The 67,120-nt window shown below is 48.9% G+C and overlaps 2 protein-coding genes across 5 annotated transcripts; one reads left to right on the forward strand and one right to left on the reverse strand.

The window, feature by feature from the left end:
* The first annotated feature begins 10,178 nt into the window (after positions 1–10,178).
* On the forward strand, positions 10,179–56,021 carry Evi5l (ecotropic viral integration site 5 like). 4 transcript variants are annotated; one of them, XM_038346353.1, is made up of 20 exons: positions 10,179–10,351; positions 28,449–28,633; positions 31,407–31,596; positions 32,627–32,851; positions 32,959–33,033; positions 33,662–33,787; positions 35,795–35,938; positions 36,161–36,250; positions 37,623–37,720; positions 37,810–37,870; positions 44,703–44,756; positions 45,753–45,785; positions 46,774–46,914; positions 47,810–47,938; positions 49,759–49,899; positions 50,003–50,158; positions 50,261–50,407; positions 50,498–50,593; positions 50,675–50,770; positions 55,467–56,021. In XM_038346353.1, the coding sequence occupies exons 2-20, from the start codon at positions 28,482–28,484 to the stop codon at positions 55,512–55,514; spliced, it is 2,202 nt and encodes a 733-aa protein (XP_038202281.1). In that variant the 5' UTR covers positions 10,179–10,351; positions 28,449–28,481; the 3' UTR covers positions 55,515–56,021. The 4 variants fall into 4 exon arrangements, with proteins under 4 accessions (XP_038202281.1, XP_038202279.1, XP_038202280.1 ...); XM_038346351.1 differs by lacking the exon at positions 55,467–56,021 and adding an exon at positions 50,939–52,478; XM_038346352.2 differs by lacking the exons at positions 45,753–45,785; positions 55,467–56,021 and adding an exon at positions 50,939–52,478.
* Prr36 (proline rich 36) lies at positions 55,438–60,481 on the reverse strand. The gene is made up of 5 exons (XM_038346350.1): positions 60,208–60,481; positions 59,995–60,097; positions 59,120–59,232; positions 56,969–59,035; positions 55,438–55,961 (listed from the first exon to the last, which is right to left on the reverse strand). The coding sequence occupies exons 1-5, from the start codon at positions 60,479–60,481 to the stop codon at positions 55,438–55,440; spliced, it is 3,081 nt and encodes a 1,026-aa protein (XP_038202278.1).
* Positions 60,482–67,120: the final 6,639 nt, after the last annotated feature.

Consider the following 67,120-nt stretch of genomic DNA (forward strand, 5'->3'; position numbering starts at 1 on the left):
TTAATGTAAGATCGTACATAAACTCTGAATGTATTCAAAGGAAGAGTAGGCAACACAGTTCAAGACCCAGGCACGGGAAGAACTTTGTGACTAGGACTCCAGTTGCTCGGGAAGATAATTGACAAATGATACATCATGAAATCACAGAGCTCTTGTACGGTTTTTTTTTTAAAAAGTGAAGAGACGGTTACAGAATAGGTGAAAACTTCTACTCACTGTAAACACCACAGCTCGGATGGAAAGGGAGCCTGGCAGTCAGGAGCCATGGAATACCACAAAGTCGCTGTAAGCAGAGCAGTTTGCAGCCCTGCTCCAGGGAAAGGTTCCCCCAATGTCACAGCTCTGCTCCAGCAGGGGAGGGTTTCCCCAGCGAAGCTGTAACAGTTCTGCTCAGGTCCCCAGGATGTAACAGCTCTGCCCAGCCTGTGGGAGGATTCCTCAGCGAAAGTGTTACAGTTCTGCTCTGCTTGGCTCTGGTGAAAGCTGTTGCTCGCTCCTTCTACTCCGGTGAAAGTTGTTATTGCTCTGCTCCGCTCCCGGGAAAGAAGGAGGCCTCACCCAAACCTCACTCAAGAGATTTATTGGGAGGGAAGAATCCAGGAGGGTGGCTGCCTCTGCCAGGGTGGAAAAAAAGCAGCTCACCATTGAACAGGCACGGGGCTTAAATAGGGCTTCTTAGGGGTGGGGTTTTTCCGGGGTGAAGATTTTCAGGGTGGGAATTGGTTGGCTTTCGATCCCCCAGCTTGGATAAACTGAGAGATTGACTGGACTTTGTGCTCAGGGATTGGCTGATTTTTGTGCTGAGTTGGTGAGGGACAAAGTGTGTTTCTTTGGCTCTGGTTTCGAAGCAAAAGCATGTTTCTCTCACTGGCCCTTTAGGCTTTTGCCTCTGGTTTCAGGGCCGGTGAATTGACTCTGGTCTCAGGGTCAGGGTGTGTTTCTTTGGCCTGGTTTTAGGGTCAGGGTGTGTCTCTTTGGCTGGCCCTTTTACCCTATACTCGCTATATATATCTAACAAGGGATTAAGATCTAGAACATAAAGAACTCAAAAAACGGGAGGCAGGGAGTGGTGTCATACACCTTTAATCCCAGCACTTGGGAGGCAGAGTCAAGATCTCCGTGAGTTTCAGACAAGCTGGGGCTAGACAGGAACAGGGTCTCACTATCTAGGGCAGTAAGAGTGATGGCCTTGCAGTCATGAGCTCACAGCAGCTAGGGCTGCCTGTGTCAGTCATGTACAACTATGTTATCAACAGTCAGCCGTGGAGATGGTCCTACTTGTCCCTGCTGAACTTTGAGCTACTGGTGGATTCTGAGAGAATTGGCTTCAGTTGAGTATCTGTGGTAAGCCCACCAGGATCTAATGAATAGCTCTATACCCATGATCACTCAGACAGCCCTGCATAAACTCTGTACTCAACAAACAAAACAAAAAAAAAAATGAACATGGGAAAGGGATCTGTAGGGATGGCAGATGACAGGTGACAAGGAGTTTAAACAAGAATAATCAGAATGCTTATTCTTGTATACAAGTGCTCGATAAAAAAAAATTGGAAGTGGATAGGTGATTCAGTAACTAAGAACAGTTCCTCCTTTTGTAGTGTATGAAGACAGTTCGATTCCCAGCACCCACACTGCACCTAAGAACTGTCTAACTCTAGTTCCAGAGGGATCTGCCTCCCTTCTCTGGCCTCTGAGAGCACTGCATACACATGGTATACATGCACACATGCACATAAGACTAATATAAATATTTTAAAAACTATAAAATATTCAAATTAACTAAATTAAGATTTTTAGCTGACTTTATTCATCATCAAGAACAGAATTACAAGAGCTGGAATGGTTGTTCAGTGGGTAAAGAATTTGAGTTCAAATGCCCCCAAATCACATGAAAGTCAAGTGCAGTAGTGGGTCTGTAATCCCAGGGCTCTTGTGGGGAGATGGGAGGAAGAGACAAAAGAATCTCTAGAAGCTCACAGGTCAGCTATGCTAGTGTTTGCTAGAGACCCTGTTTCAAAAAAAAAAAAGTGGAAAGCAAGACCCAACATGTGAAGTTGTCCTCTCACATCCATGAATGCATCCACACTCATACATGTGAAAGAATATGCCCACACATCATACACACCAAAAAGAAAAGAAGAGGAAGAAGAAGAGACAGAGGAGAAAAAAAGAAGAAAAGAAGGGACTGAGAGTCATTCTGAGGATAAGAGTCCTTACAGAAGACTCAGATTCGGTTCCCAAAACTCAATCGGCAACTCAAAACTATCCTGAACTCCACTTTCAGAGGACCCAATGCTCTCTTCTGTTTGCATGGGCACAGGTATGCACACAGTACACACACACACACACACGCACGCACGCACACATGTAAAACTCACATACACATAACAAAACTAAATCTTAAGCGAGAAAGGAAGGAAGGAAGGAAGAAGGAAGGAAGGAAGGAAGGAAGGAAGGAAGGAAGGAAGGAAGGAAGGTCGGAGGAAAGAAAGCAGTCAATTCAGGCAGTTGGTGCACATCTTTAATCCCAGAACCTGGGGCAGAGAGGCAGAGGTCTGTAAATTCAAGGCCTGATCTGCATAGTGCCTTCCAGATGAGCCAGGGCTACATGGTGAAACACTGTGTGTGTGTGTGTGTGTGTGTGTGAGAGAGAGGAGAGAGAGAGAGAGAGAGAGGGGGGGGGGGGGGGGAGGGAGAGGGAGAGGGAGAGGGAGAGAGAGAAAGAAGAGAAAAATAACAAACACTATGTGAAGAAGGAGAGAAATGAGTACTTATATAAGCTGGTAGGGGTGTGAACAATTCCCATGACCATGGAATCAGTATGGAAGTTTCTCACAATAAAAGCATTAACCTACCATATGCCTTGTACCACTCCTGAGTATTTACCCAAAAGGCTTTCCATTAAGATATCACAGAAATATTTGACAGATATCAGTGTTTACTCCAGCACAACTCACAATAGCTAAGTTAGGGAACCAACCTAGGTGTCCAAGAAAGGACCGCAAAAGAAAATATGGCATAAATACACAAAAAATTATTTAGCCATAAAAAAGCTATGATGTTTATAGGAAAAAAGATGCAACCTGAAAGGATTGTACAAAGTGAATTGAGCAAAATACAATTTACTGTGAGTCTTCCCGCTTTAGACAATCTAATCAAGAAAAACCCTCACAGGAGTGCCCAGTGGCTTTACCTTTTAGTGGATTCCAGATCTAGTCATAGTGACCACCAAGACCAAGCATCACGGTGTATATAGCAGAAATAGAAGAGAAACTGTCTAGGTAGCAAAGGGCAATGGGTACACAAGAGGAGGGAGAGAGTGTGAGGGGAATATGCTCAAAATATATTACATGCCAGCATGAAATGTCCTTATGAAAACTGAAACAGTGAATATACACCAGAAAACAAGCCAAAACAAAGAAAAAGCAGCTGGGGATGGTTGTCCACATCTAAAGGTTTTGGCAGGCAAATCTCTTTTGAGTTTGAGACCAGCCTGGTCTACATAGTGAGTTTCAGGCCAACCAGGAGAGCAATGAGACCCATCTCAAAACAAAACAAAACAAAATTCAATGAAAAATAGGGTCCAACATGATGGGTTGGTGAGTAAAGTCAGGGAACCAAGACCTGAGTTCAATCCGAGGACCCACATAGTTGCAATAGAAAACTCCTGAAATGTGTCCTCTGACCTACACACACACACACACACACACACACACACACACACACACTGTGCACCCACAGAGACAAGCTGTGTACATACACACAAATAATGTCTGAAATATAAAGGAAATAAAAGAAGCAGAGCGCTTACAAGCGGCACTAACCTAAAACAATTCAGGAATGTTGGAAATGTTTCCTGGAGCATGTGCTAAGGAATAAGTTTCAGGTGACCAAACAGAACTGGAAAAATGGTCAACATAAAGTCAAAGGGCCCAATTCATGGATGAGCACCCCACAAACACTTATCCTTTGCTCTTTGACTGGTGGTTTCTTCATTCACGTACAAAGGACCTTCTCTAGTGAGGTCTGAGAGTTATACTAAACCAATGAGTAGAAAAATACAAATGTAGAGGCTGCCTGACACTATATCCATTTAGCAGAATGATGGAACTAGGCTCACTCCTCCTCTTAAAACTCAGGGACCATCTTGGAATTAGTGTCAGAGCCAAAGGTCAGGAAACCCAGAGCATAGCAGGGTCTTCTGGACACAAGACTCCTGCACACATGAACTCCCAGAAGCTGCATTTGGCTGCAAAGGATCAAGCCAGTCACCATTACAGGAGATGGGAGAGTCTCAGAGGCCCCCACCTCTGGCTGAAGATATTGAGTCAATGGATTCTTGGAGTGGAAGAGTCCCATTTCTCTAAATATGTGGTCCCCGGCAGGTCAACTATGACCTAGTGATGGCCCCATACCTTTAAGTATGTAAACAATACAAAATGAAGTCAGCAGGTTACTAAGGAAGAAAAAGAGTACATGAAATTAACTTGGGGGAGGGTAGTAGGTGGTATAACACGACGGACCTGCTTGTTAGGGTTTCTGTCTCGCCCAGTACCCCACAGCCAGCAAGCCCCAAAGAAAATCCACAGAGATCTCCATAAGTTATAAAACTGATTGGCCCATTAACTCAGGCTACTTATTAGCTCTTGTAGCTTAAGGAATTGGTGGAGTGGGGAGTTAATATAATCAAAATATACTGCTTGTATGCATGAAATAATCAAAGAATTACTAAAATATATTTTTAAAATAGTGAGAATTGGGCTGGAGCAGTGGCTCAGCAATTAAGAGCACTGGCTGTTCTTCCAAATGTCCTGAATTCAATTCCCAGGAACTACATGGTGGATCACAACCATCTGTAATGAGATCTGGTGTGCTCTTGAGGAAGAGACCTGGTCAGTCGTCCTCATCAACTTAGACCATGAAACCCAATACGGACAAGTTCAACAGAACTGCCATATACCAGCTGCCCATGCATGCATCAGCATTGTCTGGGGATAAATTTTATTTTCATTCATTCAAGTATATTTTATGTATAATGCCAAGATTAAAAGATAGGGATCACCAGGCCTGGTGACACATGCTGATGTAGGATTCCCCTCTGTATGCTGTGAATACCATTGGTTAATAAAGAAACTATCTTGAGGCTGTGCAGAGAAGAATAGAGGTAGGTGGGGAAAACTAAACTGAATGTTGGGAGAAGGCAGGCAGAGTCAGGGGAGAAGCCATTGAGCCGCTGGCAGGCACAGGCATGCAGGAACCTTGCCGGTAGGCCACAAGCCTCATGGTAAAATATAAAATAATGGAAATGGGTTAAATTAAGATGTAAAAACTAGCCATTAAGAAGTTAGAGCTGACAGGCCAAGCAGTGATTTAATTAATACAGTTTCTGTGTGGTTATTTCAGGAGTCTGGGCAGCCAGGAAAATGAACAAGTGGCCTTCTTACAACAACACGCCTTTAATTCTCAGCATTCAGAAGGCAGAGGCAGATGGATCTCTGTGAGTTACAAGCCTATTTGATCTATACAGTGTTGTGGGATTCCCCTCTGTATGCTGTTAATATGTTTTATTACCATTGGTTAATAAGGAAACTGCTTTGGCCTATGGCAAGGCAGAATAGAGCTAAGCAGGAAAACTAAACTGAATGCTGAGAGAAAGTAAGCGGAATCAGGCAGATACCATGCAGCTGCCAAAGGAGGACACTAGAACCTTACCAGTAAGTCACAGCCTCGTGGAGATACACAAATTAATAGAAATGGGTTGATTTAAGAAATAAGAACTTGCTAGGAATACACTGGAGCCATTGGTCAAACAGTGTAGTAATTAATATCATTTTTGTGTGATTATTCGGGTCTGGGTGGCCAGGAAATCAATGCACAGTCTTTGTTTATAATACAGTGAGGTCCAGGCCAGCTAGGGCTACACAGTGAGACCCTGTCTCAAAAACAACACAAAAGAAAAATAAAAACAAACAAAAGAGGGGATTGGAAAGGTCATTCAGCTATTAGGAATACTGGCTGCTTTTCCAAAGGACCCAAATTTGTTTCTTAACACCCACAGAGCAGCTCACATTTGTACACCCAGTTCCAGGAAATACAATACCTTCTTCTGGCCTCAATGTGGATCAGGTATGCACATGGTAAACAAATACACATGCAGACAGAACAATACACATAACATACAAATTAAAAACCAAACAAGGAAGAACATGAGGATCTTTGTGAGTGACCATAGATGTTACATGACCTGAGAGTGTAAAGATAATCCTCTTATTACATAGCAACTTCCCCTCTCCAGGAAGGAGGAAAGAGGCTCTCAAAACTCAGGAAATTTAAAAAAAGAAAAACCGTCCCAAGTCTGGGAACTCTGGAACTGAACAAGCCTTGCCAGGGTTCCTCCCCCAAGGGATACTGCAACACTTGCTGCCAAACAGAGAGGAAAGGCTCTGACCCACATAGTTCATGTTCTGCTGCCTGCTAATCCTGCGGAGAGCTCTCCAGCTGCAGCTTTCTGGAGTCTTCACCCATACTGGGGTGTTGCTCCCAGTGTCACAGCTGCCTCTGAATCGTCCCTGCTCCTGTAATATCCCAATAAAAACTCACTGGTTCACCAAGCTATACTTGAGTAGACTTGTCGCTTTGGTCTGTCCTGGGTTCCCTGTTTGGGGTGAGTCGAGTCAGGAAAAGCCTCACTGTGTACATAGTGATCAGCTATAAGTAAAAAAAAAAAAAGTGTTCCTGATAAAGGTGACTATTCACACGGAGAGCTCAATGGCCCGTGCCTAAAGCTCCAGCTGTGTCGAAGGCTGAGACAAAAGGATCACTTGAGACCACGAGTTCCAGCCTACAGAACATAGACCCTATCTCAAAACAATAAATAAAAATTAAATGTGTTGGGGATGTGGTTCAGTTGGTATAATGCTTGCCTAACATGCAAGAAACCTGAGTTCAAGCCCCAACACCTCATAAAACTTGCATGGTGGCATTGCAGGCAATAAAAATACTTAGGAGGTAGAGGTGGATCAGAAGTTCAAGGGGATCCTTGGCTAGTGAGCTTATGATCACCCCAAGATGAATAAGGTCCTGTCCCCCCCAAAAAAAGCTACCTTTTTGTGGTATTGGGGATGAAAACTTTGATCTCACACATTTAGCAAGATTTCTACCATTGAATTACATTGTCAGATTCCCCAAAATTACTTCTATCAACTAAAAATGAACATTGAGTGGGCTAAAGAGATGTCTCCGTGGTTGAGTACTTGCCGCCGCTCCACAGGACCTAAGCCCAGTTCACAGAAGTCATGAAAGGTGGCTCGCAGCAGCACGTTCTTCCAGCGCTTCGTCAGGTGACACACACACACATATACACATAAATGGAACTAGAAAATCTTTTAAACTTAATATAAATATAAATAAAAATTTAACTTCTTTTCAAAATAGGTTTGCTGCATTAAGAGGCCGAAAGAGGCATTGGGTACCCTAGAGTTGGAGTTATAGGGGGCAGTGAGATGTTGGTGCTGGGAAGTGAACTCAGGTCCTCTGCAAGAGCCGTTATCTCTCTTAACTCCTGACCCATCTGTCCAGGTGCCCCTGACCCATCTGTTCAGGTGCCCTTCCCTTTTTTTTTTTTTTGGTTTTTCGAGACAGGGTTTCTCTGCAGCTTTTTTAGAGCCTGTCCTGGAACTAGCTCTTGTAGACCAGGCTGGCCTCGAACTCAGAGATCCACCTGCCTCTGCCTCCCGAGTGCTGGGATTAAAGGCGTGTGCCACCACCGCCCGGCTGCCCTTCCCTTTTGAGACGTGGTTCCACGTAATGTAGGCTGTCCTCAGAATCGCTATGTAAATGATGACCTTGAAATTCTTTGCTTTCTGCCTTCGCCTCCCACGTGCTAGGGCCCCCAGGTGTTTACTACAACATCTCTTTTATAAAAGTGTTGAGGATCCAGTCCAGGGCTTCATGCACTCTAGGTAGGCACTCCTCAACTGAGCTACATCCTCAGCAGGAGGTCGATTTCATCTTGATGCTCTTCAATAGAAGCCCAGCACACAAACTGGCTGTAGAATTTTTTATGGGGGAAGGGGATACAGGAATATAGAGGAGAGGAGGAAAACATTAGATTCATTTTTACCACCCAAGTTTTTCATAACAGTTTAGGAGATTTTCTTTCTTTTCTTTCTCCCCCCCTCCCCGCCCCCCCCCCCCGCCCCAAGACAGGGTTTCTCTGCAGCTTTGGAGCCTGTCCTGGAACTAGCTCTTGTAGACCAGGCTTGTCTCAAACTCACAGAGATCCTCCCACCTCTGCCTCCCAAGTGCTGGGATTAAAGGCATGTGCCACCACTGCCCGGCTAGGAGATTTTCTTAACAGCTTCAAAATTTTAATGAGTGCAAAATAGATAAGAGGGAGAGAGTATGTGTGAGCCAGACATCCTGCTACACAGCAGCAATCCCTGCACTCTGGAAGCTCAGGTAGGAAAACCCTGAGTTTGGTGCCGATTGAGGTTGCACAGTGAGCTGGAGGCCAGCATGGGCTGTGGTGAGACCCTGTCTCAAAAAGAAATAAATCAAAATTTTGAAAGACCAGGTGAATGTCAACTATACTCCCACAATCAAACAGAATCCCTAAATGTATAAAAAGTTAAGATCTCAGACCTTATAAATCCTGACCTTCCCTATTATAAATAGATTCCCCTCTGTTTCCCTTCCTGCCTCCCTATCCTTATAAATCCTGACCTTCCCTATTATAAATAGATTCCCCTCTGTTTCCCTTCCTGCCTCCCTATCTTCAGCTACTATGCTGGATTTGTTTTGTAACCTAAACTGCTGTAGAACTGATTCCATGAATCAGGAGGTCCTTACAGCTCTAAGCAGTCTTCCTGCCTCATCCTCAGCCAGCATTGGAATCCCAGAGGCGACCCACCATCCCTGCTGAACCTATGATGTCACCTTTCCTTCTATGACACATCCTTCCCTGCTCCACCCTGTCCAAGACTCAACGCCACATCCTAAAGTAATCCATTTAATAAGTCTTGCCCGTTTTCAATGACGGTCCATACATGGTCTTTGCCCTCACTTACTTATTAAAAGAATCTAGTCGTGGTGGTGAATGGGAGGGAGGTAGAGGTGGGAGGACAGGGAGTTCAAGGTCACCCTCTGTTACACTGAAAAGTTCAAGACCATCCTGGTCTACCGGAAACTCTGTCTCAAAAATAAAGAAGGAATCGGAAGCGGGAGGAAGAAGAAGTGGAGAAGGAGAAGGAGGAGGAGGAGGAAGAGGAGGCGGCGGCAAAACAATCACGGGCCCATTCATTCAACCTTCAAGCATTTACAAACAGCCCTGAGGTGAGCGGCTCCCAACCAGAGCCCCCCTCACGTCCCCCTACCCCACACCCCAGAAGAGGTAATGTTGGAGCAGGTGGAGGATGCAGTCGCAGTTTTGAGGTCAGATTCACCCAGCAGGAGTAGCCTGGCCAGGCCACCCAGTCCACCGCCCAGACCGTGGCTCTGAAGATAAGCTTTCCAGTAACGCCCCTTCTAACGCCCGGCCCTTGTCTGATCCCGCCTAACCTTGCACTAGACACGCCCCCTCCACTAGCCCCTCCTCCATTTCATTCAGTCCTTGGCTTCAAGTCCCACCGCCAGGACGCTGAAGTCATTCCCAGTCTCATGATTCCATTGGTCAGATAACATAAAAGTCCGCCCTCCATCAATTTCATTGGCGAATTAGATGTCAATCTTCTTCATAGCACACCCCCTCCTCCTCTCAACAGTTGCCAGGGCCGAGATTTGAGGGACAGATAATAATGGACGTCTCAGCACCTCTCCTGATTGGGTAGAAATCCAGGCTCTGGGTGGGGCTTAGTACCTCAGCTAAGGCTTGCTCAAGGCCGCAGTCTTCCTTCAGAGGCACACCTCTTGCCCATCACTATTGGTACTTTACGTGTCGATCAATATCATCCCTTATTTTAAGAGGTAAAATTATGTGTCTATCACAGGTTCTCGCATTTCAATTCGTTCCTCTCCTCAGAAAACTGTAGCCAGGACCCACCTCATGAACTGGCTGTGGATTGGTCAGATCTCCTGTCATTCTTCCACAGTGGGCGGAGCCAATAGCCTAAGGGGGCGGTGAATTGGTTGACCGGGCCTCGGGGGGGCGGGGCAGCGGCTCCTGTCAGCGGGTGAAATGGCAGCGGCTGAGCCGGTGACGGCGGCGGTCCCCGGGGGCGGCTGAGTGAAAGGGGCCGGGCCGCGGGGTTTGCGGGACCCCCGAGCAGACGCGACCCCGGGCTAGTGAATCGGACGACGCAGTGCAGAGACGGCGAGGCTCGGCGCGGCGATGGCGGCGCTTTCCGCGCAGGTAGGGCGGCCTCGGGCAGGGCCTCTCCTCCCCGGGGGTGTCAGTGCTGCGGGGCCCCGTGGGGAACCCGAGCCAGGAGCGTGACCTGGGGTCGCCTCGCCTCCCGAACCCGCGCTTGGAGTCTCGGCATCGCCAGCCCTGGACCCTGGAACTCCGGCCTCCGCCCACCCTCGTTTCCGATCCCCCCTCCCCAGGATCACTTTCAGGGCTTCTAGGACCCCCATGTCTCTTTCTCGTGACGTCCCCCGTCCACAGACTCGGGACCCCTGGACTTCTTTCCCAAGACCCCTCTCTAAGAGCCTGTCCAGAGCTTCCCCATCCCCCCAGTCTGCAGCCCCCCCCCAACTAGCTTATCCCCTCCAGTTCACAACCCCAGTCCCAAGGCCCCTCCCATCTGTACATCCCGTGCCTTTATGTCCCCCTCACTTGGGTTCCTATCTTCTGCGTCTGGCCTGCACCCTCATCCTTTCCAAGGAGACCAAGCTCAGAGCCCTGTATTCTTTCCTTCTGACCCATGCCTCGCCTCTTAAATAGGAAGAGTCCCAACTGAATCCCCAGACATCAGCTCAACCTGCTCACTTGGCACCCTTCATGGTCAAGGGCACCACTAGAAAAACAATCACTTCTAGGTCTTCTGAGAGGACCACATACTGTTGCTGATCTTGACCCATCTAGATCCCAGCTGCCTGAAGAAATGAACACTAAGGACTTCCCAAAAGATAATGCCGAATCCCATCCCTAATAGACACACCCTCCCCACCCATCTTCCTGAGAAACACACTGAGATACCCCTACACGTACAGAAACCTAGGAGCTCAACACAGATGAAGGCACATGAATGCTCTCCCTCCCTCCCTCTCAATCTCTTTCTACAAACACACACACACACACACACACATACACATCACACACACACACACACACGAGAGAGAGAGAGAGAGAGAGAGAGAGAGAGAGAGAGAGCTGCTGAGAACTCCACACCTCCTTGACCTGCACAGCCCAGTACCCTCTACAGGCCTCCTAACTCAGACCAAAAACAAAGATTATGAGGTGATGGCTCCGTCCCCAGCAGCTAGCCTGTCCCTTCCACCCCATTCTCTTTGAGCTGGGACTACACTGATGCTCCATAGGGTGTCAGGGCCTGGAATCTACCTATCACAGATCTTTCCCCCTTGCCTCTGTCACTCCCTGTCTTGCTCTCTCAAAAGGAACCAAGGTCCATTCCCAAATCTATGGCACACCTCCACCCCCATCATGGGGAGTGAGATGTTCCAGCTGCTCCTGGCCCCAATCCTAAAGTCTGACCAGACTGATGGGACCAGCATCCCTGAGCCTATGGCGTCTGCTGGCCTCAGATGATAGAGGCTGTGCAGCCATTCAGGATGCTTCAAGGCCAGTTCCTGACAACCTTTCACCCACCACCAATATGTTTGGTCAAAACAACAGCTTTCCCCTAGCATTTGGGATCTGCTTGGACCAGGTCAGACCTGCCAGAAGCATATACCTATTTGTTTAAGGAATATTTCAGAAAGGAAAAAAAATGTGCTGAAGTGGGCAGGAGTAATGAGAAAGGAAGGGGTGCTCTGCTCCGCCACCCCCCCCCCCCCCCCCGCCGAGTGCACCACCCCCAGCCTGTCTGTCATTGAGCCAAGCTCCCCACATCCCTAGCTCTTTCATGGTTGTATTGCATTGGTTCTTCTCACCCCTTCTGCCCCATAGCTACCCCATCCTGGGGTCCCACCTGTGGGTTCTCTCTGGGTTCCTGCGGTTGAATGAGGGTGGTTTGGAAGGGATCGAAGGTGGCTTGGCCCTGGCACAAGAACTGAGACAAGACAGAGAAGCAAGAAGAGATCACAGCCCTGGCTGTAGTTTGTAGAACTGCAGGGTGTGAGGAGAATCCAGAACAAACCAGCCCCAACCAAGCATTTGGTATGCAAGGAAAGAGTCAGATAAAAAAACCTAGGCTTCCTGGTAGAATATTTACAAGTAAATTCTGCACAGATTTGGAAGAAAAACTCATCTTGGCTCAGAGCCTCAACTTCTCCATCTGGAAAATGGGGGGATAAGGGCTTAGAATAGTATTCAGTGCTACATGGGAGCCAGTGAGGTTAGGGTGTGGCCTTGTGTGCTTCCTGGGAGCAGTGTAAAAGGGAACAGAGAGGTTTAGCAGAACAGACCCCAAACACAGCTGTTGAAGTTGGTAGCATCACTGGCCCTGAGGCTCCCTGTCCTCAGTGGATAAGAACTATATCTGAAGGTCTTAACCATCTTGAAGGAAGCTGGTTTAAATAAGAGCTGAAAGAATGAAGGAAAAAGATGGTCTGTTGCGGGACTTGTCTCATACAGGGGTCTCCTGGAAGGACTGGGGACATGGGAACTATTGGCCAGCCATTCTGATGCCCCACATAGAACCCTGAACATGGGCTAGAAGTTTGTCACATCTATTTGCTGAAAGCAGGACTCCGTGAAAAGACTTGAAGGTCACATGGCACATGGGAAACTGCAAGACCTCCTCTCACTCCCCAGAGGACTCTGCACAGATGGACACAGTGGGGTAGAAAGGCTCCCTGGGGTAGGCTGTGAACTCTATAGAAAGTGCCTGAAGGCTTCAAGCTTTCAAGTGGAACCAGCACAGCTTTGCTGTAGCCTGAGGATGTGTATCCATTGTCTTCTATGTCTGTGCTTTGATAGGTACTGATAGATCAGAAACATATCTCAGTTTCCTCCAATAGAATGTAATGTCAGTGTTTGTGGGTGATGACCCACTGCACTTCAGGGAATTGAGTCAGGTGTCCTGTACCTAAAGCCTGCATAGCCAGTTTGGAGAGAGGGGAAGAGTTGGACCCAGAAGCACACACTGATGGAGCTCATGCCTTGCATTCACAGTGCCAAGCACCATTTGCATGGCATCTCAGTTAATCCTCTAAGCAACCCGAAGGAGCCAGCATTCTAGTGTGTTCCTTTGTTATCACACCCTGCTGCCGCAGAAGGCATGGAGGCGACAGAATCCCATACACTACTGCTGTAAGGGTTCTGAGAAAGGACCGATGCTTCCCCAGGGCATACAGGAAGGCGTGGCAGGGGTGACATGGATGGAGTCACCAGACAGGCATGGCAGGTTAGAGTGTTCCAGAAGTACTTGGACAGGGTCCCAGGAGGTGGGAACCAGCGTGGTTCCTTCAAAGGATATGTGACTTCTTCTGAGCATGGATGAATAGGCTTCACCCTTCAGGCCAGAATATACCAAATGTAATCCTCATGACAGATATACATCATCAGGCACTCGTGGGTAAAAAGAGATCAGAATTGGGAAGATTTAGGGAAGGTACAAACTACATCATCTCCAGGAAAGCCAAAGTCAAACAGCAGGAGGAAGAAGATTGTTGAGCTAACATGCTCCCCCTGCCACCCCATCCCCCAGCGGGACATTCCGGTGCCCTTTTGCTATAATTTGCCTCCACTTTACTGTTATTTCTCAGAATGTATCAATGTTTTTCTGAAATATTTTGTTTGTAGGGGCATGGTGGGTGTATTAGGTATTTCACATATGCGTAAATGCACATATATATGTCTGCACATGTGGAGTACAGGGGTCAACCTTGGGTGTCATTCCTCAGTATCTGTCCACCTTGGCTTTTTTGCTTGTTTTTTTATTTGATGTCTATGATATTTTGCCTGCATGTGTACATAAGCACACATGCATATCTGGTGCCCATGAAGTCCAGAAGAGGGTGATAGATCCCCTGTAAAACTGTGTTACAGATACTTGTAGCCACCGTGTGGATACTGGGAATTGAGCCCTGCAGCTCTGCAAGAGCAGCCAGTGTTCTCAACTATTGAGCCATCTTTCCAGACACTGTCCACCTTTTGAAATAAGTCTCTCAGCTGGATGGTGGTTGTGCACACTTTCAATCCCAGTTCTCAGGAGGCAGAAGTAGGCAGATCTCTGTGAGTTTGAGGCCAGTCTGGTCTACAGAGGGAGTTCCAGAACAGCCAGGGCTACACAGAGAAACCCTGTCTCAAAAAAAAAAAAAAAAAAAAAAAAAAAAAAAAAAAAAAAAAAAAAAAAAACAAAAAAAAAGAAGTAGTGGTAGTAGTAAGTAGTAATGTTAAATTTAAAAAAGAAAAAGAAAAGAAGAAATGGGCCTCTCACTATGCCCCAGGGACCCTACTATCTCTGCTTACCTGGCTCTGATCTTACAAACAAACATCTGCCACCTTTTTACATGGTTGCTAGGGCTCAAACTCAGGACCTCATGCTTGCATGGAAAGTACTTGACTATCTCCCTGACCCTAAAAAAGTAGGGTTGTTGAATAGTTGTTTATGTGTGTTGTATTGTATATTCTCCTGTACATAGTTACATGTGAAGGTGCACTAGTGCCCATGTCCATGTGGAGGGTAGAGATTGACATCAGGTGTCCTCCTCAATTACTCTCCACTTTGATCTACTAAGACAGGGTCTCTGGCTGACCTGTAGCACTCCAGTTTGTCTAATCTAGCTAGCCAGCTTGCCTAGGGATCCCCTGTCTCTCTCTGTCTCCCAAGTACTTGAATTACAAATGGCTACCATCCCTTCTCTGCTTTTTTTTTGTTTTTTGGAAAGGACAGCCTGACTTTAATCAAGTTTCAGAAAGTCTGGCCTCAGCAGAATGTACCAGGCAGGTGTAAAACATTCTAAAGAAACAATGAGGTGAGCAACACAGCCAGCCTGACCTGTCTTTTGCACCAGGGGCAGGTTGCTGTCATAGTGCTTGGTGAGCCTGACCTGTCTTTTGCACCAGGGGCAGGTTGCTGTCATAGTGCTTGGTGAGCCTGACCTGTCTTTTGCACCAGGGGCAGGTTGCTGTCATAGTGCTTGGTGAGCCTGACCTGTCTTTTGCACCAGGGGCAGGTTGCTGTCATAGTGCTTGGTGAGCCTGACCTGTCTTTTGCACCAGGGGCAGGTTGCTGTCATAGTGCTTGGTGAGCCTGACCTGTCTTTTGCACCAGGGGCAGGTTGCTGTCATAGTGCTTGGTGAGCCTGACCTGTCTTTTGCACCAGGGGCAGGTTGCTGTCATAGTGCTTGGTGAGTGTCGGTTGAAGTCCTCCACTCTCTGCTTAATGGGTTTTGAACGCCTTCTTCAGGATTCTTTCCATTTGCCATTTCTGCATCTTCCCGAAGGCCTCCTGCGCCAGTGTGCGCTTGTCCAGGCAGCACCTCTTCTCCTCCTCGCTCTTCTTTCTCATTCCCATGGCCTCCAGCAGCGTGGCCTTGTCTTTTGTCCTTTTTTTTTCTTCTTTCACTTTGTCATGCTGAGCTCCACAACGCCTTGGCCCCTGCCCTATGCCTCCGTGGGGCTTGCCTACAGTGGGCAAAACCTCCACCACACTTCCTGTTTGTAAACAGTCTGCCTTTTTTAAAAATAATGTTTTATGTTTATCTCTGTTTGGCCTTCTTGTATGTCTAGGCATCATGTGCAATGCCTACAGCTATAAATGGCATCAGATCTTCTGAAATTAGAGATACAGACAGTTGTGAGTCTCAAAGTGGGTGCTAGGAACTGAACCTGGGCAGCCAGTGCTCTTGACCACTGAACCATCTCCAGCCCCTCCTGCTCAGCTTTGACCTGGGTTCTGTGAGTCCAAACACTGGTCCTCCTGCTTGTACAGCTAACACTTTATCCATGGACCCATCCTCCCAGAAGCCACATGAAATTTTTTCATTAATACCTGTCTCCCACATGAGCAAGCATGAGAGGAGAGGACCTATGTGTGTTGTTCACGGGTGAATCAAGATTCACATAGCAATTTCTCAGTACAATGTGTTTGATTTTACAAGCTATTGGGCTCTCTCCCTCAGCCATTTCTAAAACAAAGAGAGATCAAATCTGTCTGCCTTGGGTGAGTGCTAAAGGTAAAGCCAATCTGCCTCACCTGGGCCCACCACCCAGCTCAACAAGCCCAGGAAGCTGGCACAGATAGCAGAAAAACATCTTCATCTGTGCACCTGCTACAGGAAGCCCTGTGAAAAGGCTTTGATGTTCTTCCTCTGTCATTTTCAGGGACATTAAAATAGAGACTATGAAAAAGTTGCTCCAAAATTAACCTGTTACAGTAGCAGAAAAGAACAAAACATAAAGAACATAAACTTGTTTTTTTTTTTTTTTTTAGGTCAGATGAGAATCTGTAGGTCATATTATTCCACCCTTCAGGTTTTCACCTGAAGGTGTGTTGCTGCTGCTGCTGCTGCTGCTGCTGCTGCTGCTGCTGCTGCTGCTGCTGCTGCTGCTGCTGCTGCTGCTTTTACCAATAGCAGTGATTATAGTTTCTCAGTGTTTAGTCCTTAAAGAGCATCACCATATAGAGACAGTTTGCACTGGACTATGGGGGCCTCACAGTGGCCTTGATAACCCCTACCTTCAAGGAAATATCCATTCATCAGGAAATAAATATAAGCCACTGCTGATCCTAAATGGGACAAAAGTGGGAGTGGCAATAATACAGAGGGGAGAGTAGGAGGAAGGGAGAATGAAAAAGGAGAGGGAGAGAGATTCAGGTACTATCATTAGCCCTGTTTACAGATTGAAGTTGCCTGATACCCTGGATCACAGAAGGAGTATAAGAGGGATTTAAATTCATATTGCTGGCTCTAAGGTTTTACCTGTAAGCCAAGAGATCTTGAATAAACTCTCCATATTCCAAGAACATCTTGAAGAAACGACTAAACCTGACAGGGTATGTAGTGCCATTGATAAAGGGCTTCTTAGCATGCACAAAGCACTGGATTCATCCCCTAACATGAGGAAAACCAGGCTTAGTGGCTGTTTAGTTTCATTTCTGTTGGTGGGATAATGTACCATTGCCAGAAATTTGAAAGATGGTCCAGCAGTTAGAAGTACTTGCTGCTCTGCATACAAACCATGTTCAGTTCCCAGCGCTAATGTTGCAAGGCTCACAACTACTTGTAACTCAAGCTCTTGGGATGTGACTTCTTTTCTGGCCTCCAGGGGTACTGGCATTCACATACATATACCCACACAGAGACACAAATACACATAATTAAAAATAAGATGAATTTCATTGGGCATGGTAGCACAGGCCCTTAATCCCAGCACTTGGGAGCCAAAGCCTGGTAGGATCTGAGTTTGAGGCCAGCCTGATTGTCTACCCAGCTAGTTCCAGAACAGTCAAAACTACAAAAGGAAGCCCTGTCCTCAAATTCCAAAATAAATTTTTAAAAAATCGGAGGTTGGGGGTTCCAAAATAGGGTATCTCTGTGTAGCCCTGACTGTCCTGTTACTCTTTAAACTAGGCTGGCTTCAAACTCAGAGATTCTCCTGCCTCTGCCTCCCAAGTGCTGAGTTTAAAGGCATGTGCCACCACCATCTGGCAATAAAATGAATTTTTAGAAGAATACCCTGACCAAAAATAATTTGAGGAAGGAAGGGTTTATTTTAGCTTACAATTCCAAGTTATAGTTCATCAGGAAGTTGAGGCAAGAGCTTAGATGGTTAGTCACTGTCAAGAGCAAAGAGTAAATACTTACTACTCATGCTGTCTACTGCTTGACTTTCGCTTAGCAAGATTTCTTCACTCTCATGGATTCCAGGGCCCAGCATAGGGAATGGTGTCACCCACAGTGAGCTGAATCAGTTAATAGTCAAGACAGTCCAGCTGAGCAGTGGTGGCACAGGCCTTTGGCAGACAATGCAGGCAGATCTCTATGAGTTCAAGGCAGCCTGATCTACAGAATTAACTCCAGGACATCCAGGGCTATGCAGATAAATCCCATCTCAAAAAGAAAGAAAGAAAGAAATAAATCAATCAATCAGTCAATCAAGACAAGCCCCAATAGATATGCCCACAGGCCAACTTGATCTAGATAATTCCAAAATTGAGACACTCCTCCCAAGTGGTTCTAGGTTACAGGAAGCTGACATTTAAAACTAACCAGCACTGTGGTCTACAGCTGTCATCCCAGCAGGCAATAATCCTCCACAGAGGATCAGGAGTTCAAGGTCATCCTTATCTACCTATCAAGTTTGAGGCCAGCTGCAGCTACACATGATCTATCTCAAAAAACAAAACAAAACAAAACAAAAAACCTTAAAAATAGCTGAAAATGGGGATGAGAAGAAAGCAATCACCAATGCTGTCCTTGTTGTCCTAGGGACTATGTGGCCTACCCTTTGCCAAACAAAAGAACCTGGAACCCAGCCAGACCATTGCCCCAGGACTTGATGGTCTGCTAGCCAGTTTGGGAAAATTGTGATCAGGTGGTACTTTTCAAAGCTTCAGATCCTGAACTGAATCTTTGTTCCCAGTGTTCATGAGAAAGAGGGGATCTGACATGAGGAAAGAAACCAAAAGGAAATTTGGGGTCTTTATTCCTGTTTTGTAATGTCATGCACTCCATAGAAGATGCTCACTTAGAAGCCGGGCGGTGGTGGCGCACGCCTTTAATCCCAGCACTTGGGAGGCAGAGGTAGGTGGATCTCTGTGAGTTCGAGGCCAGCCTGGTGTACAAGAGCTAGTTCCAGGACAGGCTCCAAAGCCACAGAGAAACCCTGTCTCGAAAAATCAAAAAAAAAAAATAAAGTAAAAAGATGCTCACTTAGGCTGGCTCACTGTGCTGAAAAACAATGACTGTCACTTAACAAGCACCAGCTGTACTCAGTATTTTACATATATCATTTCTCTCTGGGGTGCTTTTTTTTATTTTGTTTTGTTTTGATTTTCAAGACAGCTTCTCTGTGTAGCCATGGCCATCCCAGAATTCTGTGGATCAGGCTGACCTTGAACTCAGAGATTTGCCTGTCTCTGCCTCCTGAGTGCTGGAATTAAAGGTGTGAGCCACCACTATGCACAGCTTTGTTTTTTGGTTTGGTCTTTCTTTCTTTCTTTCTTTCTTTCTTTCTTTCTTTCTTTCTTTCTTTCTTCCTTTCTTTCTCTCTTTCTTTTGAGATAGGAGAGGTTCTCATATTAGCCTTAAACTCCCAATGTAGCTGAAACTGGCCTAACTCCTGGTTTTTCTGCCTCTACTTCCTGAGTGCTGAAATGTTAAATGACAAGTGCCTGATTGTGTGTGTGTGGGGGGGGGGAGTGTTCAAGTGCACACACCTGTCCATGTTCACAGAGGCCAGAGAAGGGCATAAGGGGGTTCTCCTCGATCACCCTCTGCCTTATTCCTTTGAGGTAAGATCTCTCCCTGAACCTGGAGCTCGTCATATTTTATCATCTAGCCAATCCCAGTGATCTTCCTCTCTCTGACCTTACAACACTGGGAGTACTCTGGCTTGTTATGTGGGTGCTGGTATCTGAACTCAGGTCCTCATAGTAAAGCAACAAGTACTCTTAACCACTGAGCCATCCTTCTAGCCCACAGACCTGGTTTTAGTGGTACTGGAAGTGGAGCCCACAACTTCATATATGTAAGGCAAGCACGTTGCCAATTGAGCCTCCCTGACCTATATTTATATATTTAAAAAATATGTAGGTAGAGAAAAACATCATGGATAAGCTTAGGGTAAAGACTCAAGAGTGAGAAAATCAAGTTCAAATCCTATATGACAGAATTGGGGTACCAATCAGTGACCCTCTACTTGGTATGGCTTGCATGGCATAGTAGTCCTTTGCTTTTCTAACCACCCCTGTACACATCTTTTTTGAAGAACATTTTGTGGGGCTAGGGATGTAGTTCAGTAGTAGATCACTTGTCTAGCATGCATTAAGTCCTCTTTGATCACAAGCCACAAATAAAAGTTTATTAACATATATATATATACATATATTTATATTATGTATGTAACTTAGTTTTATAATTTGGGGTGTTTTGCTTTTATTTTTTTAGACAAGGTATCTTGTAGCCCAGGCTGGATTTGGATTCATTATGTAGCCAAGGGTGGTCTTACTATATTTTTATTTATTTTGTGTGCAACTTTGTATGTGAGTACATGTTTTCTACAAAAGCAGTATGTGCTCTCAACTACTGAACCATCACTCCAGTGCCTAAAGATTTATTTATTTATTTATTTATTTATCTATCTATTTATTTATTTATTTTTGGTTTTTCGAGACAGGGTTTCTCTGCAGCTTTAGAGCCTGTCCTGGAGCTAGCTCTTGTAGACCAGGCTGGTCTCGAACTCACAGAGATCCGCCTGCCTCTGCCTCCCGAGTGCTGGGATTAAAGGCATGCGCCACCACCGCCCGGCTATTTTTATTATTTTATTCATGTGTTCTCATAGTTAAGCAGCTGTGTTATAATTGTTGTGTGCATGAGCATGTGGATACTTGCAGAGGCCAGAAGAGGACATCAGGTTTAATAAAGCTGGAGTCCAGGCTGTTGAGAGCTGACTGATGTGGGTATTAAGACCCTAACTCAGGTCCTCTGGAAAGTTCTTAACTGCTGAGCAGTTTCCCAGCCCAACAATCTTATTTGTTAATATTCTTCTTTACTTATTAGAACAATATATGTGTATGTCTTATGATGTATGTGTTCAGACATGCAGGTGCATACCACTTTGTACATGTGGAAGTCAAAGGACAGCCTCCAACATCTGACCACACCTCCCATATTGATTGAGACATGGTCTCTTGCTATTAGGCTAGCTGGGCCTGAGAGCTTCTGTGGATTCTCATGTCTCCACCTCCCATCTTGCCATTGGAATGCTGGAATTACAGACAGGCAGTGCTTGTCCAGCTTTACAAGGTTCTGGGGACTCATGCTTGCACAGCAGATACTTTACCCAGTTATCCATCTCTCCACCTACCTTAATGTCCGTTTTCTATCCCTATGATATTTAGTTATCACATCTCCTCCAACTCCTATGGGCTACAGCATTTCCTAATAATGCCCTTGCTTTTGATGACCTTGACCGACAAGAGTCCTCGTTGATATTTCCTGCACTGTCCCTTCATCAGGACCTGTCTGGAGTTCTTCTCATGGTTAGAATAGGACAATGGCTTCAGTGGAGAAAAACCACGAATTGAAGCACCCCTCTCCATTACTCATGCCAAGGCCATGTGATATCCTTGTGAGGTTACTGTTGCTGCTCACTCTGATCACCTAGTTGAACCACATGGGAATTTTTGTCTTCCTTCACTCGACAGATGTTGACTGAGCACCTGCCAAATGCTAATAGTACATTAAGGGCTTAGAGCAGAAAATTAAGATATTGCTTTGTCCTCACATTGTTCACAATCTTACAGGGCAGGCAAGGACAGAAGCCATTGCCAGAGAATGTGTGTTAGGGGCTAGGAAGACGGCTCACTGTTTAAAGCTGTGTGCGTAAGTGTGAGGACCGGAGATCAGATCCCAGGTACCCACCTAAATGCCTGGTGGGTGTTCTGGGCTGCCTCTAATCCCAGCTGTTTAGATAGGCTACCAATGTAGATGAATTCTGGGTTCAAGGGAGAATTCCTGCCTCTCTCTATAATGTGAGCAATTGAGGAAGATACTTGACATCAACCTCTGCATGAATCCTATTGTATATGAACCCCCCCCCATCCTGTGCATGCGTGCACACGCAGGTATATTGGGAGGATATGTATATTGAGCTGAGGTTGGGAAGTATTTTCAAAGGAAAAAAATCAGGATGGCAGAACAAGGTTGACAGAAAGATTTCATAAGAATGCTTAAGGTGGGGTTAGAGAGATGGTTCATTGGTTAAGGGCATTTGTTGCTCTATCAGAGTTCAGTTCCCAGCACTCACTTGATGGCTTACAACCATCCTTAACTCCAGTGCCAGAGAATACAGCATCCTCTTCTGACATCCACAGGCAGCAGGTGCACATTCATACATCCAGGCCAAGCACTCATACTCATAAAATGAACCTAATAATGAAAAAAGAATGTTCAAAACTGGAGAGATGACTCAGTAGGTAAAAGCACTTACTGGCAAGCCTAACAGCCTGAGTTCAGTCCCAGGGATGCACATGGTAGGAGTACAGAACTGATTCTCACAAATGATCCTTGAACCTCCATTTACATGCCATGACACAGACACATACACACCACTAATAATTAATTAAATGTTTTAATTGGGGAAAAAGGAATTCTCAGCCAGAATCAGGGCTGCAGCTCAACTAGCAGATTGCTCATCCAGCATACTCCAGTCCCTGGGCTCTGACCACAGCACTTTACAAAACTGGGCATGGTGATGACGCCTGTAAACAAAGAACAAAGATGAGAGAGGGAAGGGGAAGAAAGAATACATTAGCTTCTTTAGTAGTAGGTCAAAGGAACCTTTCTAAAATCCCACCCTCACCCATAGGCCCTGAAAGAAAAGGCTCTGATTACTACAGAATTATTCCATTCCTTGTGGTGTTCAACCCTCTTCCCTTTGTTTTTTTTTTGTTGTTGTTGTTGTTTTGGGTTATTTTTGTTGTTGTTGTTGTTTTCTTTTTTTCTCTTGAATTTGTAATCCTCCTGCCTCAGACACCCAGGTGCTATGATGGTATGCATGGGCCATCATGCATGGTTTCCCAGATAATTTTATTTTGGGGGACAGGGTCTCACTATGTTGTCTTAAACTCACGCTTCAGCCCAGTCTGACCTTGAACTTCTGGTCCTCCTATACTAGCTTCCTGAATATCTGAAATTACAGACCTGCACCACCAGGCCCTGCTCCCTATCTTCTGTGCCAGTTCATTTGCAGCCTAATTACACCTTTTGATTGGGGTGTAATTCATAGAACATAAAAGTCATCCACCTAAAGTTATCACATGCATAGTGTTGTACAGCCATCACCGTTATCTAGTTCTAGACGCCTTTAGCCTGTAGGCAGTTATTCTACTTCCTCTTCTGTCTCTGCCCCTGGAAAGCACTAGTCCATTTCTTGACACTATAGATTCATCTAATCTGCATATTTCATGTAAGTGGAAACATGAAACTTGTAACTGGATTCTCTCACTGAACATAAGGTTTTTTTAAGGTTCACCCATGTTATAGAATATATCAATGTATCCTTCCTTTTGTGGATGAGTAATACTCCAGTGTTTGTTTTGTTGAAGTGTTCATCTTTTGATGAATACTTGCATCATTTGTGCTTTGTAGCTACTGTGAGAGGTACTGCTATGAACACTCATGTGTATACTTGTATGGGTGGATACGTTAGCTGTCTTGGGTAGGACCTCTAGTGGGGAAATTGTTGGATCCTACTGTAGTTCTTTACTTTGAGAAACTGGCTGTTTTCCCATTCCAGGTACTTACCTGGATCTTTTTGTTGTTGTTGTTTTTGTTTTTGTTTTTCGAGACAGGGTTTCTCTGTAGCTTTGGAGCCTGTCCTGGAACTAGCTCTTGTAGACCAGGCTGGTCTCGAACTCACAGAGATCCTCCTGCCTCTGCCTCCCGAGTGCTGGGATTAAAGGCGTGCGCCACCACCGCCCGGCTACTTACCTGGATCTTATCTAGATAGTTTGGTGATTGTTTCTTACCAGGAAGATCCACAGTGACTCCTGCCTTATTGTGGGGGAGGGGTCACCAAGTCTTCTGAAGGATCTGGGGAATGATGGAGCTACTGAGAGCCAGCTGGCAATCTTGGCTAGCCCCTGGTAAAAAGAAAAATTGAGAGTTTCACCTGTATTAGCTAGGTTAAACCCTGAGAGGAGGGCTGGAGAGACGACTCCATGGTTAAGAGCACCCATATGGTGGCTCACAGCCATCCTTAACTCCAGTTCAAGAAAATCCAGTGCTGCCTTCTGACCTTCATGGGCACTAGGCACACATGTGGTGCACTGACATACAAGCAATAAACATTCACACAAAGAAAAATGTGTGTGTATTATATATATATATATATATATATATATATTGGTTTTCAAGACAGGCTTTCTCTGTGTATAGCCCTGGCTGTCCTGGAACTTGCTGTGTAGACCTGGCTGGCCTTGAACTCACAGAGATCTGCCTGCCTCTGTCTCCCAAGTGCTGGGATTAGAGGCATTCGCCAACACAACACCACCCAGCCAGAAAACTAATCTTTAAAAAATAAAATTAAAACTCTAAGTGCACCACGAATATTAGCTCAGCCTAGCATGCACAAACTTTGGATTCCATCCCTGCATAAATCAGGCAAGGCTTATGCAGAAGCTGTTATCCTAGCACTTAGAGATGAAGACAGCAAGATCAGGAATTCAAAGGCATCCTTAGCTCATTGTGAGTCTGAGGCCAGCCCAGACTACAGGAAGCCCTGCACAGTGACGGAAGGAGAGATGACACACAGGTGACTAGGATGCCCTGGCCAGAGAGGTGAGAAGATAAACAGAGGGCATTTCTTAGTAACTAGATAGGAGAGAACTTCAAGAAAAGAAAGAATGGCCAGCAGCACCCAAATGCCAGTGAGGGAGAAGGGAAAGGAACTCAGAGACACTTGACATCTGGGCTTTCTGTCCCTCACAATCCTTGCCCACCAGCACTATCTTTTCCCAGCCCTCTGCTCTGACTCAGCTTCAGAAGCCCTGAGACAGATGCGGTGGCTGACACCTGTGATACCTAGTACTCAGGAGGCTGAAGGAGGATCACAAGCTTGAGGCCAACCTGGACTACTGTCTTACTTTCTGTTTGTTATGACACAATATCCCGACAAAAGCATCTTCGGGAGAATGGATGTATTCTGGCTCACAGTTTCATGTCACTCCATCATGTCAGGGTAGTCACAGCAGCAGACATCCCGGGGACACATTGTATTCACAATCTGGAAGCAGAGAGACAAGGCTCTGGTGCTTCACTCACTCTCTTGGAATAGTCCCACCCACCATGGGTCTTCCCACCTCCATTAAACTAACAAGAGAATTCCGCCAGCCATGCCACGGGCCCATAAAGCTGAGGAGCGTGAATATCAATGTACTTCAAGAGAATATGTGTGAGTGACAAGAAGTCTGTGCGTATGCAGTATGTCTGAATGTGAAGGAATACATATGTACCCCAAGAGTATAAATCTGAGTATGTGTGTATGTGTTGTATATGTGTCGATATTTATGTGTGTATATGTGAGACTATATGTGCATGAATGTGTGTGTGTGAATATGTATTTATCAGTGTGTGTGTATGTGTGTGAAAGTCTGTGTGGGAGGGAGTATGAATGAAGAGAGCAAGGGTGAAGCACACTCTAAGGCTGGGCCCTCTCTGCTTATCAGACACTGGGTAGTCCCAGGCTACCTCATTATCCATAGGTGCTCTTTCCCTGAGCTCTCAATGCTCCCCAAATCTAGCAGTACTTCTAGTGTCCTCATCCTGCATCCACTACCTCTTCAGTGTTTTCCCAATCCTGAGGCTGGTCTTGCCTAGAAAGGTCATTCTGCCTCAGCACTTTGTGGTCACAGCCTGTCTAACCACAGACTTTGACACTGCAGGAGGTCCTGTAGCAGCCCCTGTCTCTCCCTCGGTAATTAGTAACTTTCAACTCCTGGTTCAGCAGTTTACAACTGCTTGAAAATCTTTAGGATCCCCAGCCAGCCTGGCACTCCCAGAAACCTATAACCCTGGCCTGGGAGGGATTAAAGGATCTACTATGCAGTTTAGGACTGGTGTTCCAGTCTCCAGAACCCACAGAAATGCCAGGTGGTGGTAGTCTGCCTAAGCTTTGATTAACAGACCCTGCCTCCATGAATAAGGTGGAATAGTGATCAGTGATGATTTCTGACATCAACCTCAGGCCTCCACACGCAAGTATACACAGAGAGAGGAGGAAGAAAACCAAATTCCAGAGTTTTGGAAAAAAGATTTGGGGAGCACTCAGGATGGAGATAGACCCTGGATCACAGGTCCTGTAGGAAGCCAAGTTCCTAAGGAGGGAAAATTCTGAGATCCTCACGAGATGAAATGAGAGCTATGAAACCCAGAGCCCCACCCACAATAGAGCATCAATGGAGAAAGAAAGGCTCATGACTAAACTCACAGCTAGGGTGAAGTCCACCTGTCCTGGGAACCCTGGAGTTGACTAGAGACTAGGAAGGTGCTCCCTCCGTGCAAATGGGTGAGCAGTGTTCTCATATTTTCTCTTCGCCACTGTCCAGGAAATCAGATGTCCCTCTGCAGGGACCATGTGAGGCCCTTTTCATGGCCATGAGTCAAAAGTGGATCAGGTTGGGTTCAGGAACATAGAGCAGACTTCTGGGATAAAGCACAGAAGGGTATGGGCAAGTATGAAGGTACCATGCTATATAATCAAGCTGGAGCAGAGATTTCTTCCTGCCTCCACAGCCCCAGGATTCTCCATGTTCTCAGACCCTGCATACTGGCTGGTCTCAAAAGAGGAAATACAGCTAGACAAGAGGAACATGTTCCCAGCCTCTGCCTTCCCTCCCAGAGCCTTTGCCTTTTTTATTTTTAATCCGTGTGCCATCTGTATCTGTGTGTGTGTGTGTGTGTGTGTGTGTGTGTGTACAAGTGAACATGTACCATGATCTGCATTTGGAGATCTTAAGGAAAACTGTGGATGTCAGGGTCTCCTGTTGGTGGCCACTGTGTACTCCACACTAGCTGGCCTACAGATTGCTAGGGATTCTCCTTTGTCTGCCTCCCATCCCACTTTGGGAGGACTGAGATTATAAAAGTGTATTGTAGACTTCCAAACTCATGTCTTCACTGATGTATGTTTTATCCACTAAGCATTTCCATAGACCATTCCAATGCATTTTCTGACCCAGAACTGCTCCCTACCAGGGAAATGCCAACTCTGCCTCCAATCCCTTTCATGCCATAGCAGACCCTAGGAACTCCAGTTCTCAGAAAGACTTCCAGTCCTTGTCTCAGGAGAGATAATAGCAGCCAACATTGATGGACAGACATGTCATAGGCTATGCATAGCATGCTTGGTTCATAGCTACCCTTTGAGACTGGTCTTAATGCATCCTAGTCTCTAGAGACCAGAGAAGCTCAGTGACTAGCCTAAAATCACATAGCTCATTGACAAAGAGCCAGGTTTCAAACACCTGGCTTTATATGAGTCTACAGCTTTTTGTTTCATTTTTATATGTGTATAGAGTTGCACAAGCGAGTGAGTGTGCATGTGGCGGCCAGAGGACAACCGAAGCTGTTGTTAGATGCTGTCTGCTATCTGTCTACTTTATATCTATTTTTACATTTTAATTTTGTATGTGTATCATGTATTTGCCTGCTCTTGAAGGCCAGAAGAAGGAATCTAATCCCTTGGAGCTGGAGTTACAGGCAGTTGTGAACCACTTGATGTGGGTGCTGGGCACCAAACTTAGGTCCTCTGGAAGAGCACTGAGCCATTACTCAAGTCATCACCTTTTTTTAATCTCTCAGTAGTCTGATATTAAACAATTTAGCTAGGCTGGCTGGTCAGTGCACCCCAAGGACCTTCCTGCCACTATCCCTCCAGAACTGAGATGAAAGCACACACCACCACACCAGCATTTTTACATGAGTCTTGGGGATCTCCTCATGCTTATATGGCACATACTTTATAAACTGAGCTATTTCTCAATCCTGGGGAGCATTTGTTTTTATCACCAGACAAGCAGGAAAAAAAGAAAAAGAAAGAAAGAAAGGCAATATCCTCAGAAACCCTCAGAAGGCTAAGCAGATGACCCCAGGAAAAGTATGAAAGAAGCCCTGGCCTGTAGATACTGAGATCAGGATGCCCCCTCTGAACCTTCAGTCCCACTGTATATCCACTTAGTGCACTGGTTCCTGGCACTTTGATGTCAGTGACCTTGGCTTCCCAGCCAGGGAGACATTGTTCCAGCCATTGACACCAGACAATTAACAGTGGAGGGTAACTGCTTCATCTGAGCCAGCAGCACACTCTTCTTGATGAGATGGGGCAAGTCAAATGCCACCATGAGGCTTCCAAGGCAAGCCACTGAAGAGGGCAGAACATAGTCAGAAAAGGTCACCAGAACAGGGGATTCTCTACCCCTGAAGTTTCCCATAGGATCCTTGGGACCTCCAGTGACAGGAAGCCTCTGGCCCAGGCCCTGCTGCTGGATCAGATCTTGGACTGTTGGAAAGGTTGCAGCACAGAGTCTATGGTACACCTGGTAGTAGATGGAAGTGGGAGGTCTGGGATGATAGAGTGTTCTCAGGTGAGCCCAGAGCTGACAGGCCAAGGCGGGCATCCACCAGTGCTAACCACATGTATCTCTAACTCCAGACAGAGCTATAACCTCGCTCCCCCTCCTGGCTGATGAGTCTGCCCACCATGGCGAGCCCCACTCTGAGTCCCGACTCCTCATCTCAGGAGGCGCTGTCAGCACCCACCTGCTCCCCAACTTCTGACTCTGAGAACCTCAGCCCAGATGAGCTCGAGCTGCTGGCCAAGCTCGAAGAGCAGAACCGGTGAGTGAGGAGGAGGAAGGCTGGTTCCTGGGTTCCCAACCTTCACACTGAAAGCTGAACCTGGGCTACACAGTTATAGCTACCACAAGATGCTGAAAGAAGGGTTTCTCTTTCATCCTTGCTATCTGGGCTCAATAAATTGGGTCCCTCATCCAGAAGAGGAAACCTACATTTCAAAAGGTCAGATGAATCTGGCTGCCATTTACAAAGCCATTTTTGAAGGAAGAGGTTAAAGCTCCAGCTGGCCCTGTCTTAGAGGTCTGATTTTGTTTTGTTTGGGGTGGCAGGGGAGGGGTGTCTTTGAGTTTTCTGTCTGTTTGTAGAATCCCCTCCCTGGGGGATTTCAGGCAGGACCTCTACTGCTGAGCCATATTCCCAGACCCTCACTGGGGGATTCTAGAGGAATGCTTTACCACAGAATCATGCCCACAGCCCCTCACAGAGATATTCTAGGCAAGGGCTCTACTACTGAGCCACAACCCTGGGCTCATATCATGACTCAGAAATGAAGTGAATCCAGCAGATCTGGAGACATTGGCCACAAAAAGGTACTTTATTACTTACAGTTTCCAAGAGGAGAAGAAACAACCTGTCAATCAGGAGGCAGACTAGAGCCCGAGGGAAAATGCTGGCCAGAACCTTTGTGTTGGTTTCCATGGGCAGCAGTGGGTGAAGCAGGGCAGGCAAGCATACAGTTCACTGGCTTGAAGCATTTCAGTTAGCTCTGGCTAGAGGTCTGTCCCTGGATGCTGGATGCTCCTCAGCCCTGGTGATAGAAACAGCTGGGAAGTGAGCAGAGTGTAAAAGCTTGGTGGAGGAAGTGGTTAGGGTGTGGACGCTGGATTGGTTGATTTGCATATGAAAGTTCATTCACAAACTTGTGGGCCTTTCCTGTTTTTAATAACAGCCTAGCCCTAGGAGGGACCATCAAATCCTTCCATCTATCCAGAGTCTATAAAGCTGTCAAAGGTGTCATAAAAGGTCCTATCATCCCAGCACATGAATGGCTACAGGAGGAGAATCAAGAGGTTGAGGCCAGCCTGAGCTTTGTAACCAGATCCTGTTTTAAAATAAAGGGCTAGAGTTATCAATGGTAGAACACTCACCAAGAATGTATAGGTCCCTAAATTCAATCTCCATTTCAAAAAATAATAATAATAGCGGGAGGGAGGCTGGAGAAATGGCTTGGTGGTTAAAAACTTAGCTAGTTGCTCTTCCAGAAGATCTGGGTTCAATTCCAAATTGAACATGGTTGCTCACAGCTATTTGTAAATCCAGTTCCCTGATCTTTGAGTTCTGATCTTTGAGTACCAAGCATATAATGGTGCTCAGACATGCAGGCAAAAAACCTAGAAGAGAAACAAAATGAAATATTTAAAAATAAGAATTATTCTGGGTATTGTGGTGCACACCTTTAATCCCAGCATTTGGGAAGTAGAGGCAAGTGGATCCCTGAGTTTGAGGCCAGCCTGACCTACAAAGTGAGTTGTTCCAGAACAGCCAGGGGTATACAGAGAAACCATGTCTTGAAAAAACAAAAATATAATAATAATAATAACGAGAAGGAGGAGAAAGAGGAGAAGAAGGGAGAAAGGAGGAAGGAAAAGAAAACTTATTTTTTAATAAAAAAGAAGGAAGGAAGGAGGGGAGATAGTTTTATTTGTAAAGTCCTTGAATACAATCCCCAGAATCCACATTAAAAACTAGTCATACAAGCATTTAATCCCAACACTCAGGAGGTAGAGGCACGTGAATTTCTTTCTATAAGTTTGAGGACAACCTGGTCTACATAGGGAGTTCCAGGACAGCCAGGGCTACATAGTGAGACTCTGTCTAAAAAAGGAAGAAAGAAAGAAAGAAAGAAAGAAAGAAAGAAAGAAAGAAAGAAAGAAAGAAAGAAAGAAAGAAAGGAAGAAAGAAAGAAAGAAAAGAAAGAAAGAAAAGGAAAAGGTAGTCATACTGAATGCTGACACATGCTTGTAATTCCAGCAACCAGGAGGTAGGGACAGCCAGATTCCTGAGGCTCACTAACCAGCCACCCATGCCTAATTGGAGAGGTACAAGTTCATGAGAGACCCTGTCTCCAAAAAATAATATGGATTCCTGAACAGTATCCAAGGTTGACCTCCAGCCTCCACATGCACGTTAACAGCCATGCACATGCACATATGCATATAAAGAAAGAGAAGGAAGGAAAAAAGAAAAGGGCATGGTTACTACAACTCCAGTGTCCTTGGCACTCTATAACTGCCCTCAGCCAGAACTTGCATTCTGAGCACCTCTATAAAGTGTAGACCATCCCTAAATAAATCTGCTGTGCAGGGTTGATCTGAGAACGAGATGACAAAAACACACTCAGCCCAGGTCTTGGTACAGAAGAAGAACACACAAATGACTTTCCAAGGGCCAGTAGATAAGCACCAGGCTAGGGAGGTTAAGTCACTGGATACGGTCACTTAGCAAGAAAGGCAGCAAGGGGGCTGGAGAAATGGCTCAGCAGTCAAGAACACTTGCTGCTCTCTCAGAAGACCCAAATTCAATTCCCAATGCCCGTATTGTGTGGCTCACAGTCACTCCAGCTCCAGGAGATCCAGTGCTCTCTTTTGGCCTCCACATACACCTATATGCACATCACATGCACATACAAGAGATAAAAGTTCTTAAAGGAAGGCAACATAGATCCAGTCTAAGAGGTCAAGCACTCCAGAGGGCCCTAGTCCAGGACAACTTACTGGAATTTTCTGGCCTCCTTTCTCCCACCCTTCCTGCCCAGGCTCCTGGAAGCCGACTCCAAGTCTATGCGCTCCATGAATGGCTCCCGGAGGAACAGCGGCTCCTCACTTGTATCCAGCTCCTCAGCCTCCTCTAACCTGAGCCACCTGGAGGAGGACACATGGATTCTCTGGGGCCGCATTGCCAATGAGTGGGAAGAGTGGCGACGGAGGAAGGAGAAGCTACTCAAGGTGGCCTGAGGCAGATGTGGGATGAGTATGAGTCTGGCCTGGTCCTTTATTCACCAGGCAGGGCCAGGTAGCCCAGCTTAGGCAGAAGGGCCCAAGTAGAGATGTGCAGATGGGACACAGGGGCAGGAGAGAAGGGGCAGGATGGCAGAGGGCTTTGTGTTTGCTTGCTTTCTGCTCTGGTGTGATGGCGAATACTTATGACCCCTGCACTCAGGACACTGAGGCAAGAGGCTTGCAAGTTGAAGGCCAATTTGTACTGCATAGTGAAAGTTCGTGTCAAAAAGCCAATGGCTTAAAAACAATATGGGTGCTGGGGAAATACCTCTATCTCTAAAGTGCTTGCTGTATAAGCTTGAAGACCTCAAGTTCATTCCCAGCACCTGTAAAAAGATGAGCATGCTGGCACATGCTTGTAATCCCAGCACTAGGGAGGCAGAGACAGTCAGATCCCTAGAGTTCTCTGGTCAGTCAGCCTAGCCCAGTGGACAAGCCCCAGTCTCAAAATACACTGGATGGCTCAGCAGGTAAAGGCACTTGCTGTCAAGATTAACAATCTGAATTATCCTCAGGTCCCACATGATAGGAGGAAATCAATTCCTTCAAATTCAGATAGAAGTTGTTCTATGACCTCCACATGTGTGCTGTGGTATATACTACACACATACAGAGAGAGAGAGTAAATAAATAATAAATGTAATTTAAAATATAACAACAAAACAAAAACCAAGGCAGACACCTCTGAGGAATGACAACTGAGCCTGACCTCTGACCTCCATATACACACATGCACATATATATGAATATACACACAAACAGAAACTAGGCATGATATTGGGTTTGTAGCTTAGTGATAGAGGAGTCATTGAAGGATGGGGAAGTCCCCAGTCAGCACCATGACTACTAAGGAGTGACTCAGATGTCCTCTGTACCATTCTAAAAGCATGGATTGGGTTGGACTTGGGAAGGCTACAGTGCATGGGGCAAAGCCCAGCCCTGGCCTCTCTCCCTACCTCACCCCTCCCCATAACAGGAGCTGATCCGGAAGGGCATCCCACATCACTTTCGGGCCATCGTTTGGCAGCTCCTGTGCAGTGCCACAGATATGCCTGTCAAGAACCAGTACTCAGAGCTACTCAAGATGTCCTCACCATGCGAGAAGTTGATCCGCAGGGACATTGCCCGCACCTACCCAGAGCATGAGTTCTTCAAAGGCCAGGACAGCCTGGGCCAGGAAGTCCTCTTCAACGTCATGAAGGTGAGACCCCAGCATTGGCTCTAGCCACCTTAGCAACAACCCCACTTGTGATGGCTCTGTGGGGGCTGGTGAGAACCCTGCATTCACACAACCTCTTTCCCTTCCAGGCATACTCCCTGGTTGATCGGGAGGTGGGTTACTGCCAGGGCAGTGCTTTCATTGTCGGCTTACTCCTCATGCAGGTACGTGGCCATCCTGGGGTCCATCTCTAAGAAACAGGCACAAGAGGTTTCCCTATATCCAGTGACCTCCTAGGGCCAGAGCCTTCCTCAGCAGCCAGCTCACTATGACCTCTGACAAAGGCCAGGCTAAGCCCCCAGTGGATGGATACAGTGGAGCTAGGCACTTGTGCTGCCTGGGTCCTGATACTGTATCATCCAGGACAGGGACAGGGCTTAAGGAACAGTTGGACAGGGAAGAACCATAGATCAAGGATTTAGGTGTTTATGGGGGCCCAGGGACTCCTCCAGAGAAATCAGAAGGCACAGAACAGGGAGAAAGACAGTTAGGCATGAGTGGGGATGTCCTGACCGGGTAGATGAGACTGGGGCACTACTAGCAAGGTTTAGGTACAGTTCCTTTGTTTCCTGCCAGTGGCCCTCGCAAATAACATCAGCTATGGGTTTTTCATCAGTACACGGTACTGACCATATTTATGGTTTATTGGACGGGTCCCAGTAGCCAGGCATAGTAACAATAAATATAAGTGGGACAGAAACTGGCCCCTGTGTACCATGTCACAGTCCAGAGTCTGAGTATGCCCTTCTGTTGCTCAACACACACACACACACACACTGCTGGTCCCTCCAGATGCCTGAGGAGGAGGCGTTCTGTGTGTTCGTGCGACTGATGCAGGAGTACCGGCTGCGGGAGCTCTTCAAGCCCAGTATGGCTGAGCTGGGACTCTGCATCTACCAATTTGAGTACATGCTACAGGTAAGCAAGCCAGCTATCTCCAGAAAGCCCCCAAACTGGAAATGCTAGGCCTGAGAAATCACCCTTGGGAGCTGGAAATGTGTCTCAGTTGGTAGGATATTTGCCTATCATGCATAAAGCCTTGGGCTCCATCCCTAGCACTTTATAAACTGGGCATAGTAGTACACAACTGTCATCCCTGGACTTAAGAGGTTGAGGCAGGAGGATCAGAAATTCAAGGTCAGTCTCAACTGTATAGTTTGACAGTCAGCCTGAGTTTAATGAGACCCTGTCTGAAAGAGAAAGGGGGTCAGGGAGAGAGGTGGCAGAGGTAATGTCCCTGGAGCCTGTCAAGGAGGTACATACCTTGATCCTAATGCTTGAGTTTATGAGATTGGATGATAACAAGTTCAAGGCCACCCTAGGCTACTTAGTGAGGGTCTGTCTCAAAATCTACGAGCTAGGAGGTTGGAGCACGGGTCATTGGTAGAGGACTTGCTTAGCATGTGTAAGAATCCTGGTTTGAATCCCTAGTTCTGAGGTGGAGGTAAAGGATGAAGTAAGAGGACATGGGAAGAGAGAGAAGGAAAGACGTAAGGAAGGGAGGGAGGGAGAGGCAGGCCCAGAAAGGGACTCCTGTCTTGTCCCCCAGAGATGAAAGAACACAATCCTGGAGCGTGCTGGGAGGGACAAGGCTAGTCAGGACAGAGGCCCCTTGACTCTGAAAGGGGCTCCCAGAACCACTAAAGCAGAGTGGGAGGAAGAGGGCTGGCTCCATGTGCTAAGGGTGTGGTGGAAGGAGGAAAAAGTGTTGTCTGCCTGCCTCTGCTGATTACGGGGAAGCTGCAGACATCTCCATTTATAAATAGCAACCCCCACAGGGCTCACTCCTGGCTGGCAGACAGAACCTAAGTGTTTATGCTGCACACACACGCATGCACACACCATTCTTATACTCTCATACACACTGGCCAGCTACAGAAAAGAGCCCTTGGCAAGAAAACTGTGCCCCCAGTGAGTTATCAGCGAAGGCCCCTCTTTTAGGTTCTGAGGATAGGGGAGTAGAGCTCCATAGGAGTTGATAGTCATACAGACAGGAGGTCAGGCACCTACAAAAATGAATGTTGAGGGCTGAGGTAGCAGGCTTGCCTAGCATTTGTGAGAGTCTAGGTTTGATCCCCAATATACTTCCCTACCCCACAATAAGAAAAGAAACTTCATAGCTGGGCATGGTGGTGCACACATTTTTTGTTGTTAAATAGTTTTGTTTTTTGAGACAGGGTTTCTCTGTAGGCAGTCCTGGAACTTGCTTTTAGACCAAAAAATAGGTAGAGACAGCTGGATATGGTAATGGATGCCTTTAATCCCAGAATTTAGGAGGTGGAGGCAGTCAGACCCCTGTGAATTCATTAGCCAGCCTGATCTACATAGCAAGTTCCATATAGTGAGGAATGGGCCATATAGTGAGACACTGGATCAAAGAAGATAGCAATATCAACCTCTGACCCCCCCCACACACACACACACACACACACACACACACACACACACACACACACGAACAGATACACACATACCCACAAATAGAAAATAATTTGATTCCCAGCATCTTCCCTCCTCAAAGTTAAGTGATAGCAACCCCAGGCTGGAATACCTAAGACCTTCACAGCCTAAGATTTACAGAGCCCAGCAGATGTGCATCTATAGCACAGAGAGTCACTGGCTCAAGGAGGAAGCCCCTAAGCCCTGACACCTTCTCTAGCTAGTTTCCCCAGTGGTCTGCTACTATCTGCCAGCCAGAAGTGGAAGTCACTCGCACTTTGACAGCATTTCCTCAAGCCCTGCCTTCATCCCCATGTCACTCAACGTTCCAGTATGCCTCAGCTTTCCCCAAACACAGTAGCTGAAAAGGACCTAAGGCGGACCTAGGTTTCCCAGGATGGGTCCCCAAATGCTCCTTGGAAGTGAGGGGCACTGAGGCTCAATGCCTCCTTCTCCATGCCCACCAGCCTCCCCCTTCCCACACAGGAGCAGCTTCCGGACCTGAACACCCACTTCCGATCACAGAGCTTCCACACATCCATGTATGCATCATCCTGGTTCCTCACACTTTTCCTTACCACCTTCCCCCTGCCTGTTGCCACCCGGGTCTTTGACATCTTTATGTATGAGGTGAGTGCCCTATAGGGCACCCCTGCCCACTCCACTCTGCATGTGGAAGGAGTCACATCCCACCCCAAGAAAGAATCATGACCAATCAACTGGACAAAAGAAGGGCTAGGGTGTGAGGTGGGTCTGAGTTTCCCGGTGGGAGGATAGGAAGCTCACTGATGGGAGGACAGGGACCTTCTGGTGGGAGAACTGAAGGTTCGCGGGCTGTGGTTGCTTTTGCAGGGACTGGAGATTGTGTTTCGAGTCGGCCTCGCTCTGCTGCAAGTGAACCAGACAGAGCTGATGCAGCTGGACATGGAGGGCATGTCTCAGGTGAGTCAGGGTGGCTGGGAAGGTGAGACTGCCTCTGCCAGAGGTGACAGGCCAGGAAACCTTCCCTATGACCAGAAGGGAACTAAAGATATGGCTGGTTGGTAGAGTGCTTGTCTAGCGTGCATGCAGTCCTGGGTTCCATCTCTAGCACTACATAAACAGGCATCCCAACACTCAGGAGGTAGAGGCAGGTGGATCAGAAGTTCAAGGCTAACCTGAATTCTACAAAACTCTAAGTTATGAGGCCCTAGCTTCCCAATGGAAGTCATTCCTGAGCATCTGGGATCCTTTCTCATCCCCTGAGGCCTTCCTGAGGAACCCAGGCTCTGTCAGACACAGCCAGAGCCAGCAAACTAACTAGCACTGGGAAGAAAGGGAGGCCAGCACTCAAACTGATTTGGGGAGGTCCTATCCACTCTTTCCTGCCCACTTGTTGCAAGTCTCCAAAGCTTGCCTGCAAAGTAACCCTGGCTGAAATGGGAGACTTTACATATGGTTTGATCCCATCTCTCATCCTGGGGGGCAAAGGAGTGAACCAGCATCTTGCTTGGGGTAGCCTCCTACCCTGCCCCTCCCTGCCTGGGCCTGCCCCTGGCACAGTATACTAGAGCAGAAGCCAGCTTTCCCCTCACCATGGTTTCCCTATCACACAGGCTCCTACCCCCTCCCAGCATCTTCCAGCTGGTGCTTCAGGAAAGAATACACAAAAGCCACAGTTGTTTCTGTGAACACGGACATCCATTGTCCAAGACTGCCTGAGGGGGCCAGCTGGGCGGAGGAACAGGACCTGTTGTCCACTGGGCTTGTCTACCCCCTTCCTGAGGAAGGTTTCCCCATGCTTAGACCCCATTCATCCCAGCCCTGCCTTCAAAAGGTCCTCTAGCCTGATAGTTTTTTAACTTAATTTTATTTATTATTGTTGTTAATGTGGGGATTGGGGAGAGGAAGAAAGAGGGAGAAGAACCCCTTGGCAAATGGTTAGATCACAATACTCACAATTCAATTCTCTCCTTCCACTCTGGGTTCTGAGGCCCAAACTCTTTTTTTTTTTTTTTTTTTTTACTGTTGGCTCCAGGGACGCAAGTCAGGTCAGGCTTGGACGACTTGCCAAGCTGGTCCCCCCACCCCCAGCCCTGAGCCTGATTCTCTCAAGTTTCCCCCAAAGGCATCCTGGGAAGGCAGACCTTCCGGTCTCCCCCAGCTGTTCCTTCGGCAGACATTCATTTGCACTACAAATGCCGGCTGAGTAGTCAAAGTCAACAGCCTAGGAGTTGAGAGGAGGGAGCTCTTGGCTGTAGCAGGACCCAGTGACTTCTCAGGCAGACCGCGATGGTCAGGACCCTTGTGACAGTGACTCCCTGTGTCCCCACAGTACTTCCAGAGAGTGATCCCCCACCAGTTTGACAGCTGCCCGGACAAGCTGGTCCTCAAGGCTTACCAGGTCAAGTACAACCCTAAAAAGATGAAGAGGTCAGTGCCTCGGAATGGAGATCCCGAGAGGGAATCCCTCCCCAACCTCGGGGAGGCGGGCACGGTGACCTTACGCCCTGTTCCCGCAGGCTGGAGAAGGAGTACGCAGCTATGAAGAGTAAAGAGATGGAAGAGCAGATCGAGATCAAAGTAAGTTCCAGAGGCATGGGGGAGGGGAAAGATTGGAGCCCTGGAGGCTTTCCCTCGCAACTCCAGAGATGGCCGCTAGAGGGCAGTCCTATTCAGCGCATGGGTGGAACGGGCTGAACTGGGCATCGGGCCTGAGGCTCCTGATGACCCTTGCCGACGTGACCTTTCCTTCACCTGCCAGCCCAGAGTGGAAGCGCCTGTCCCAATTTGCATGTTCCAAGAGGTGGTCACACAACAGTAAACAAACAAGACAGTCAAAATTCCTTGCCTTCATGCCCCTGAACCTCCATGTCATGGGGCGACAGTCAATAAATCACTGAAGTAGTGTGAACTCCAGATATAACCACACAAGAGAGACAGATGCGCCTGGGAGACACTCCAGGTCCAAGAGTCCAGTGTAAAGGACCTAGGGTAGCAGACATGGACCTGGTGGGCAGGAGAACACCCAGAAGATTGAGAGAACGGGAGACTTCGCAGTTGGGGGCTAAGAGAAGAATGGCTCAGGCAAGCAGGAAATGTAGGCTAGAGCATGGGCGCCCACTGAGGGTCCTGGATGCACTAGCAGCCGACTTGCCAGCCCATCAGAATCAGTTTCTTGAGTGCACAAAATAAATCTCTGAGCCCAAACTCACCTCTTGATGGCCTCTGCTTTACCCCTTATGTGATTTCAGCTGTTTACCCAACAAACATTGATTGAAACAAAGAAGAGACCTGGTCTTAAGTAACAAGGATGTGGCTTCCCAGATGAAAGCAGTCTTGAGCACCTACAGTCTCACAATACCTCCCCAAGGGGTCCCAGGCCCTGCAAAATATAGTCCAGGGCAGGACTTAGAAGAGGGAAAAGAGGAAGGCTCATACCCAGCTAACCCTTGGGAGGCCCCACCTACCCCACCTAACAACTAGCTACAGGTCTCCAAAACCGGCTGGCCAAGAATGAGGGTCCTGCCACCAAGTATAGAACACAAGTCCACACACAGACCTGGTTCTGTCCTCTCCGGTTGATGAGTCGACACAGTTAGCACTAGTATCCTTCTAAGGACCAGGTGTGTGATCCTAGAAGGTGAATTCACCTCTCTGAGCCTTGGAGTCCTCATTTGCAAACTGGGGCTTTTGCTACACTGTTCTTAGTACTATCAGCCTTGTGGGCATCATTCCCACCTCCTATAGAAAGTCAGGGCAGAATGCAGATGATCCAGATCACCTGTCACTTGTGCCTGCGAGCTGAAGCACCTGGCCCAGCTTGAGGGGTCCAGAAAGTGTTCTATCCTGGGTTTGTGAATCAGTTTACAAGGAAGGCAGCTTGAGTGTTGCACAAGACCAAAATGTGGTTCTTGCTGTGTGCAGACAAGGAACCTGCTCTCATCTGGTGACCGTGAGGCTACACATCAGACTGAAAATTCCCCCTGAGATTTCCCCAGAGACCTTGAAGAGTAAGGTGGACACCTTCACATAGGGCACAGGTGTCCTGCAGTTTGGTCTTTCACTTTTAGCCTGTTTTAAAACATCCTGATTTGATGCCACGCAGTGATGACACACACTTTTAATCCCACACTCAGGAAGCAGAGGCAGGAGAATTTCTGAGTTTGAGGTCAGCCTGGTCTACAGGATGAGTCCCAAGACAGCCAGAGCCACACAGATAAACCCTGTCTCAAAACAAAAAACCAAAACAAAAACCACCCTTACTTGTTTGAATCAGGTAAAACAAGATAACAAGGACATGGACAACTGCCTTTGAAAGAAGAGTGTATTGGGGCTGGGGCTGTAGCTTAGTGGTGAGCATTTGCCTAGCATACACAATTTCTTGGGCTCTATCCTCGGCACAGAACAAAAGGAAAAGAAAAAAAAGAGGGCAAAGGAAATGGCTCAGTGGGTAAAGTGCTCGCTGTGTAAGCTTGAGGGCCTGAGTTCGATCCCCAGAACTCACATAAAATAACCAGTAGTAGTGGTGTGCTTTTAATTCCAGCACTGGAGATGCAAAGACGGGCAGGTAATGAGCGAGTTTAGCTAAACTGGTGAGTGCTAAGTGAAAGAGGAGAGGTGAGGCTGGGGGATGCCTCTGTAGAGCGCTTGTCCACAAGTGAAGTAAAGGCCTGAGTTCAGCCATCCCAGAGCCCAGCAGTAAAAGCCAGGCAAGGTTGGTGTGTATCTGTAACCTGGGATCAGGAGAAGTAACAGGCAGATCCATGGGACTCATTAGCCAGCCAGCCTAGCTCAATCCATGGGCTTCAGCTTCAGAGAGAAACTGTATTTAAAAACTAAAGTGGAACAGGTATGGTGGCACATGCTTTTAATTCTGTCAGGCAGTTAAAGCAGACAGATATCTATATGTTCAAGGCCAATCTTTTTTTTTAAAAAAATATTTATTTATTTATTATGTATACAATATTCTATCTGTGTGTATGCCTGCAGGCCAGAAGAGGGCACCAGACCCAATTACAGATGGTTGTGAGCCACCATGTGGTTGCTGGGAATTGAACTCAGGACCTTTGGAAGAGCAGGCAATGCTCTTAACCTCTGAGCCATCTCTCCAGCCCCTCAAGGCCAATCTTGTCTACATGATGAGGTCTAGCCCAGCCATGGCTACATACTGAGACCCTGTCCCAACAAACACAGGCATAGTGTCACAATCCTATCATCCCAGAACTGAGGAAGTGGACTTGAGAGGAACAGGAGTACACAGTCTTCCTCAGCTATATGACACATTAGAGGCCAACTTAGGTTACATGAGACCCTGTTTTAACAAAATAACAGAACAGGCTGGAGCCGGGCATGGTGGCACATACCTTTAATCCCAGCACTTAGGAGGCAGAGGTGTACTAATTTCTGTGAGTTTCAGGCCAGCCAGGGCTTAAAGTGAGACTTTTTCTCAAAATATAAATAATAAAATAACTTTAAAGTAAATAAGTAAAATTTCAAAATAAATAATTTAAAGACTGACCTCTGGCCTCCATATGCATGTGTGCACTAGAGCATTAGCTTAAACATATGTCTGTACATACACACACAAATATGCACACACAAGTATACACGAAAAAAAAGAGAGTTGGTTACTCTGTTTCAAGAGGAAAAAACAGGACATGTCAGTCAGAGAACATGGAGGCAGCACTGGCCAGAACCTTCAACACACTTTCCACAGGAACGAAGAATAAAAGCAGGGCAGGTGTTGTCAGGCTCAGGACAGGCAGGGTAGGTAATGTAAGCAGGCAATTTGAGTGATTTTTCTCAACTTCAAGGAGATTTCTCCTAGTATTTATATCAGCGCTGGACCATTAGGATGAGAGTGGTATCCATTTAGTAAGCATCAGGTAAAAGAAGGTTGAGGACTTGGGTTCTGGACTTACTGCTTTTGTATTGGAAAAAAAAATCCATACCTGCCGTCTAGCAATTAGTTAGTTCTGAAATGTATTATCTCTCCCAAGATAGCAAGGCCTCAGGATGCTGAAGCATCATAAAACAAGAGACTTTCAGAGTCACCAAGTTGGCTCAGTGGGTGAAGGCACTGCCACCAAGTGTGATGACCTGAGTTTGATCCCCAGGACCCACATGGTAGAAGGAGAGAGGTGATTTCTGCACGTTCTCCACAGGAGGACCATGGCATGTGCACACACAAAGTAAACATATAAATGTAAATACTGAAATGCAAATTTTTATTTGAGGATTATTTTTGTTTTGGTTTGCTTTAATTTCTTTTGTATTTTGTTTTGTTTTGTTTTAGATGGGGTCTTCTATGCAGTCCTTACTGGTCTTGAACATGACTCCCCAGTATTGGGATAACAGGCATGTGCCACCATGCCCAGCCTCATTTACTTATTTTTATTGTTTGTTTTTCTTTTTTCTTTTATGTATGTATGTATGTATTTATTTAGAGTGGTTTTTTTGTTTTTTGGTTTTTGGTTTTTTGAGACAGAGTTTCTCTGTGTAACAGTCCTGACAGTCCTGGAACTTGCTTTATGGACCAGGTTTACCTCAAACTCACTGAGATCCACCTTCCTCTGCCTCCCAAGTGCTGGGGTTAAAGGCGTGCACCACCACCACCTGGCTGTTTGTTTTCAACCTTAGACAAACATGTGAGCAGCAATGAGTTTGTAGTGGTCTTTGTATATATAGTACAAGCTGTCCTCATAGCTGCAATCCTCCTGCCTCAGTACTGTAATTACTGTGCCACCATCCTCAACTGGAAAAAAAAATTTGAAACAGGGTCTCATATAGAGCAAGTATATGACCTAAACCTGCTTTTTAGCAAAGGATGATCTTGACCTCATGAATGCTGAGATTAGAGGTGTGTGCAATCACAGTTTATAGGGCCTTGGGTATTGAAACCGGGGCTTAAAGCATTCTAGGCAAGCTTTCTACCAAGCTACATCCCCAGGCCCCCACTCCAAATTTTTTTGTAAACTGACCGGTGTATAGCCCTACATACCCCTCATTCATTCTGCCTCCTTTTTTCCATTTTGGGTAATCAGCAAAGAGAGGAGTCATCTGCCAGGCCTGCCCAATCTTCTCTGTGGGTGGTGGTGCTAGGTGCAGTGATCAGCTGAGTTCAGTTTGGACAGAGCAACCCAGGAGTTACAGGCTTCCCTGTCTCTTAAACAGTCAATCCTCCCTGGCCTTAAACAGTTCTGATCCAGCCTTGCTGAGAGGCTCAGCTGAGGCTCTGCTTCTCTGACTCGGCTTCCTTACACATGATGTGAGTCGGCGACTATCAGATCCATAATTTGCTCCAGTTGCTGTCTGGGTGTTTATCACTGTCTCCCCCAGAAGCAGTCCAGGACCTGTTCTGTGTAACCAGCCCATAGAAAGTATTCTAGCTTCGTTTCTGCTGCTGTGGAAATACTCTGACAAACAGGCAGTCTGGAGAAGTGGCCCAGCAGTTAAGAGAACCAGTATTCACAACTGCCTATATCTCTATCTCAAGAGATCGTCTGGTCTCTCTAGTTGTTGCATGCACATAAAATAAATAAAGCTTTTTAAACTTAAGGCAAGAAAATATTTATTGTAGCTAACAATTCCAGATTACAGTTCATTGTGACCGGGGAAGTCACAGCAGAAAGAGCTTGAGACAGTTGGTCACATGGCATCCAGTCAGGAACAAAGAGATGCTTGCATGTTGGTCAGCTCTATTTCTCCACACTTGTAGTTCAGGATTTCCTGCCTGGGGAATGGTGCCTCCTACAGTGGGCTGGCTCCTCCCACATCAATTAAGCCTACCAAGAAAATCCCCTACAGACATGTTCACAGGCAAACCCAATATAGACAGTCCTTTATTGACATTCTCTTCCCAAGTGATTCAAGATTGTATCTAAACCCAACTAAACCCAACCCTCACAGCCAGGTAGGACTCTCAGCTATCTACTAATACAAATTATGTATTCATAACCAAGAGGCTGAGGATGCTAGCTACAGCACAGCTGCATACATCAGCTCACTAGAGGGTCATGGGGGAACCTAAAACCACAGATACTTACCCTAAATTCCTCATCACAAAACAGAAGGCAGAGCCAAGCATGGCATGGTGCACCTCTATAATCCCCTAGAAGAGGATTATAGAGGTAGAAGGATTAGGGCTCAAAGCTAACTATACTATATAACAAACAGGAGAATAATAACCAAGGCAATGTCTCTAAAAGGCCCTGGGTTCTATCCACACCCTGGCATCACACCACATACACAGCATCATGGTACACACCTACCATCTCAGTTCTCAGGTGAGAGGAGCAGCATCAAGGAGTCAAAGGCAACCTTAGATCAGCAAGTTCTAAGTCAGCTTGGGATGTATGAGATCCTGTCTCAGAGACAATGATTAAAGCAAAAGTCACCTACATGTTCAACACAGGAGGCCACAGTTCTGAGAGGGAGCTTGTTCCAGAGAGTCCAACTTAGGGGCTGGTAAGACCAAAGCAAAAAGTAGTCAGGACTGCCTCGCATCAGCTTCTCCCCAAACACAGAGGCCTCTCTGCCCTTGAAAGATCAAGGCATCAAGGCAGACTTCTGAGGGCAGTGTAGATGCTGACTGCTCCTTACACACACAGAAAGAGAGAGAGAGAGAGAGAGAGAGAGAGAGAGAGAGAGAGAGAGAGAGAGAGAGAGAGAGAGAGAGAGAGAGAGAGAGAGAGAGAGAGATCATGCCATGAAAGTGTTCTGGGTTGTTTCTACTGAAGGTTTGGATTTTTAAAAAAAAAAAAAAAAAAAAAAGTCATTTTGAACTCAGGAGGCAGAAGGTAGGTCTCTGTGAGTTTGAGGCCAGTCTTGTCTACAGAGCTAGTTCTAGGCCAGCCAGTGTACACAAAAAAACCTTGTCTTGAAAAAACAAAATCATCATCAGTTTGAGACGGTATCTCATGTAGACCAGTTCAGTATGTAGCTAACGATGAGTCAGAATTTATGATCCTCCTGCCTCTGCCTCAAGTGTGGAATTACAGGCATGTACCACCAGCCGGGACTTTGTGAACCAAGGGCTACCATGTGTCCTACGAAAGCACTCTACCAACTGAGCCACATTCCTAACACCAAAACCGTTTTAACTTTTTTATTTTATTTTGTGTATGTATATGGGTGTGTATGCAATAGCATACATATGAAAGACCAGAAGACAACTTGTAGGAGTCACTTCTCTCAGCATGCACCTTTATCCAAGAACTATCTTGCAGGTCCTCAGTATTTTTAAATGAGCCATCTACACAGGAATATGTCTCATTTTCTGAAATTTCTGACCCAGAACAGAGGGTCTCTAAGGGGACCTTCCTTGACCTCTGTGGTTGGTGAATGGGGATTAAGTGCCTATAAGTGTTCCGGTATGTTCCGGTTCTGAAGCGCTCTTCTTCTTTCTCTGTAGAGGCTTCGTACAGAGAACCGACTGCTCAAACAACGGATTGAGACCCTAGAGAAGGTGAGGAATGTGGGTACCAGCTGCTAGGTTTTAAATTTCCAGGCCTCAAAACACCCAGCAACCATTAAGGCTGGGTCATTGCTCCGTTCGGAACCAGTTGACTGAAACCTAGGTAGGGAAGGCACAGTAGCCATACTCTTGTAGTCTCAGCACACAGGAGGTGGAGGCAGGAGGATCAAGAGATCAAGGCCAGTTAACCTTGGCTCAACAAAATATATGAGTGGTCTTTTATTCAAACGCCCGCAACCCCACTTAGATTTGGGCTGCCCAGTTATTAAGGATTCTTGGAAGGTTTCATCCCACTCTGGATCTCAATTCAGCCCCTAGGGTTGCAGCTGAATCACAACTCAGTGGATGGCAATCACAAACTACATGGGTGGGAGGATGAGCTCTCTCACTGGGCCACAAGGAGCCCTAACCTGTAATTTGTCAGTCTCACCCTAGAAGGGAAGGGAGACAGAATGGAGGAGGGGGGAGCCTCACCACTTGAGGTAGAGCGGCATGGATTTGACCTCGCACCCTACTAGATTAAGGATGGGGGTGGTTTGGGTGATTTAGCATGACTCTGAACTCTACTTCCTGCTCCTTGGTGCTCCTCATTTGACTATTCGCCAACCACAAGGAGGTAGTGGGTCACAGAGAGGATGTTATTACCACACCAAAAGCCTCAATTCTTGTTTTCTCTCAAGATTAAAATGCATTCCCTGTCCCAGCCCTCTCTGAAGAGACATTCCTGCTGCTGAGTTTTCTCAGCCCAGTGCACCCCGACCTCCCTACCCATATGAACCCCCCTCCAGGACGGAGCTGGCTCTGGCTTTGGTCTTTCTCCGGGTCCTCTTCGCTGGTTCTCTGGTCTTCACTCCTCTCTCCCCTGCTTCTAGAGGTAGCCCACTGCGTTAGTGACAAGTGGTTCTTGTCTGTCTCTCCCCCTCTCCTGTCCCCTGCCTTCTGCTCTGCCTCCTTCCCCTGTTGCTGGGAACCCCCTTCGCCTGGTAGGAGAGCGCGGCCCTGGCTGATAGGTTAATCCAGGTACTGTAGCCTTTCCATATACCTCTGCACTCTTCATCCCAGACCCTTCCTGGGTCACTGCACAAGACAGCCAGTAACCACCTCTTTCCTGGCCACTGCCATTCTGGGGGCAAGGGGGCAGGCCTGGCAACTTGCATGGAGGGAGAAGCTTCCAGGGAGACCAATGCTTTGAGGGAGGGGGGCATGTGATCTGGAGACAAGCATCATGATGGGAGGCATTTGTGGGAGTGAGTTTAGGAGAAAACTTACACTCAGCATGGGCAGGAGGCTTCCTCCACCAAGGGGCAACAGATGCCAGCCCAATAGGGCTCAGGACCCTTAGAGCATTTGGTTGTAGGCCTTGACATGTGTTGTGCTAAGCTTACATGAACGTGCTCACCCACAGGCATGCATGCATAATTGCAGGCACATACACAACCCTTCTGACTCCTCTCTGCTTCTGCCTGCCACCCCATCACCATCTCTCACTCGGCTGCTTCTGCTGCTGCTTCATTCTTGGATGGCTTTTCTAGAAGCTTCTGCATAGCACCCAGTGGCTCCGAGCCTGGAATGGGGGACAAGGAGTATCAAGTTGGGTGGGAGAGAGGATGTGGGTGGAGGAAGTGACCCCCAGGGAGAGGTGTATTCCACCTCTCAGAGGCCTTTGGCACTGGATAACAATCTTTCTCTTCATTTGGGGCAGAGGCAAAGAGCCACAATGAGAAAAGAAGCCCGAGCTTGGGAGTTGGGGGCATTTGTCACTTAAGCTGGCAGTACCTCCAGAATGTCCAGACTCCCAGGATCCATCAGGTGGCCTGTCCTTGCCTGTCTCCACCCCCACCATCCTGAGGCCTGCTTTGGGGCACCCCATCCCAGGCTCTGAGCACTAAAGGCCATGCCTGTCTCACTCTACCCCTCTCACATCCTCTCTGAGCCTCCCAGAGGCCAGGCCTGGGACCAAGGCAGATAGTCACGGCACCCTTCCCACCCCCATCCTCACTGTGCTCAGGGGCAGGTGACACGGGCACAGGAGGCTGAGGAGAACTATGTCATCAAACGGGAGTTGGCAGTGGTGAGACAACAGTGTAGCTCGACTGCAGAGGACCTTCAGAAGGCGCAGAGCACCATTCGGCAGCTGCGGGAGCAGCAGGTACCAGGCGTGTGGGTGGGGTTGACTGGCAGGACCGCACCTCCCACAGCCCATGTGCCACTCCTGCCTTCTGGCCCTCGGGGACTAGAGAGATATAAGGTGGGTGGGGGTATCCGGAGGCTAGAGTGGATTTGCTGTCCCTCACAGCCAGCTACCCCTAGACTCCACGGGACATCCTAAGATTTCCATTTCCCACCCTGAGGTGAGTTGTCTTATCTCGAGACTAACCAGTAGGGTTCCTCTGGGTGTCCAGTATGAGGAAACGAACAGGTAGGTAAGGTCTAGACCACTGTCCTCAGGCTCAAGAGGAACATTAAAAAAGGGGGGTACCCTAGAAGAGGGGTACCTCATGAGGCCTGAAGTCCATCTTGACCCAGGAAGTGATGCTGGCACAAAGAGTCAGAATTCCTAACAGGACAGAGGTCAGATGGATGTGGCTGGGGAAGGGGGTGTCTTTCAAGGCCAGATTGGGATGGTCCCCTAGAGAAATGCCCTCTCAGGCAACCAGAGCAGAAAGAGAAGGTCTTGGTTTTGACCCAGAGGCCCAAAGGTAACTTTCTTCCCTCCTGTCCTTACCTGTTTTGAAGTGGGGCCTGTCCCTGACCATGCCATGTATATGATCCCGCAACTCACTACACCACAGGAGCACATGCCCTGCCCATGGTCCTGGGACTGAGTCTTGGAGGCTCTCAGGGGCATCCTGAAGTCATGGAAAGTCCCATTCCCAGCATCTCTTCTGTGCAGTGTTCCCTGGAAGGTAGCCAAGCCAAGTGCCATGAACAGAGTGTGGGTTCAACCCAGGATGCCCCAAAACTGGCCCTCTGGCTCGTTAGCATGGAAGCTAGCCACTGTGCAGCAGTCTAGACCAGGGACCAATGCTGTTCTTTGTCTCCAGGAAAACCCACGCCTCACGGAGGACTTTGTGGCCCACTTGGAGACAGAGCTGGAGCAGTCACGGTTACGTGAGACAGAGACTCTGGGGGCGCTTCGAGAAATGCAGGACAAGGTTCTGGACATGGAAAAGGTATGGCTAGGAAGGAAACAAAGGTCTTGAGTGAGTTTTAGAAGCGTCAGAAGCCAGGCATTGCCGCATACACCTGTAATCCCAGCACTGTGGTAGAGAGGTGGGAGATCTCTGGTTGGCTGACTGGTCTTTAGCCTAGCTCCAGGTTCAGGAAGAGACCCTATCTAAAGGGAATAAGGCAAAGTGATGGGGTCACCTCTCATCATCCTCTGGTCTCTTCAAACATGCACACATACACACATGTGCCTATAACACACAGACACACCACACACACAGAGGGGGGAAGGGGAGGGGAGGAGAGGAGAGGAGAGGATGAGAGGAGAGGAGGAGAGGAGAGGAGAGGAGAGGAGAGGAGAGGAGAGGAGAGGAGAGGAGAGGAGAGGAGAGGAGAGGAGGAGAACAAGAAGAGGCAGCCGGGAAATTGCCTTACTCTCGTGTCAGTCAGTTCCCATCAGAAAGGAAGCTCCTCTCTCCATTCTATAACCTGTTGCCAACTAGGCGTTATCCCCTACACCACCACAGTCTCTGCACAGGGACCCAGGGCTCCTCATCCCAGAGCTCCCCATGCCCTTGAACCCTGCCTTAAGTCTCAGTCTCAAATCATAATGTGTTGCGGTATCCCACTACACTGTGCATATCTCCCCGCTGGGGCTGAGGTTCCAGGATGCAGGGAAGGAAAGGCTGACAGGGGAAGGCCCAGATCTACTAATTAGGACTGCCTATCCACTCTTCTCTCCCATGAAGATACTTTCCAGAGGCCATACTTTCCTCCCTGCAGCCCTGGAAGTGGGCAACCAGACTTCCTGAGTGCCTCCCCAGCTGCTTTGTGGGTTGATGCAACTCAGACTGAGGATGTACTTCAGTTGGTAGAATGCTTGCCTAGCATATATGAAACCCCAGATTCCATCCCTAGTGCATTCCTGTAACCCCAGCCCTGGGGAGATGGAAGAAGGAAGATCAGCCATTCAGGACCATCCTTGGCTACATAGCAAGTCTGATTTCAGCCTGAGTTACCAGAGATCATTTCTTAAAAAGAAAAAAGCCAAACCAAACAACAAAACTCTCCTGGGATCTGCCACAAAGTCCTTGAAGTTGAGAAAAACCCCTTCCCCAATATCAACTACAGCTGTGTGAGGGCCAGAAGCCTCAGCCCCATCAACATACTTTCTCCCCACAGGAGGGAAATGTGCCCAGCCTAGACCTGTCTTGCATTCCTCACCCAGAGCTAAACAAGAGTCAGTAAGGACCAGGCCTACCAAGTTACATCATGAGGCACCACCACACCCCAGTCACTGGGCCCTCCCCGCACCAGGACAGAATAGAGGCTGGTCCCCAGTCTGTCTGTTTCTGGAAAGAGGGGATCCAGGCCAGGCCAGGCCTGGGGAGAGCACAGGGTGCTGCTACCTGTCTTGCAGCCCCTGCTGATGCAGTTCTCAGGACGGGTCATGGGTCCTGAAAGGGTTGAATCTTGGAATTGAGAGCAGACTTGCACTCACCTTAGCTGCCCCAGTGTGCTTTATGTAATTAGCAGTAATCTTTACAGGAGGCCTCACAGTTGAAGGGGGTTTCCCAAGGACAGACTTGAGAGAGCAGATGCTGTTTTTGCACCCATTTGCAGATAAATGAACCCTGGCTAGGGTAACAGTGTCCTCTTCCCCTGGGCCTAGTCCCTGCTTCCTTGGGTATGTGGTTCTTTCTTCGATCAGCTGCCCCAGGCAGAAAAAGATCCGGGTGGCAGGGAGGCCCAAGGCATGGATCCTGCAGTTTAGGCATGGAGTTAAAGCAGCTTTTCGGGTTCCTCACTTACTGTCTCCCTGCAGAGAAACAGCTCACTGCCAGATGAGAACAATGTAGCCAGACTGCAAGAGGAGCTTAAGGCGCTCAAGGTGCGGGAGGGCGAGGCTGTCGCCTCTGCGCGGGAGCTGAAATTGCAGCTGCAGGAGCTCTCAGACACCTGGCAGGTAAGAACGGGTGGTGAGGGAGCCCCCAGCAGGGTGTGCCTGGAGCAGCTGGTGGTCCTTACCTGGGGGCTGGTCTCTAGAACCCCTCCAGCCTTTCTTCTAGGCCCACCTTTCCCGTGGTGGCCGCTGGAAGGAGTCCCCACGGAAGCTGGTCCTGGGCGAACTGCAGGACGAGCTCATGACCGTGCGTTTGCGCGAGGCGCAGGCCCTGGCCGATGGCCGCGAATGGCGGCAGCGCGTGGTGGAACTGGAGACGCAGGTAGTTCATGCCTCCGCAGGACAGGGACCCCCACAGCGGGCCCCTTGACCAAACCGCGACCACCCCTCTCCTGCTGCTATGCCCTCTGGTCCTCCTTTTCAGGACAACATCCACCGCAACCTGCTGAACCGTGTGGAGGCAGAACGTGCGGCTCTGCAGGAAAAGCTGCAGTACCTAGCAGCGCAGAACAAGGGACTCCAGACTCAACTCAGTGAAAGCCGCCGCAAGCAGGCGGAGGCTGAGTGCAAGGTGCAGCCCCTGCCTGGACCCCACAAACCTACCTGGTACCTTGCCACCTCCTTAACCCAACCTCTGTACATCCCCTTCCCCCCATTTCAGAGCAAGGAGGAAGTGATGGCGGTGCGCCTTCGGGAGGCTGACAGCATGGCCGCAGTGGCGGAGATGAGGCAGCGCATCGCAGAGCTGGAGATCCAGGTGAGCTGCCGGAGCTGAGAGGAGGGTGGTGCCCTTGGGCTGGCCATGCTCTGACTGCCAGTACTCTGACCTTACCGGCAGAGGGAGGAGGGCCGTATCCAGGGCCAGCTGAACCACTCGGATTCTTCGCAGTACATCCGCGAGCTGAAGGACCAGATTGAAGAGCTGAAGGCCGAGGTGAGAGCAAGGGTTGCTGGCGACAGGCCAGACTCTGGTGCAGGGACCCAGATGAAGCATGAAGCTAGGAGGGTAAGGGAGGAGGGCGCCTGATGGCCAGGCTTTTGTGTGGGTACATCAGTCTACATCTCCAACGCGCGGGTGCCCCCCCTCCCCCGCGCACCCCAGGTGCGGCTGCTGAAAGGCCCACCAACCTTCGAGGACCCGCTGGCTTTCGATGGGCTTAGCCTGACACGGCACCTGGATGAGGACTCCCTACCATCTTCCGATGAAGAGCTGCTGGGCGTGGGTGTGGGCGTGGGCGCAGCCCTGCAGGACCCACTCTACCCTCTGTCGCCCCGGGACGCACGCTTCTTCAGACGTCTGGAAAGGCCAGCCAAAGACAGTGAAGGTAGCTCAGACAGCGATGCAGATGAACTGGCCACGCCTTATAGCAACCAAGGCCTGGACAACTGAGGCTGGGGGCCCACTCACTGGGAGCCTGGAGACTGCAATCACCACTTGCCGGGAGGAGAGGGCAGCAGTCAGTGACCTTGCTGCTCCGCAGTACTAAAAAATTATGTGCCTCTGTGGTTCCCGCCAAACAAGGGCCAGGTGGAGGAGGCAGCACAGAGGGCAGGGCCTACTGGCAGGCCTGTCTTACATAGCAGTGTTGACTGGGTTTGGTCCATACGGCGCAGGCCCTCCTGAGTTCAAGGGGTGCCTGGGTCAGTTACCTGGAGGGTGATGCTCTCTTCATATGGACAAGGGCCGAAAGTGCAGAGGTCCCAAGACTTGCTAAGCAGAAAGCTTCCTCCTCCCAGTCAGCTTCCCTTTGGGACAAGGGTGGCCCTGCTGGGTGGGGCCCAGGAGCTGCAGTGGGTCTGAGGAAAGAGGGACAACTTGGACTGGATATAAGCACCCAAGGACAGGCTCTCTGGACACAGTGATTTTGAACAGCCAGCCCCTTGCCACCAGGGTCAGATGGCTAGGCTGGGCTTTTCTGCCTGGTGCAGGCATCATGGCCCCTGCAGCAGAAACCAAAGTCCCCCCCCCATCCTGTGTGCAGGACCACCAGGGGTGTGAGTGGTCCGTGGGAACCAGCTCAGGCATGGGCAGTGTCTCCCCGCCCTCTAGGGCTGCTGAAGCTGCAAAGAAGAGACCCTTTTCCCTAGAGCACCCATCTTCCTCTGGGGAGTACTAATATCACACATGTTGGCTGGCTGTGGAGGAAAACCCCTTCCTTAGGAGTTCTCAGCCTCAGTTCTCTTGTTCCTGTGTCCCTAGTCCCACTTCTGGCCAGAGGTTCCCAGTCAGAGTTACCTCCCTTATTTCCTTGAAGTGTTTCTGTGGTCTCTGCCCAGAGCTGAGAATGGTGCCAAAGTCCATCAATGCTCCCAGACTCCTTTATCCCTCGCCCCCTGCATCTTGGGACCCTGGGGGCTGACCCCCCCCTCTCAGTGCTTCTAGAGCCTCAGGTAGAGTGGTGTCCCAAGCAATCCCTGGGTGCTTCCTGGGTGGGCCCCCAGCTCAGTCTCCATTCCTGGTGGCCCACTCTTTAAGTGTTAAAAGCCTGGGGGCTGGGACAGGGTACCCCTGAGGAGGCCCTCTTCTGTGCCCCTCATGTGCCCCTCCACACTGCCCACCACCATTTTGCACACTGCCTGTTCACACTCCATGTCTCCCAGGCAGGAAAGATGGAAAATAAAGTGTATTTACACTGTCACAAGGGACGCTGAGTGGAGCAAGCCAAAGGGCTGGGAAAACCACAGCAAGGTGCCGAGCCCTGTCCTTGTGTTCTGGAAGTTCCAAGATGAATGCAATGGCTAGTCAGTGTGAGAGAGGCCACAGGGGTGGACTTGGATGGCCTAATCCAAAATGCCAACTTCAGGAAAAGCTGGACCCAGTGACTCTAGGAGGCTCTAGGAGAGGCCAGTGGAGTGTTCTGCCTTGTGCCTGCCTTTGTGGAGTCTCTGCTGTCATGGGAGTGGGTACTAAGGGGTAAGGAAATTTGTGTAATGCCAAAGTAGACAACCAGAGCTGAAAAGACAGAGCAGAGGAGACCAGGTGAGAAGTTCCCCTGAGGGCAAAAGCACAAAGGCCCTGCTAATAGGAAGAGGAGGGGTTATTTTCTGGGGAGGAGCCAGAATATCCTGGAAGAAGGAACAGATCTTGGGTGTGTGGTGAGACCAGGAAGGTGGTGAGTGTGACTGCTCCAGTCAGGAGCTGAGTTTGGGCTTGAACTGAGAGCAGTGTGGGATTCATGGGAAGGCTGAGAAGAGAGCCTATTAAATGGGAACTCCCCTACTGGAGAAATCCCCTACTGAGGGTCAGTAACCAGGTCAGTGCATCAAATGCCAAACTGACTCAGGGAATGGGAACATTACGTTGGAGTTTTGTCTGGGAGAAGAGTGCCCAGGGTTAGCGCCAGCTCATGGAGGGAGGGGAAAGTATAGTCAAGAGCACTAAAAGACAACTATTTACTGCCCAATGTCACTGAGCAACTGGACACAACACTGATTCCACGTCAGAATAGCTGAGTCCCCTACAAATGCTCCCATTCATTCTAGTCACAGATCTAACACTGACGCTCATCTGTCACTGTGCCTACTGCTCCCATTTGTCACTAAGCATCCACACATTCTTGTCCCCAGGCTGGTTCTCTGAACTGGGACCTGGCAATAAAGGAAAAGCCCTCACAGAAATTGGCCTGAGGTCCTAGCTGCCCAGTGTTAAGAGTCAGCTTTTTGCTGAGGCATGGTGGCATCTTTAATCCCAGTGCTCAGAAGGCAGTGGCAGGAATTTCTTAGTTCCAAGGCCAGCCTGGTCTACAGAGTGAGTTTCAGAACTACAGGCTAGCCAAAACTATATGGAGAAACCCTGTCTTGGGATGGGAGAGAGTTATCTTTTTTCTCTTAGGCTTGTCTTGACATCTGGGAACAAGGATATCTGGGGTTCCCTCCAGGGCTCAGCTAGAAAAGAAATCTCTGGCTTGCCACAAATCTCAGTGCTAGAGTCCAGAGCATGTGCCCCCCCCCCCCCACCAACAACAGAGGTAGCAGTGCCCCTCTGAGATGAGACTCTTCTCTTTGGACTGTAAGCTAGGAGGTAGCTGTTTCAGGGCGAGGACAGAGAACTTAGTTGTCTGTGTCTGACAAATACCTGACTCAGAGTGAGGTAAGGGGGCCCAGCACAGGGCACTGCCATTTGGCTTCCACACTGTTAGTGCCAAGCAGGAGATCCTTGAGCAGTAACATTCAAGGGGTAATGTTATGCAGACGCACTTGGAAAGAAAGAACCTTGCCTGGAGTTAGGGGCTCCAGTGACAGGTTGATGGCTGGGAGGTAGAGAGCAATTCTGATTGACAGACTTAAATGAAGATGGTAACTGAGAATTCATGAGATCATCTGGAGTAAGAGACAAGGCAAGGACACCTCTGTGAGTGGAATACATAGAATGGCATGGTGTCAACTCCCGGGTCTTCTGCACCACCACCCCCTTCAAGGTTCAGCCAGGTCAGTCCACGTTAGCCCTACATTTGTAGTTCTTTCTGCAAACCTGGGCAAGTTACTGCCTTAACACTGCGGCCTCTTTGATGAAAGGAGAGGGAGATTGTCTCCGTTTATTTCCCTTAACTGTGATAAATCACCTTGACAAAAGCAACTTAAGGGAGAAAGGGTTTATTCTGGCTCACAGTTCAGGGTACAGTCTATCACTGTGGGGAAGTCAAGGTAACAGGAGCTGGAAGCAGTCAGTCACAAAGAGCAGTGAATGCATGCTGCTGCCCAGCTCTCTGCTTACACAGCCCAGGATCCCAGCCAGGGTATGGTGCCACCCACAATGGGTAGGTGTTTCCACCTAAGCCTAAGCAAGCTAACCCCCCACAGGCATGCCAAGGGGCCCATCTTTCAGGGGATTTCCACATTTTACAACTTAGCACTACCCATCACAGAGGGAGAAGTAAGAGATGAGGGCAAGGACTCACCCTTCCTCTCCACTTGAATTCATCCTCCAGGCCCAACTCTCAAGCACAAGAGAGAAGGGGTGCACACAGGGCATAGGGGTTGTAACAAGGGATACCCAGGAGAGTGAATTACCTACCCCACATCCAGGGTTAGAAGAGCTTTGGTGGCTCCCCGATTTGATCACCAGCTCATCCACTCAGGCCTCTCTGGGCCTAACATTTTCATTAGAAGTGTGACCCAAAAAAGCACAAGACCACTATCTCAGCAACCGCCTTGCTGTAGACAAGTCGCACAGTTCAGACAGCTCCGACTTGCTCAGGCACACCCAGCAGCGTGGTGTAGCCTGGACCTTTGAACTGCACCGCTACATGTGTTGCCCTTTCCCAGCTCCCATCACCATGGCACCCAGGTACCAGCATCTCTGGTTTTACTGAAAACGAGGCTATTTATCCACTGAATATAGGGTGTGGCGTGGCTCCTTAGAGGGCTGTGGCTTAGGCCAAAGACAAGCGCAAATGGAAGGCCTAGGCCTGCCTGTAGGTGTGTTCCAAGCTTAAACCAAGGAAGGATAGGGGCACGGCCTGGGCCCAAAGACTGGGCTCTAGAGGTTTTTTAAAAAAAAAATATCCATCCAGTGAGAGCGGAGACTAAGGCAAAAGAGGTGTAACCGGAAGGGTGGACTCTAAAGCAGTATGTGTATGATGAGCGGGGCTGGGGTCTGGCTCAATGAAAAGTCTCCACTTCCACTACAGTCCAATCACCCTGTGGGGAGGCCACGTCGTCCGGGGAGAAGCTGGTGACTGAAGTAATGCTGGCACGCGACTCGTCCAAGGGAGACAGCAATTCGGCCCAGCGGCCCAATTCGGCATCGCTAAGCGGAGCCCGGGATCCCCCCGGGACACCATCACCCCCTGGGCCTCCTGAACCTCCTTCACTGCCGGCAGCTGCACCCTCGGCTGCGGCTAGCAACAGCGTCCGGCTCAGCAGGTGCTGTACGACGCTCGCCTGCAGCGCCCCTAGCGGCAGCTCGCCAAGACGAGCCGACTTTGGGCTTCTCGAGGATGCTCCTGAGCCCGCTGCAGCATTCGCTTTCCCACTGCCAGAGCCCGGCCTCGACTCCGGCTCCGGTTCCGCCTCTAGGGATCCAGGGGTAGGGGCCACCGACTCTGGTCCTTCAGCTTCGTAGATGGTGCACAGGCCGTCAGAGGAGCCCGCGCAGGCAGCGGGAGGCCACGGCAGGGGAACTCCTATAAGAACAGAAGTGGGGACCAGCGAGATTGGCTCAACGGAGGGCGCTTGCCACCAAGCCTGACAACCGGCGTTTGATCTCTTGAGCCTACACAGTGAAGAAGGGAACCAACTCCCACAAGTTGTTATCTGACCGCCACATCAGCGCTGTGACACATGAACCCGCACAAATACTCAAGCAAGTGAATAAATAAAATTCATAAAAACACTAGCTGCTCTTTCAGGAGCTCTAGGTTCGATTCCCCCGCACCCATGTGGCTGCTCACAACGGTCTGTAAGTCAAGTTTCAGGTACCTGACATACTTTTTAGCGTCCACTGCACCACACACATACATTCAGGTAAAGCACCGGTACACACAGAATAAAATAAAATAGAGCTGGAGAGATGGTTGAACTAAGATCTGAGTTCAACTCACAGGTAAGGTGAGAACAGAATTCTGTAAGCTGTCTGACTTTCACAAATGCGCCAGAGGAGTACATACCCACAGCACTCCTAGCGCCCCTAGCGGCAGCAACAGTTTGCAAAGAGATACAAACATACAAAATGAGTACACAAACGTGATTTTTAAGGATGTGGGGCTGGAGAGGAGGCTCAGAGATAAAGAACAATACTGCTCTTGCAAGGACCTGAGTTCGGTTCTAAGCACTCATTTAGGGTAGCTCACAATCGCCTGTAAGAGCCGCACACTTGTAGCATACTACATAATGTACATATATGTATACATATATGTATATGTATGTATACATATATGTATATATGTATATATATATGTAATCGTTTTTTTAAGAGGAGGTTGCGAGACGAGTAAAGGCGCTTGTAGACATGCCTGACGACCTAAATTCTATCCCCGTAAGTCACACGGAGGAAAGAGAATATACTACTGCAGGTTGTCCGCTCATTTCCATGCGCATGCACATATACACATAATAAATATAAAATTCAAGTTAAAAAAAAAAAAAAGCTTGACTCTTTGGGAAGCTCCGCCCCCGAGCCTGAACTCCTTACCTGGAGCGCCGCGCACTGTCAACGGTGGAGGACCTCGACTCCAGGAGGCCGGGTGGCAGGCCGCTAGCTCCGCGTCTGCGGCCGGGGAGACTGTGGCGCAGCCCTCTGGCCCGCTGTCGTAGCCACGGAGCTCCTCCGGCGTGCTCGTGGCGCTGCTGCTGTGGCCTGCCAGGTCCGGGCCACTCAGCGTACTGGACGGGCTTCGCGAGGGTGGCGGTGGCGGGGCAGGGGCCAGCGACAGGGTCAGCCGTGGACTTGAGATCGGGACATCTGGACCTGGAGTCGGGGGTCGACGAGGGGCTTGCAGTGGGGGTGAGGCAGGAGGAGAAGGAGGCTGAACAAGGGGCGAGGTCAGGCCCAGAGGGGGCGTGGCCAGGGGAGAGGGCGGGGTCTGGAGAGGAGGCAAAGCCAAGAGGGGAACCTGTAGGGAAGGTGGCGCCGTGGCCGGTGGGGAGGAGGGAGCTTGCAGAGAGGGCAAAGCCGGAGAAGAGGGGTCCTGCGGAGGGGGCGAAGTCAGAGGAGTGGGTGAATCCAGTGAAGGTGGGGCTTCTGGTGGGGGCGTTGCCAAAGGAGCCGGAGGTGAGGGTGAAGGAGAAAGAGGGCGCTCTAGAGGAGGTGAGGCAGGAGGGGAGAGAAGAGCTGGCAGAGGAGGCGAGGCCGGAGACGAGGGAAGAGGCGAAGGATATGTAGCCAGAGAAGGTGCCTGCAAGGGAGGCGAGGGTAGAGAGTGTGCCTGCACAGGGGATGTGGGCATGACAGAGAGCGGGGCCTGCAGAGGGGGTGAGCCCAAAGGCAGTGGGGACGATAGCGGCGACACAGCCAGAGGAGCAGGCGTGGCCTGCTGGGGCGACGAGGCCCGGGAGGGTGTCGAGGTCAACAAAGAAGCCTGTGAAGTGGGCAACATCAGAGGTGCTGGGAGCCTCAGAGGAGGCGTGACCACGGGAGAGGGAGGGACATACAGAGGTGGGGAGGAGGAAGGAGAGGGAGAAACTGGAGGAGAAATGGCCTGAAATAGAGTGTCTTGCAAAGGCGGCGTGGTTCGATTAGAGGGCGTGTCCTGGAGGAGAGGAGACCCAGAAAAGTTGGCCGGCAAAGGGGGCGTAGTTAGAGCGGACCGAGTGGACGGAGAGGGTGTGACCAGGGGCGTAGGCTGATTCTGCGGAGAAACTGGCGGTGAAGGAAGGACTGGTGGAGGAGGCGTGGCTAGAGGTGGAGGCGCAGGTGAGAAAGGAGTGGCCGAGAGTGTCTCCGGAGGGGGCGAAGCTGAAGAAGCCTGGTTGCAGGGCACACTCTGGACAGGAGATGAAAGCGATGGAGAGATCACGGCCATTGGTGGGGGTGAGTCAGAGGCCTCTTCAGGACCCAGGCTTGTGGGTGGAGCTTGCAAAGGGGGCGTGGCTGGTGGGGAGGGGAGGTTCTGCAGAGAAAGCGGGGGAGTTGCTGGTGGGCAGTTTATGGCCTGTGATTCGGGTGTTGCCTGTGCAGAGGACTGGGCCTGGAGTGAAAGAGCAGCGGGTAGAGGGGGGGTGGCGGGTGGAGAGGGAGGGAGCGCGGCCTTCAGCTGATCCTCTGGGACCTGGACCGAGGCAGCCTGAGGTGTGGAGGCTCCAGGTGGAGCGGGCGTGACTAAAGATGAAGCAGAAAGCAGGCTCTGTTCAGAGGTTCTGTCCTTCCTCGGGACTGTGGTCTGGGGTGGGCGCAGAGCTTGCTGCCCTTTCGACTTGAGCTGCGAGGTGTGCGCAGGAGCCCGGGGGGTGGCACGCGGAGAGACCCCAGAGCGAGCTGGGGAGAGCTGAGGAGTAGCATTGGAGTTCAGGGAACGGGAGGCCGGCTTCTGCAGGCTGCCACTAGCGGCAGAGCGCCTCTTCAAGGCTGGGCTCAGCTCCGGGACACTGCGCTCTGCAGCGCTGCTCACAGGTTTCCTGGGTGCCTCGGTGGTCAGGGGACGCTGCCGGGCAGTGGGAACTGGTCGAGGAATTCCCACCTCTGTAGCCGCAGGTCTGGACCGACGAGGGATGGCAGGGGAAGAGGTTCCTGAGGTGGGCCCTAAAGAATCTGCAGACAAAAACGATAGTCCAGAAGAAACACGGATACCTCGAGACTAGTTGCCCTCACAGACTGATAGAAACGGCTTGTCTCCAGGTCACATACCTCTTCGTGTTCCAGAGCTCAGAGTGTTCCTTTTGGGTGCCTCTGACGCTTTACCTCTGACCACAGGCTCCTTAGTCGGGGGTTGGGGTCCCTTCTGGACAGCAGGGCTTGGTCTGGAAACAGGAGGACCAGCTGTTGTTGGTATTCCCAGTCGCACACTTCCCCACCTGTGACAGGGAGTTGCTTGCCTTCCTGTGACCCAACCAATAATGACTTTTGCCCAATTTGACCCACTATCTGCAAGTGTTCCTGAGCCGACATGTGGGGAATATTTTTATGCATGTGTGTGCACGTGTGTTCAGTTGTGCTCCCCCATGCATGCACATGTGGATGACAGAGGTAAGCACTGACATCTAGCTGGATCTTTTCTCTGCCTTTTCCCCCCGAGACAGGGTTTCTCTGTAGCTTTGGAGCCTGTCCTGGAACTAGCTTTTATAGACCAGGCTGGCCCCGAGCTCACACAGATCCACCCGCCTCTGCCTCCCGAGTGCTGGGATAAAAGGCGTGTGCCACCACCGCTAGGCTCTCTTCCCTGTCTTATTTTGCATTCTGTTTTATTTATTATCACTGTGTAGACCAGGCTAGCCCCAGACTCATAGAGGTCCATGTGCCTCTGGCTGTTGATGGCTGGTATTAACAGTCCAGCACCAGGAATCCATCTCTCCCCACCTCCCATTCCCATCCAGAGCTGAGGTTATAGTGGCACACCACCGAGACTATAGAGTCTCACGCTCAGGTCCTCGTATTTGCATAACAAGCACTTCACCACACTAAGTCACCTTCCCAGCCCATTCTTGCGTAATATCAAAAGGCACCAGATTGCTAAACTAACCCTTGCTTGGGGAATTAAGGAGTTAGAGGAATTAGCATGTTACCTGGTGATCCCACTGCTGGCACGCCCGGGGCTAGAAATAGAACCCTGGCTGGAGACCTTCACAGGAGCCTTCTCTCCTTTCCCAGAAGCAGGGGGCCTGGAGGCTTCAGGGAGAAGACAAAAATCAATGGCATTTCTAAAAGAGAAGAGTATCTGAGAAGGAAGAGGGAAGGTGAGCAGTGTGAAAATTGAAGTCACAGATGAAGCTGAGCACCTGGGCTGCGAGGACCTGCCCCAACGCTGCTGCGCGCTGGTGCCCCCTGCACAGCTGTCTGTGGGAGAGCTGTTTTGCCGACGCCCGCGGCTCGCTCCACCGGGGGCCTTCGCCCCACAACTCCATTTGCTTCCAGGACACGAAGGGCAGCGGTGGTTACAGGGGGAGGAGGTCGAGGGGATCCAGGAAGAGGCCTAGGGGTCAGAAGGCCAGGAGGTCGTGAAACTGGCATCCGCGGGGCAGCTCCTGCCTTGACCTTATCCCTCTTGTCCATATTGCACCTGATGAGGAAGACAGAAGGATCAACATCGCAGGTCCTGAACCACTCACTACAAACGATCCTGGCGCCTCCCTATGCTTCCCCCAGCATCACCACCCATGGGTGCCTAAACCTCAGCCTCAAGAGCCTCAAATTTGCTTTCCTTCCAACCATCCACACCCGCTTACCAACCCGGCCGCTCAGTGTTGTCAAGTCCCACCGCCACCTCCATCCACCAAAGCTGAGACGCCCTGTTTGTGTCTCCTCCCCCCCTCCCCGCGCGCCCGTGCCTCTGCCCTCTTACAAAAACAACATCCATGCCCCTACCCCTCGCCTCTCGGAGACCCAAATGACCAGTCCCCCAAAACAGGACTTCCAGATTCAGGGTCCTCCGAACGCACACCGAGTGGGATTCACCAGCGTCCTCCCCCAGGTTCCCCAGGCACCTGCAGGGAGAAAAAGAGTGGCCTCGTAGCCCGCGAACGGGCTCCGGTAGACAAAGAGCGGCTTCCCGGGCCCGACCCCTCCCCCAGCACGGTCTCCTAGGCCAGCGATCCGCCCGTTCCACCTGCTCACATCGCGCGCTCACCTACGCCTCTGGCCACGAGCCGCTCCACGCAGGGTCGCCTGGGGTGGGGCTGGGCCGGAACAGCTGTGGCGGGGAGCGGCGAGAAGGCAAGGGGAGGGGGCTGCAGGCGACAGTGCCTGGGGAGCCTGGCCGCGGCCCCGCCCCTCAGCCGCGGGCTGGGAGAGCCCAGGATGCGCGTGCTCGCGCTCGATCCAGGGCCGGGAGCGCGCCGAGGGGGGCTGAGAGAAGAGGCGCGCCTACGAGGGAGGTACGCGTGCTGCCTCCCTGTGACCACCCCGGGTGAGGCCTATTTCAGTGGCCCTGTCCAACGACCACAGACTTAACCAGAGATGTTTAGTAGGGAAATCCCTTGAGGACCCTCACACTCCCCTACTCCAGCTCTTGCACCTGCTCCTCAAGCACTTGGAGACACCCCCTTTTCAAGCACTTGGAGACCAACATTCTCCTGGACAGGGATAGGCTGGGCCTTGGCAACCAGTAGGGCGGGATCACCGAGTCTCTGGCCCACCAACCAATCCAGCCACTCTGTCCTCCAGTCCCCCTTTCTTGATGACTGTGGAGGTAGATAGCCTTAGGATGTCTGAGCCAGTGCGCGGTAACCCCGTACCTGCTGCGGATTGGTGGGGGTTGCTGGAGAATGCGAACCCTGGGAGCTAATTTTTATTACATTTTATTTATTTAATTTATTGAGTGTGTGTGTGTGTGTGTTGGTGTGTGTATGTGCCACTGCACGCTGTTAGACGTCAAAGAACAACAGTAGGACTCAGTTCACTCCTACAACCTCGTCCTGGGGATGAAACTGGGGTGCTCAGGCTTGGCAGCAAGCGTACTTATCCACTGAGTCGTCTCACAGAACTCAAACTCTTGGACTTAGAGGATGCACAGCAGAGCCCGGATTTGGAAGAAGAGAGGAAGATCAGAGAGAAGAAAGAAATGGAGAAAAATGGGAAACACGGTGGTGACTCTGCCTTTTGTGGAGCAGGGCATCTCTACTTAGCTGGCATACAGGCAGTCAAGGCCACAGACGTTTCCTGGCAGAGCTTGTGGATCATTGAGAAGCATGATTACAGAGGGTAGGAAAAGTCTGCAAACAGGTGTGTGAAGAAGCTGAGAGTATTCTGTCTGAGGGTCCGCAGCTGAGCAACTAAAAGATGTCACTTTAGGAAGTTAATTCACAGGCTCCATGGGGGCAGGCGCACCGTACAGGAGATCTTACCCACAGTGGGTGTTAAACCAAACCGCTGGTCTCCAGGGTTTCTCTGGAGTATAAGGACTCTTTGAGCTTGGCATTGTGGGCTGCACGGCCAGGACTCCAGAGATGGAGGCAGGAGGATCCTGTGTTCCAGACCAGCCTGGACTACTTAGCAAAGTACAAAATGGCTTACTGAGCCATTTCAGTGCTAGCTAGATAAAGAAATAAGTCCTGGACCAGTATCCTGAAAGTTCCAGAAGAAGGGCTAGAAAACAACTGGATCCAGAGTTAAGAGCATTTTTAGGGCTGGACATATAGCTCAGTTGGCAGGTGCTTCTGCAGCAGACAAAGAGCCTCTGCAGTAACATGGACTTGGCATGGTGGTGTGCAGCTGTCATCCCAGAATTTAGGAGGGGGAGACAAGAAAATCAGGAGTTCAGCATCATCCTTGGCTACACAGTGAGAGATAATTTGAGGACAGCCTTGGCTATATGAGAGCCTGTCTCAAAAAGAAAAGAAAAGAAAAGAAAAGAAACAGCAACAGCCAGTCGTAGTGACACACACTTTTAATCCCAGCAGGCTGAGGCAAGCAGATCTCTGTGAGTTCAAGTCCAGCCTACATAGTGAGTTCTAGAACAGCCAGACATAGTGAGATCCTGTCTAGAAAAACAAAACAAAACAAAACAAACGAACAGCAACACCAAACAAAAAACAAAAAACATGGGCTGGAGAGATGGCTCAGCGGTTAAGAGCACTGCCTGCTCTTCCAAAGGTCCTGAGTTCAATTCCCAGCAACCACATGGTGGCTCCCAACCATCTGTAATGAGGTCTGGTGCCCTCTTCTGGCCTGCAGACATACACACAGACAGAATATTGTATACATAATAAATAAATAAATAAATAAATAAATAAATTCTTGTTGGTTTTGTTTTAAATTAGGTCACGCATGTGGCACTACTTGTCATATAACTTGATATGTAGACCAGGCTGGGAAAAAAAAAAAAAAGCAGGCACCATTTTGAGATAAGGGTGTGGTTACATAATGAATACTGAAGCCTCTGGAGCACTTGCTGAGCCATGGCACTGACCCATTGCTTGGTTTTTTGAGACAAGGTGTTACTCTGTAGCCAGCTATAGTGGAACTCACTATGTATCCTAGGCTAGTTTCAAGATAGTGGCAACCCATTAGCCTCCGGGGCATGAGGAGGTGAAATCACAAGTCTGTTTACAACTCCTGAATGGTGAAAGCTCAGCCCGGTGCTTCTAGCCACACCTTACTTAGGCAACCCTCAGATTTCAGGAAGAGATGAATTACTCACATGCATGTGGGTACCCATGTGTTTGCCGTGTGTGTGTGTGTGTGTGTGTGTGTGTGTGTGTGTGTGTGTGTGTGTGTGTGGTGTAAGCTGGAGTGACAAGCCATAGGGAGCTAGTTCTGGGAGTGGCTCTGGATCAGAAAGTACCACAGGCCGATGATACTCAGCCTACAAATACGATAATATTGTACACTCAGACACAGGGAAAGCCCAGCAGAAGGCCACTGGAATAAGCTACCACACCCTGAGAGATAGTCAACTTAACCAAAGCCTGAGGTAGAGCAAAAGAAATGAGGAAGCCAACTAGTTAAGTCCTGTGAGCCAAACTAACAATTAGTCCTGAATGTTAAAACCTTGATTTAAGGCCTGAGAGAGGGCTCAGCAGGCAAAGGTGCTTTCTTGGCAAGCCTGGAGATCTGAGTTTGATCCCTGGAATCCACATAAATGTGCCATGACACATGTGTGTACAAATATGCAAAAGTAAAAAAATGTATCAAAAGTTGTTTTGTTGTTGTTGTTAAGCAAATATATGTTTCAGAGGGGACTCATTTGGTCAAAGCATTTGTCTCACAATTATAAGGACAGGAGCTCCATCCTTAGAACTTCAAAAAGCCCAGTTCAGTGCAGCCTGTACCTGTACCCTAGCAACAGCAGGTGGGAGGAGATGAGTGGGTCCCTGGAAGCTTGTTTGTTGGTTTGCTAGTTTAGCTTACTTGGCAAAATCCTAGGCTAATGAGAGACCCTGCCTCAGCAAAAGGTGGAACTATGACAAGAGGTTAACCTGAAAGAAGCCTTTGTCATCTGGGCTTCACCCCACAAACAGCTCAAGGAACATCTGGATTACCATAAAATGGATGGAACAGGTGCCACACAAAAGTCCTATAAGGAGTTACACGGTTCAGGACTCTCAGTTTTGGGCTTCCCCTCAGCTCATCAGCTCACTCCCACTCTCAAGCGTGTTCTCTTCTCAATAAATTTTCTCTGTCTCTATTCCTAAGCACGAGTGCTTGGTCTAAGTCTGGACACTTTGACAGGTGCTTGAGGTCTCGGATCCAGAGGCATGACACCTGAGCTTGTCTTCTGACCTCCAAGCACGCATGAACATGTACACCCGCAGAAAGCCAACAAGGAAGCCAAAAAAGAGCCGTGCTCATCTAAGGATACAGAAACAGAAAAGTAAAAACCCTCAGAACCGAGAACCCCGCTTTGGACTCCTGATCTTGTCGTTCTGAACCTTGCCACCTCCCAGACCTACTAACTGTCATCTCTCTGAGCCCCTGGCTCCCCTGCCTCTTGATCATGTATGTCCACACACAGCACCCTTCCTGAATGACACCCACCTGCTCAGAGGCCGGACCGCCCACGTTCTGTCTATGGCCAAGGGATCTTCTAAGCATCTATTAAATCTGCTCTGTGTTTAACTGGAATTTGAACTCTCCATGGGCTAGAGAAATGGTTCAGCAGAGAAGAGTACTGGTTGATCTTGCAGAGGACCCAGATAAATTCCCAGAACCCACATGACAACTCACAACCATCTGTACCTAAAGCTCCAGGGGATCCAGTGCCTTCTTCTGGCCTCCATGGGCACCAAGCATGCATGTGGTGCACAGACATTCATGTAGGTAAAACAACCACACACATAGTAACGATTAAAACGTTATTAAAATGACAATAAATTTAAAAATACTCTCCAAATGCACATCAGCCAGGAGATGAAGCCAGGCAAGTCAGTGTGCAACTGTAACAGCAACCACTGGGAAGAGATAGCAAGATGTTAAGCTCACTTGAACTCAGGAGTTTCATTTAGACTTCCTGGGACACACAAGAAGATCTTATTTGTACTTGAGATTTTTTAAGTTTTTTTGTTTTGTTATTTTGTTTGTTTGTTTTGTTTTGGTGTTTTTTGTTTGTTTGTTTTTGAGACAGGATCACTCTGTGTAGCTTTGGAGCCTGTCCTGGAACTCACTCTGTAGACCAGGTCAGCCTCAAACTCACAGAAATCCATCTGCCTCTGCCTCCCAAGTGCTGGGATTGAAGGTGTGCGCCACCACTGCCAGACTATACTTGAAGATTTTATACTTGGTAAAATGGGTCAGCTAGTCAAGGGATCTGCTAACAAGCAGATAATCCAAATACTAGAGTTTGATCCCTGGGACCCCTGAAGTGGAAAGAGAGACCTGACTTGTGAAGGTTTGTCCTCCGACCTCCACAAGCACACCATGGCATGGGCACTGCCAGTCACATACACACAAAATGAGTAAATAAAAGTATCCTAAAAAGGCCGGATGTGGTGGCACATGCCTTTAATCGCAGCACTCAAAAGGCAGAGAGAGGCAGGTGGATCTCTGTGAGTTCAAAGCCAGCCTATTCTACAAACTGAGTCTCGGAACAGCTAAGGATGTTATACAGAGGAACCCTATTTCAAAAAAAATCCAAACAAACAAAAGTAATAAAAAGAAGAGCCTTCAAGATGGCTCAGAGGGGAAAGGGCCTCCCTCAATGCCAAGCCTGACAACTTGGGTTGGATCCCTAGTACCCACATAGTAGAAGAAAAGAACTGGATCCCACTGGTTGTCCTCTGAACCACACACACACTCACACACACACACACACACACACACACACACACACACAGAGAGAGAGAGAGAGAGAGAGAGAGAGAGAGAGAGAGAGAGAGAGAGAGAGAGAGAGAGAGAGACCCTAGAGACAAGGGGTTTCAGGGAACCTCTCAGAAAGACAAGGGGAAGCAATCGTCTCAGCTGTTTTCACCTCCATGAATAAGTCAGAATGGTTTTCACTGGCTCCTGCTTTGCCCTGCTTTCTTATGTCAACAGAACATATTTAACACTAATTTGTTCCTTTTGGGGGGGGGTTCATGTGTTTTCATAGGATTTTTTAAAATAAAAATTTCTAGGAAGCATTCTGATTTTTTGTTTTTAATTGTTTTTTGAAATAAGGTCTCACCAGGTTGGCCTCAAGCTCATTCAGATCCACCATCTCAGCCTCCTGAGTGCTGGGATACAGGCAGGTACCACAATGCCCAGCTAAGTGTTCAGATTTTTGTTGTTGCTGGGTTTTTTTGTTTTGTTGTGTATGTTACGGGTGTGTTCACCTGTGTGCATGTGTGTGTCAGAGGTTAACATTGATTGCTTTTCATCTTTATTTTGATGTGTGTGGGTGTTTGATGTATGTGTACCACGTGTGTGCAGTGCCCACAGAGGCCAGAAGAGGGCAGCAGATCCCCTGTGACTGGAGTTACATACAGTTGTGACCCTCCACTTGGCTGCTAGAGACTGAACTCCAATCCTTTGCAAGAGTAGCCAGTGCTCTTAACAACTGGGCCATTTCTCCAGTCCCTTAGTTTATTTTTTTTTTAATTTTGTGTTTGTGGGTGGGTGGAGTGCAGTACCTGCAAAGGCCAGAAGAGGGTTCCATGATCCCCTGGTGCTAAAGTCACAGGACACCATGAGCCGTGGGTGTGGGTGATGAGAATCAGACTCAGGGCTTCTGCAAGAGCAGTATGTGCTTTTAACTTCTGAGCCATCTCTCTAGCCCCC

This window comes from Arvicola amphibius, chromosome 10 (assembly GCF_903992535.2).
Source record: "Arvicola amphibius chromosome 10, mArvAmp1.2, whole genome shotgun sequence".
Taxonomy (NCBI): domain Eukaryota; kingdom Metazoa; phylum Chordata; class Mammalia; order Rodentia; family Cricetidae; genus Arvicola; species Arvicola amphibius.

Excerpts from the sequence above, each read along its gene's own strand:
- Evi5l (XM_038346351.1), top strand. The coding sequence starts at position 28,482 with ATGAGTCTGCCCACCATGGCGAGCCCCACTCTGAGTCCCGACTCCTCA. Across the intron at positions 49,900-50,002 it reads AGCTCTCAGACACCTGGCAG|GCCCACCTTTCCCGTGGTGG; the intron begins GTAAGAACGGGT and ends CCTTTCTTCTAG. Across the intron at positions 50,159-50,260 it reads TGGTGGAACTGGAGACGCAG|GACAACATCCACCGCAACCT; the intron begins GTAGTTCATGCC and ends CCTCCTTTTCAG.
- Prr36 (XM_038346350.1), bottom strand. The coding sequence starts at position 60,481 with ATGGACAAGAGGGATAAGGTCAAGGCAGGAGCTGCCCCGCGGATGCCA. Across the intron at positions 60,098-60,207 it reads GGCAGGTCCTCGCAGCCCAG|CCTCCAGGCCCCCTGCTTCT; the intron begins GTGCTCAGCTTC and ends TTCTCCCTGAAG. Across the intron at positions 59,233-59,994 it reads GCCAGCAGTGGGATCACCAG|ACCAAGCCCTGCTGTCCAGA; the intron begins GTAACATGCTAA and ends TCCTGTTTCCAG.